Source organism: Magnolia sinica, chromosome 15, assembly GCF_029962835.1.
Source record: "Magnolia sinica isolate HGM2019 chromosome 15, MsV1, whole genome shotgun sequence".
Taxonomy (NCBI): Eukaryota; Viridiplantae; Streptophyta; class Magnoliopsida; order Magnoliales; family Magnoliaceae; genus Magnolia; species Magnolia sinica.
Genome location: NC_080587.1, coordinates 72,565,768 through 72,637,856, shown reverse-complemented (window position 1 = coordinate 72,637,856; position 72,089 = coordinate 72,565,768). Strand labels below are relative to the sequence as shown.

The window sequence follows — 72,089 nt, the reverse complement described above, 5'->3', positions numbered from 1 at the left end:
AACTAACAAACCATCGAGCTGATTTGCACTTGGATCCGTTAAAATATCGGGTTACAATGGTCAATTTCACGTGGTGACGGTTCCGTCCATCACGGACGCGGATTGTATACTGACCCTGCCAGGAGGGAAATCCCTACCGGTCGATGCTGTATGGGTCACACCATGACGTACGTTTTTAATCCACTCCGTCCGTACATTTTTAAAGATCATATTAGCTCACAATCCAAAAAATGAGGCAGACCCAAATCTAACGTGGAACACACCACAGCAAAACAGTGGTGATTGAACACCCACGGTTAAAATCTTCATAGTTATTTTTAAGATCATGCCATAAAATGAGATGGAAAATGGATGGACGACATGGATCAAACACATACATCACGGGGGCCATAGAGCGCCAACCATGAGCGACTCGCTACTGGCAGGGTCAGTAAGCAATCCGCGTCCGTCTATCAATGGCGAAGAATCTCAGCCAACAACCCCACGAAGGAATCATACATAAGAGGAGTAGCAGTTATTTCATGCGCTGGCAGAGGACGTTAGTACACGTGGCATATAAAGAACTCAAATTGAACCGTCAAATGGCGAGACCGGCTTTAGATAGATCATAGTCCCAAAGATGAGATTGATTGAATAATCCTAACCTCTGATTAACAGACATTTATTTCTTATTATTTTAACGGTCCATGTGATGGCCACGAATTCTCCAATTTGGACAGCATCGTAGGGCGCAAGATCTGGTCTATGTATCACATGGGGCTCAAATCAACATAGACTAGGCTGGTCCAGTGATAAGGTGGGCCATCTTATCAACCATTGTTTATTGTTGATTTTTTTTTCTAACCGTCCATTTTAATCCATACAGTGTGGACCATCTTATTAACGGATTGGTCTAAATTACACGGACAGGACATGCTAACGGTCACCTCATCTGATGAACGGCCCAGGCCCCACATGTGTGCCACGTTGGCGCGTGTGGCGACATTCACTTCCTCTATAAGTGCATGAATACGAACTACGATACTCCGGCAGAGTGTTGAAATTTTTCTAGTACAGAAAATTACAGAAAATGCCCATGGACCACCCTGCAAATCTCATCAGCAAAAAGTAATGTTTTTATATTAGAAGGGTGTTTTCGTAAATTGATGAGGAGGTCGGACCCACTGCGTTTGCTGCAGTAGATCGAGGGAGCATTAAAGAATGTGGGGAGTGTGTGTCCGTACTTCGATGTTTGTTTTTGAGATTCGCATGTTGTCAGCATGCGCGCCCGAGCCCGCTCTGCAGAAGCGAGAATTCGAGCGACAGGATCTGACCCCACATCCGGATTGGATAGGTGGGCCCCACATAGCACGTGGGCCAAGAGGGTGGAAGCTGGTCGTGCCTCTGCGGCGACAGGCACGTGTACGTAAGGATGACGGTAGAAGTAGGTGGCAAGTCAGCACAGTGCTCAAGGCACACGCGTGCGTCGATCCAGACCGTCCATTAGTGGGGGTGGAGCCCTGAGAATCACAGTCTTCACATTTTACCTCTCCCATTGATTTGAACTGATGGATATGTCCACCAATTGGACGGTTGGAAACGTGGGATCTCTTGGAGTTTGGACTTAAGTAGTTCTGGGGTCCATGTGGTGTGGGTACACCATCCATCACGTCCAACATGTGAACCCCACCATGATGAAGACACGTACCAAAAACTAGGCTGATCCAATCATCAAGTGGACCACACCATAGAAAAAAGGACAACCGCCCAAAATCTTCATGTTACACGCCAGGAGTACCTGATGGTTATACTAGCTCGATTTTTGGAGCGTCCCATGCAAATACCACTGTGGGCCCCACACTGAGAGGCTTTTGCAAGTTTTCACTCTTCTCTATTGTGCGGACCATCCGATGCTCGGCTCGACCTGATTTTTGGCACATACCAAACGGAAACGGATTGGCTACTCCCCCTGCCACCAGCCAATGGCGGATGGTCGGTGCTCTGTGGGCCCTACCATCATGTATGTGTTTCATCCATGCCGTTCATATATTTTTTCCAGATCATTTTATGTTAATACACCAAAAATTAGGTATATCGAAATCTCAAGTGTACCACATTACAGGAAACAGTGTTGAATGAGTCTCGACCATTAAAAACTTTTTGGGAGCCATAAAAGTTTCGGATCAAGCTGATTTTTGTTTTTTCCCTTCGTCTGGACCTGTATGACCTAATCAACAGATTGGATGTCAGATAAACAGTACAATGGGGCTTAGGAGGATTTTAATGGTGGATATCCAATCACTATTGTTTTCACGTGGTGTGGTCCACCTGAGATTAATATCCCTCTAATTTTTGGAATCAATCCCCAAAATGACCTTTAAAAATGGATGAAACACATACATCATTGTGGGACCCAAAGAACACCGACCATCAGCCGCAGGGCTGCTGGCAGGTGGAGTAGCCAATCCGTTTCCATACCAAACCCCAATGTGGGCCCTACATTCATTCCTCATAAGAAACCTAGGGCCCACCAAAGCCGGCTCCTGGTCTAAGCCAGATGAATTTTGGGTCCAGGTTGAAACCATGGTTTAATTAAGTAGGTTGGTTAACTCATGTGGTGGACCACACACACATGCTAACATGAATGGCTGTCATTTATCTAACTATATATATATAGTCATGTTGTACAACATATGCTTTAAAAATGAGTTGATAAGACAGGGCCTGTTTGGGTGGCCCACCCATTTTTCATTTTTGAATATGACAGAATGATTTGTAAGACTTTTATTAGGTGGGCTCCACGTGATTATCTGTTTAGATTTATGTCTGACCGTTGGATTACGGCAATTGAGGGCCCCACTATAATTGTTATACTTGGAGATGGTAGGGCCAGACATTGATGTCTTTCCTGTGTGGCAGTGTTGCATAAAAATCATATGGGGGAGGTGGTAACTTATGGACTCCCACGCACGTGTAAATGCAGCACACGTGTGCATGATCCAAATGCAGGTGGGCCATAGTAGTACATACAATCTTAGCCATCCATGGTGTGTGGCCCTTTAGACACCCAAAGGGGGAATAACCAACTCTTCAAACTTCAGCTCGCCTCTAATTAAATCTTCTCTGAGTAGTTGAGAAACTGCTGAAGTATCCAGGCCAGGACCCAGCTGCGTGTCACAAAGGTGACCAACGGACCCAATTAGTAAACCTCATTTGTCCCCTTTGAAAACCTTGACCATATATAAAATTGAAGTAGGAGTCTGTGTGTTTGTGTGTGTGTCTATATATATATATGTGTGTGTGTGTGTGTGTGTGTGTGAGATAAAATTGAAGTAGGAGTCTAAAGAAATGTCAAAAAACAAAAAAAAAAACCCGAAATAAAAAACCCTAATGCTTGAAATGTCAAAAAAAGTAGGGTGTTGGTCCTACCATTTACCGACGGCCATCTAGCATATTTTGAACCTAACCTAGTTTGTGTCCCAGCTTTTTAGACACGAAAATCTTGAAGTAGGGATAAGTGTCACACTGGCGGCTCACCATGAGATGATGGTCTTGATTTATAAATGCAGCACGATGGTTACCATTACAGGGAGCACAAGCAAAGGGGGAGGATAGAGAGAGTCATGGGGAGAAGTTGAGAGAGATGTCCGAGTGGGCCCTCTTGTGTGAAAACTTCAAAGATTCCTGACTAATGCCGAGGTCATGCTTGACTCAAGAAGCTAGCTCTTGTGAAAAAGAAACTACTAAAAGAAGTTAGTAAAGTTAAGAGTAGAGTTGAAATTGAGGATATCCGACCATCTCTTTTGAACCAAAAAAAGTATTTGATCTCCCATTTTCTTTCTCACATCTCAATTAAAATCGGTTTGTATTCCACTTCACAAATTCCTAATATATCTTAACATCAACTCGCACCTTTATTCACATGTCTTTTACATCTCTTATCTTTACTAAATTTGTCTACCGCAATCATTTGACTCCATGAAGTAAGGCTAAGAACTTTTTATTTTTTGCCCGCATAACCCTTCTTAAGTTATGCAAAGAATGACTAAATATATAATGTTGATATTAAATTGAATTCCTTCAACAGTCATATAACGTGTAACGTAGAGACCATATATCATGCTAGCAAAAGAGTGTGGTTGCCCATTCATCTTTTGTCACCGAGACACTTACCCAAAATTTATGATCGCAAATCAACCACAGAAGTCACTTTAATCAGGTAATCTCACAGTTCCTTAGTTCATAAGCAATTCAACAATTTCTAGCTGACCGTAAATTCAATAGATTTATTGGCCATAAATGTCCCAAATGAGATAATATTGTAATTGCGTGCCACATATGGCATGTTTCGATCTAGCAATGCAATGATCATTTTGAATTAATTACATGATCATCAGGGTAGGACCCACGCTGTAATGGGTGAACACAGCTTTATGGGGCATAGGAGTACCATTTGTTACTCTTGTATAGAGTTATTTTAGGAGTTATCTTTTCCTCTGTGACAAAAGGAATGAGAAGATGTAGGCAGTGGGAGAATTCTATGATGGGTGGGCTCTTCCCACTACCACTCTATTTATATAAACGTAGGCGTAGAGGAGGTGGAAGACTGATGATTCACCATCTTCTCTAGTGATTTCAAGAGAAAAATTAACGGAGGATCAATGCATGCATTCGAAACACTTAAACGCCCTAAATTTAACGCTGTTAGCGATCATGAAGTCCGTTGCAATGACAACACAAGATACATATTGGTTGCCACATTTGACATGTAGGCACTTAAAACTATAGTGTATCACTTGTGCACATTGGCACATTGGCATATATGAAGTGATTAAAATAGACAAAGGCATATATTGTTAGTTTCTAGCAGTGATAACCGTAGCAAAATGACACTTTGAGAAAACCTTTTATAGATTTTAGGTTTAGGATTATCCATTCATAAATCAAGACATGTTTTAAAAATATGAAAATCAATTTCATGATCATATTTAATATGGATCAGTCCACCCATTCTCGTCGTTAATGATCTCTTAACATAAAGACTTTCTCCCTAATTTATTATAGGTTTAGGAGGAGGAGAATTTACATCATAATTTTTCATAGGTACTAAAATCCAAGCCAATGGACTACACGCCCAAGCAAGGACATATACACATACACATCTTCTTCTTCTTCTTCTTCTTCTTCTTCTCTCTCTCTCTCTCTCTCTCTCTCTCTCTCTCTCTAGTTCTCTCAAAAGTGGGGATTCTAAGAAGTTTATGCATCCCTAGGATTTATTTATTTTTTACTCTTATAATAATATCTTATATAAGAGGTGTTTAGGGTTTCAAGAAAGCATCTTATTATGGTACTATGCCACCCTACAAAATCTCTATATACCCTACTGTGAAGGGGCCCTTTTTATCTTCGTAATCCATGCACCTCAACCATCTATTTCTTTTCACTACCCATGATATCCATCCTGAGGTGAAACTTATGCCACCCTTATCTTCCTAATCCATGCACCTCAGCCATCTATTTCTTTTCACTACCCATGATATCCATCCTTAAGTGAAACTTATGCCACCCTACCATAAATTCTTAGTCGTGTCCATCAAGCTTGATTTAAAACAAATCAATGTTAAAATTCAAAGTTTAACTATTGAAATTCTTTGATTAAATAATTGAAAAACATAGGGTTGTTAGTCAACCTTTAACACATCTAATAAATAGTTCAAATATTAAGATCAACCAACTAATATAAATTCATGGGTGAACCAAATGGATCCCATGTTGGATCATTTAGTTATACATGAAGATACCTAGTATTACTTTCAATGGTTATTCAGTGACCTCATAAAGTGAACTAAAATACCCACTATCATGTCATCTTCACATATACATCGTTAGGTATATGAAAGAAACTAATGTAAATCTACAAGAATCATTTTAGCATGGACATGATGAACCTTCGAATCTAAAAACTTGCATGTAATCCTGCCAATGTGAGTGACCAAAAATCCAACAACGTCTATTATGTATGGCTCACACATATACTTGTGTGGAGTAGGGTGAAGGCTCACCAACACCAAGTCCAGCACAATAGTGGAGACCGTCCATCCTGACATCAAGTTAGTCCCCTCACACAATATGACTATCAATATAGAACGGATGTAAATACTAGTACATTTATAGTTATAGCCAAGGTATTAAGATCCATGAACCACATCTCCCTTATTACCTAACCGTTGTGTCTAATTTCTAACATGCTAACTCAGAGGTTATACCTTAAAAATACGAATAAGTAACAATCATACTCACATACTATATTACATTAGTAATGTGACACATATGAGGTTATTGAAGGTGGATGGTAACCATTTGAGTTTTAACTCTTAAAAAACTCATTTTCCTTCTATCATGATGTAACGTTTCAGATTTTCGCTATTTTGAATTTTTTTTAAATCCTTAAAATTTTCCAATATAATTAACTTACGTTGCCACATACTGACCATTAATACTCGATGTTAGCTTATACGTGAGTGATATCAATAAAGAACTACACAAATATCACTAATCAGTCGTATGAAGCCAACGAATCCGTCCGATCACGTAAAGCGTAAGTTTAGCCTCGTGATTTGTTCATCTAAATATAGTTAACCTACCACTGACTAATCAAGACAACCGTAACTAATAAAAATCTACCAAAAGCTGAGACAACTAGGGATCAAATCTTAATTAACAAACTAAATCAATCCAGTTACACATTTAGCCTAAGAACCAACGGTTTAGGATTATTAGGATCAAATCGTCATTTCTGTTAATTACAAATAGATCAAACTATGAACTTAGCTAATCCAAACCTTAATCATTACGTATAAGAAATCTCGATACCTAACTCATTCTAGAAATGTCATAATTATCCAAACAATATCTAGACCGCTCAATAGTGGGCCACTAAACCTGAGTCTATAGAAAGACGTTCGTCTTATTGGGTTTGACGTCCATCGCAGGACATCAAGCCGAGATCGCGTCTCGAATCGCTCAACTTGGACTCGCAATGCGAGTGCTTGGGTTGTACAAATACCTTATGTGGAAACCTAGAACTTAAGTGAAACTAGCTCATTTGTTCTTTCACAAAATTGTAACTTTTGGACCATCGATTCATGATTAAAGTCAGGATACCAACTAAAGACATTTTTCCACACATATCCATATAGTCACAGCCCTAATTGATCATCAGTGACCGTCGATCTAAGTTAGGGCCTTCCCAATTGACCAGCATGCCCGATCATCGTATATTTGTGTCTAAACATAGATTGCCTTGTGGCACACCTATTCTATGGCTTAAATTGACCCATATACCTTTTGTTGGGTCATATTAGTAGGAAACAAACTCCCTTATGGTTAAAATAATGACTAAATGGTTATTGGAGCCATTTGTACACTTTCTGGCACTATAAATACCCATTCATTTCACACCCCCCTCTCCATACGAATTTTGAACTCTAGCTTTGAAGAGAGAAGAGAAAAGGGATAAGGAGAAGAGAGAGAGCCTGGAAGTGTGGGAATTTGTATACCTTCACCCTCTCATCCCCTTTATAGCAACATTGCCCTTCATCGGTGTCGATTCGGCAACGATTGAAGGTAAATATTGAGTCATATTTGTATGTTTAGGTCTTGTAACTAATTTCTTCCAAATCTTACAAGCTTGCATACTTAGGTTTTGGACGATCTTCCCCTAACACCTTAACCCTACGAGCGTCGTGAGTTGGGAAGATCGTCACAAGTTGCGGACTATATCTCTAGGTTACTTTTTATCGACCATTGAGGGTCTCAGTTAATGATCTCTTGTGGCGAATATTTTATCGATTGCTAGCATGTCTATATTTTGAGTTTAATTGCGACATGTGTCATTTATTGTTTATGCTCACATGTTTGATAAATGCCTAAGTGATTGAATGTGTTATTCTATTGATGCTCACATGCTTGATGAAATGCCTAGGTAGATATGTGATTGTGTTGATTCTCACTTGTTTGATAAAATGTATAAGTGATTGAATGTATTATTTTATTAACACTCACATGCTTAATAGAATGCCTAGGTAAATGTGTGGTTGTATTAATACTCACATGTTTGATAAAATGTCTAAGTAGATGTGCAGTCTATCGATGCCCACATGTCTGATAAAATGCCTAAGTACGTGTGTTGTTCTATTGATGTTCACATATTTGATAAAGTGCTTAAATGGTTGCGTCGATAAATCTATATTATGACGAATTAATGAATTACCAGGCCGTAGCGATGCTTAGGTTGCTTACGAAGTTGGAAAAGTTGGCTAACAGCCCAAACTAAGGGGTAGCCCGAGTTAGGTCGGTCATCCTAAGCTTGTTCGATCAACTCTGGGTCGAATACGGACAACCGACAGTAGCTGGACTACACGGGATACTCGCACCTAATGTCGATTACGCCGAAGTTCTCCAAGTTAATCGAATTAGCCTAATAGTCGACTGACCATGTGTGTTCAAAATATATGATAACGACAAATAAAATTTAGGATACCCTCATTCCCATTGAATGAGTCTAGTTATAACCATTAGGGGTACGATCCACAATACTCATAGACAAGGCATAGTGGTATGGGACACCGTGTCTGAGCTGTCGGCCTACGATAGGGTGACAAGCCTCCCTGTAGTGACCAATGAGAAATCAAGAAGGCTATGAGCTAGTACATCAAATTGTAATGATGTCGCGACTGCTCCATATTTGTGTTTGGGTGACGACTCTTATATCATTTGTGGGTGCCCTCTACCCGTCGATGGGCCGCCTAACCCTGTGCGCCTGGGCTATGTGGATTAAAAGACATGGGTAAGGAGTCGCTTCGACTGCCCCGAGCATAGTGATCCAGTTAAGACATTAATAAAATGAGGGCATCCTAATTTTTTCAATATTTTGGATGAATGAAACCTAATAACTACTTAACTAACATACACATTCATCACATTACATTATATAGGACTTGTGATTTGGTGTTGGACCGCTTGTGAGGAAGTGTTGGCATATGCAAAATAGGCGTTGAAATCACTTAGAAAGGAGTGTTGTTATGCATCATGTCATATCTTCATATGCGCATTGAACAAGAGTATTTATGAATTGTTTGATTTATTGTTTTATCATTACTTGTGATGATTGGGTTAATAACATGTGTAACTTAGAACTAATGGAACCACTGAGTTAGCTACTTACTCTCACCTGAGACGGTATTTTAAAACACCAACTAAGCGATATTATTGATGCGGGTACTTACAAGACCTCAGACTATTAGGCTTAGATCGGTTTGTACCACTGCCATTATGTTTTGAAGGATTGAGCGAAAATCAAAAACTTTACACTTTAATCGTCTTGGGTAGGGGTGCACATTTAACCGGTAGAACCGTGGAACCAGACCAGAACTGAACAAGTGGTCTAGTTTGATCCGGTTCTAGAGTGCACCGGTTCCGGTTTCGGTTCCAAAAATCAAAGAACCGATGACGTCGGTTCGGTTCTCGGTTTGGGGGTATGTAGAACCGAACCTAACCGTGAACCGATCTGTAGAACCAAACCGTGGATCCGATCTGTAGAACCGAACCGTGGAGCCAAACCGTGGAACCGAACCGATGTATTTTTGCACATTTTATAATTATTTTCTCAAGAACAATTATTTTCGTAAATGTATTTTTGCACACCTTATACAATATATAAACCATTTATCAAATGGACCACAACATGGATGGACATGGGCTTGCAATTGGGCTGGATTATAAAAAGCCCAAAACCGTGGAACTGATCTGGAACCGAACTGGTTTTAACGTTCGGTTCCGGTTTCACCCCAGAACCGGACCAAACAGAACTGTGTGCACCCCTAGTCTTGGGTATGTATATTGTAACGTGTATAATTCATATTTAGATGGACACTACTTTTTTTAATTGTGCTTTAACTGTTAACCCTACTTTTATTGATTTTTGTTATTTCTATCTCCCTTTGGATCCGCTAATTTGAATTATACTACTTTGATTATTCATGTGTAAAATAAATGTGAATTTGAATGAGGTCACATGTACATTTCATTAAGTTAACACACAAGCACTCGAAATTGATGTGTATGTACTTAGATGCCAATTTTCAGGACGTGACAGTGAGAAAATGTCTTTCTTACTATAGATGTGAGAAAATAATTTTAACAATTTTCCAACACAAAAAGAAAAAGAAATTGTACTTTCCAAACAATAAAAAATTAGTTTAACTGAATATAATGTTTCCACTTGATTGGGTTTGGATAGGCTTTGTCCCGGCTCATTGACAGCTCGCGCGATGTATAGCCACAGACAGTTGGGCCCATTATTTGGACGGTCTGGATTAATGCATATTTTGAGTAATCATGCCTGGTTAAGCACAATTCAGTGAATTCACCACCAATGGTATGATTTTCTTTTGAGTATTCACATCAAGTTAGGTTGCCCATCATCATCAATACCATACATGTGAGATGCATGGAAGGGGACGGTGACAGCCCATCAAAAGAACCAACTGGATGGTGGGCCACACTGATTGTCGGCATGGTTTAAGGAAACCCAGTTGAGTCTGAGTCAACTCAAAAACTCCGCCGAGTTTCTTGAACGAGTTTACCTGAGTTTTTTTTATAAGTATTTTATTTAAATATTTAAAAATATATAAATCATGTCGAGTTTTATTGAGTTTTGACCGAGTCATGACCAGTTGAGTTTTCCTAGAGTCCTGGTGAAATCTGGTCGAGTCGACTCGGGCTAGTCGAGTCAAGCTTTTTCAAGTTTATGGACCTAATGCCCACCTGGTAAGCAGTTTGGGCCATTCAATTCTACGGCTACTTCACTTGAACGGCTCGGATGGCCCACCCAACTGGATACCTTGTTCGATGTTTCTGTGTCCAACGAAATGCTTTTGTCCAGCAATTCATGGACGAGATGTGACACGTGAACTAATCAATCTGTGGCCGTCCAAACAAGATGGTACCTTATGCCCCCTTCTTTCTCCAGGCCCACCTTCCGGATCTTTTTAAACCATTCAGAAACGTGATTGATCAGATGGTGTGAACTTCAATGTGGGAGATCTTTGTGCATGGATCGTTCAAGTGGTAGCCCATTGAATAGACGGTGCAGATCCAACAATGTGTGCACAACTAAATGCTACCAAAGTGGTTCACTTCCTGGGCCCACCAAAAGGATCAACTATAGATGGATATAGGATAGAGAAAGTGGCAATGGGCCTGCTTTTGTCTGGCCTGTGATGTAGAGTGGGTCGCGGACAATTTCAAGGCCAAGATGGACAAGAAAAGGCCCGATTGAAGACAGCGGTGATCCGTACCATCAGAACTTAAAATGGATGTATCTTGCAAATAGGAATGAGCTATCGGACATACCATGTATAATTTTGTGGTAGGATAAGCTACTTTAGCCACCCAACCCCACTATGCCGGGTTGCGCACACTGAATTTGTGTAATACCATCAAATCGATGGTGAAATTCCTCTTTTAATTTCATTTTTACTATTTATAGTAAGTTTTAGTTTGATTATAACTCTTTATCTGTTGGGCTTTAGAGTTGTGCCCAAAAGTGCTTAGAATAATTAGGAAAATGGCGCTCATCTCCAAATAGGACACTTACTAATTTTGGCTGAAAACCATGAGCACTGGTGGGAATTATGACCATCTATAAATAGTAAGTTTACTATTTATAGTAAGTTGCTATGTATAGGAGTTTTACTTGTAATTTAATCCCGAAACTTCTTCCATGGCTTAGTATCCCTATTTAAAGGATTGTAAACTCATTTAATAATTCATTAATCAATTTATGAATATTTTATAATATTATTTTTATTATTTTTACTTTTTTTTTCTTAGACGAGAAGTTTATGTGATGACTCCAAAGAAGCTTCATTGATTCGAAGTAGTTATCCTTGAGGAAAACTGTGATCGACACCATCACCCTGCGTCACCCTGGATAGGGCCAGTTTGGTGGTCTTGTTGAGAAATAAACATTTAGCAAAAACGGTCTACATGCCATACCCAGGATTAGGGATGTCAATGGACCGGCCTGTCCCATCGGGCTTTCTAATGGGCTCGGGTAAAACTGGCCCAAAGACCGGACCGGGCCCATAAACCTGGCCTGACCCGGCCATCCCATTGACAGCCCTACTCAGGATTTGACACATGTGCATATGAAGTCGGGCTGGGCCGAGTCAGGCTAAAATGACTTGAGCCCAAGCCTGGCTGAAAATTGGTCGGGCCATCCTAACCGTCAAAAAGGTGGCCTGAATACAGATGGTTGTGCCAAAAAGATCATCCTGTTGGTGCATTTCCTTGGGGTGTGGCCCACCCATGGTGGTTCCCATTACATGAAGAGTTCGTACATAAGTATACAGAAATATGCTGTGTGGACCAAATGAACGGATGGATGGAAGCCTCTCCTATCGATTGAGCGTAACAGATAGTGCAAAAGACAAGATCAGCCAGCCCACAAAGAAGTACCCCACCAGCCTCGTAGGTCCCACATCCTCCGGTTCCTGTTGCACATGGCCCACTCGTTACTGTGATAAACAAAAGAAGAGGAAATATACAATGTTCAACAGAACTGTACACATTGGACCCAGATTTAGGTGATCCAAACCGTTCATCTGGTGGGCCACATAGCAGATGGGAGATAAACAGGAAATCTCCGCCATCAGATGATCTTTACCATCTGATGCAATTCACACGCAATCAACCGGTGAAATGGTTCAAACATCATGGGGTGATATTAGGGAGTGGCCCATCAAATGATAGGGTCCACCACATGGGCCACTGTTGGGTCCAACAAAGAAGCATCTAATCAAGAAAAAAGAGAGCTCATTTCAATCTAGCATGATATGATTTGTCTGAATAAACAGTTTTCTACCACTAATAGTAGTTAATATGAATGCTAAAGACTGTATCAGCCGTTGGATGTAGCGGCCATCACTTCACGGGCCGTCCTGTGTATTTGGTGATTTTTATTAGTACAATTTGAACAAGTAGGCTACTTTCCAAGAGGCCAGATCCAATACAAACATTCTATGTTAAGATTAATATGCAAATTGTGGGGCGCACCGTTAGAGCTGGGCATGGGAGGCTCGACTCGTCTGACTCGTTCAGACCCGACTCAATCTAAATCAAGTGGGTGAGTTGATTGGAACCGAGTAGATTTTGTCCAATACGTACTCAAACCGAGCCGAGTTTAGGTCACATAGTAACTCGACTAGACTTGACCCGAAATCCAACTCGGTACTGACTCAACTTGATTCAAAACCTGACTCGTGCATATATATATATATATATATAGAGAGAGAGAGAGAGAGAGAGAGAGAGAGAGAGAGAGAGAGAGAGAGAGATATTTGCTGTTTTCATATCTGAGATGCCGTGTATTTGATGAAGAGCCTGCAATTCTGGTAGATGCACCTACATTTTGAGTTGTGATTTCAGCCCGTGGATACCCGCTCCACCCAACCCGACTCGGTGCCGACTTGACCCAACTCGGTACTTGTGACTGGGTCGGGACCCGGACTCGGATCGGGTCAGGTATATTGGACTCAGCATCGAGTCAGTTCGGATTAGGTCTATTTCAAAACCGAATCAAGTCAGGTCAGCCCTAACTCAGTCTGACTCAACTCGATGCCCAGCTCTACCCACCGTGATGTTTTAATGATGTCCAATCCGTCCATCATGTGCACCCCCTCCTAATCTCCTCAGCTTCCAAAACTTTGTGGACCACACCATGTAAAATCATGCCTGAAACCTTTAAATTACCTGTTGTGGCCCACTTGAGTTTTGGAATGGCCTGATTTTTTGTGTCCATTAATCCTGGCTGCATGCATCTTCCGAATCGAGTACATGGTTTAATGCAGCTCCATCCCAACCGTTCCCTATCGAGTGGCCCACCTAAGTTTTGATCAGCCTAGTTTTTGGGCACCAAGGAGAAATAGGGGGTGAAAATGATGGAAACATCAGATGTCATTAAAACATCAAGGCGTGCAGATCCACTTGAAAGTTTTCCGCGTCCGGTCCGGTCAGGCCAGCTTCAACAAGCTCCAGACCTAACCCATTTCATAATTTGGGCCAAGGTTTTAAGATTGAGATGAGCCCATCCAACTAGTCCGAGTCAACCAGGAGTTAGAATTGAAAATATGAGGTGATTTGGCTGACTCAATGTATGACTCGGCCGAGTCATGATTCGACTTAGAACCGAATGAGTCGGTCGAGTCGCCAGGCCTTAAAACCATGACTCTGGTAGTGTTTTGGGCATGGTCCATTTCCAAATCCGCGCCCATTTATTAGCAGGTTGTGCCTAATGACCTGGTGGGCAAACCCAATCAATTTGCACCCTTAATAAATTTAATCAACGGTCTTGTTTTGTTGTTGACCATTCGCAAGCTCTTGATCTGTGATCAGAATCATCTGATCCCATTGATTTTTCGGCCTTGGCCAATCGAGAGGCCATGTACTATAAGACAATGCAATGGAGATGTCACTGAATCATTCCTTCCTAAGAAATTTTCTTTCACATGTGATCTTCTGAGCATAGTTCTAAAACTTGCTGAGTCGATTGAATGAGATTTCAAGCTGAGTCACTGTGAAACTTGCTTCGATAGTGACTTGGTCCTGACTCAACAAGACTCATTGAGTCAGTCCACTCAGTCGACTTGATGCGACTTGACGTCAACTGATAATTTAATCAAGGTAAAATGAGGGGAGATGAAGTTTTAAAACTGTTAAGTAGATATCCCGTACTCTAACACATCCAGACAGACAAATGCCAAACGGGCCATTTCTTTTTGACGGCATTGGAGTAGCAGCAAATGCCATTTTGGGCATCCTTTCAAAACTGACGTTAACGAGTAAAACCAATCGATGGAGACTGTTGAAGCATTAGAAATTCAGTTAAAAAGAGACGAAAGTACACATACCGGAGGTGGCGGAATCTGTGTCGGGGTTTGTGTTATATCAACCTCGAAAGGCCAAACATACCTGCCTGGTCTGTCACTCCTTGCCAAACTCCAATCATACAATCTTCTCTCCTCTTCAGATGACAGAATTGAGTAGGATTCCTAACAAAAAAAGACATTTTACGCAATCAGACAAGAAGAGATTTCTTTGGTAAATCAAATCACTAGTTATATGATTTGTAATCATATTGCTTATGATTTCATTTACCATGTAAATATTTTATCCAAACAGGTTACCTATTTGTATAAGAGAATTCCATGGTAAAAGAAATCAACTCTATTCCACTATAATATAAGAAATGTCCTGAATTTCCTTTTCCTGGAATCCAACATTTTTATTGCAATCCAAGTAGAGGAGAGTTGTAATCATATAACTAGTGATTTGATTTACCACAGTTTGGATAAGAGATTTCTGTGGTAAATCAAATCACTGGTTATATGATTACAACTCTCCTCGATTTGGATTCCAGGTAAAGGAAATTCAGGACATTTCCTACATTATAGTGGAATAGAATTGATTTCTTTTACCATGGAATTCTCTTATACAAATGGGTAACCTGTTTGGATAAAATATTTACATGGTAAATGAAATCATAAGTGATGTGATAACAATTCTCCTCCGTTTGGATTGCAATAGATGTGCCGGATTCCAGGAAAAGAGAATTCAAGACATTTAGGAAAAGGGAATTCAGAAAACTTCCGACATTAACATGGAAAAGGAAATTGTAGTCATTGCAGAAATGATTTATTTTACCATGGAATTCTCTAATCCAAACAGGTAACCAGTTCAGATAAAAAAAAGATTTCCGTAGTAAATCAAATCACAAGTGATATAATTACATTACCCCTACATTTGGATTGCAAGCAATACACTGGATTTTGGGAAAAGAGAATCCAGAACATTTCCTACATAGTTGAAAATGAAATTGTAATCATTGTAGAATTGATTTCTTTTACCATGAACCTACTAAGTTCCATTGACATCTAAAATCCTTGTTTAATGCCATGTTTGGATGCTCAATTGAACTGAATTGGAATGATCTAATTCAATGAAATGGAAATCACCCAAAGGGTGCGTTTGGTTTCGCCATATTTCATGATTAGGCAATCTAATTTAGTGCAACCAAACACACCCAAAGGTAGTAGTAGACTCCAAATTAAGATAGTTTTAACGGTCCAACTTGAAATTCATGGAATTCAGATAATTATCATCATCATCCAAGCCTTATCCTGATTAATTGGGGTCTGGTGGTTTTCGTAATCATCATGAATTAATTAAAATGCCACCACCCACTGTAGTCATTTTTTCTATACTGAATTGGATTTTCTCAATTCAGCTTGATTTAGCATCCAAACATGCCCGAAAACCGCCCACCTTTAAGAGTTCCAGCTCCTTGCTCGTTCCCTCTTCGTCCAATCCTCGATTCATCAGCTCTTCGCATTTTCTTTTGTATGCATTTGTGACCTGGCATATGAGAAGAAACCCATTTGTTAAATGCTTCAATAAAAAGGGTATTAGATGAATTCACAATGATTTGTGTAATCAGGTGTAGCATTTCAAAAAAGTAACTATACTAAGCTTGCATTCACGTGTCTAGAATGGATGTGGTTGTCATCAATGTACATCAATCCAGACCATCCAAATTGTGGGACTCACAGCAGATAGAGCAAGGTCCAAAAATACAGTGATTAAATGATCCAAACCATCCAATTGGCAGCATCAAATGGATGACTGGAGTAAATTGTCAGCATTCCATATAGAAATAGAAGCAATAGATGGTTAAGATTCTCCAATCGGTTGTGGTTTTTGGGGTCTGCTCCATCCACAACGAGACTGGCAATCTGGATGCTGTCGATTTCCTTACATGTATGCCACATGTACACGAGATGAGTAAAACCAATCCGATGGACAAGACCCGATGATCACATTCACAAATTGGCAAGCTTTAGAAGAAATGTTTGGATTCCAAGAGGGATCAACAGAATCAGATGTAAGAAGCAATGCCCGATTGTGACATAAGGCATTCTTAGTCATCATTCTATCACGAAATTTCGACAGATGAAGTGGAAACAGTATAATGTTGTAGACTTTCATAAGAATGGCCTAATTTTCCTTTAACGAAGTTAAATGTAAATTATCATAAATGGGCATTCTAATTTGTTATTAAGCTTGGAAAAGCACTCACCGCCGGAATTTTTTTTCCTCTTAATAGCTTTCGAGAGGGAAATCATACCAAATTTACTCTGGCTGCGTTTGGATTTTCGTTGAAATGAATTGCAAAAATTGTTGAATCAAATTCCCAATTTGTGGTTACATTCCTTAGCATATATACCAATAAATGAGAATTTTACTTTTGAATTTGACTTGGGCTGCATTTGGTTTTTTGTTTGAATTGAATTGCAAATTTTAGTTCAGCAACAAAGTAGAAATGACCAATATGTAGTTTAAATTCCTTACCACTTGTATCAATGGACCTAATCCAAATGTCAATTTTGTGGTGTTTCGAGTTGACTTGGGATGTGTTTGGATTTTCAGTCGAATTGCAAAAACTAGTTCAAGAAAGTAGAAATGACCCGTTTGTGATTACATACCTTAGTATTCATGTTAGTAGACTAGGACCCAAATTGCAATTTGTTCTTTTGAAGTTGAATTAGGATGCTTTTGGATTTTCTATTGAATTGGTTTGGAAAAATTAGTTCGATGAAGTAGAATGACCAAATTGTAGTCACAGTCCTTAGTTTACATTTCGATAGGCTAAGATCCAAATTGCAATTTGTAACTTCTGAATTTGATTTAGACTGTGTTTGGATCGTCGTTTGAATTGAATTGCAAAAGTTACTTTTAAGAAAGTAGAACAGATTGAATTGTAGTTAGATTCATTACCATCCATATCAGTTGAGACTAGTATCCATATTGCAATCCTTTTAAATTTTACTCAGGTTGCATTTGGAATTTCCGTTGATTTGAATTGCAAAAACTAGTTCAATGAAGTAGAAATGACCAAATTGCAATCACATTCGTTGGTATCCATATCGACTGGCGAGGATCCAAATTGCAATTTGCTACTTTTAAAGTTGGATTTGAAAGGAACGTAACTACAATCTGAGGACTATTTCCCCATTACAAATAATGGGAGATGTCTTTACAATTGGGTCATTTTCTTCTTTGATCGAAGAAAATTTTCATCATTCAAATTAGTTGTACATCCAAACGCGGCCCCAAAAAATCGCAGCAAAAAAACACCAAATTTTAGTATTAAAAAACAGGTTGATTTTCTCTATGATCTACATTCTACAAAACAATCCCATTCAATTGATGCAAAGTGAGAAAGATGGGCGGGTCCTTACTCTTGCTTGGGTGGTAGACTCTCAGGAGTTTCAATACCCGGTCAAGGGTTGGTGAAATTCCACTAGCGTGAGTGTGTGGGGGTGTGTGTGCGTGCGTTTTTTTTTTTTTTTTTTTTTTTTTTTTTTTTAAGTGAGAAAGATGGGCAGTGTCTTACCTGATCATAAGGAGCTCCTCTCCGGATTCCTAGCCGTCCGTAGTGGTCTGCGCTCGTGATCGCTGCACTCTAAATCAGGATTTGATCAATCAAAACCTCGATCCAAGCAAATAGGAAACAAATTTTTTTTTTAAATAGAGGGATTATTTGATTTATTTTTTTTTCACATTGCCTCTAAAACACAGACTGTCCGCACCGTGTGGGCCACCTTTTGTTGGGATGATCTAAGCCGCCAGATCTATAGATGTTTGCCCATTAAATTTGGACCAGATCATTCTCCTTTCCCAAACGTTGAATGGTTAGGATCGTCCAATCCGAATTATTTACATCAATCCAGGTTGCCCAAATCATAGGCCCACCTTGATTAGACAATCTCAACCATCCAATCCGATCTTCTACCTAATGGCCACCAATTAGACGCCAAGGATCGTCCAACCCACAGTTCGGACTGTCTGATTTTGTTTCGAAATATCATTTCCATCGCGATTTTTCTTTTTCCTTCTTCCATTACCGATGCCGCGGAGAGCTTTCTCGACGTTGCTGGCCGATATCAGTGACGAGAACGGCTTCGGAGTTTCGGCCGGGGTTTCGTCGGGATTCTCTTCTGGGGATGCAGCTGGTTCTGGAGAAGACGTTTCGGTGGAGTTTCGGGTCGGAGAGATTGGACGGTTCTTCCGGAATCTGAGGGAGAATGGGCGAGAATCGGTGAGTCTTGGCGTCGGCGAGTCGACTCGGGTCGGGTTTGGGCGGGAAACGCAGACGGTTGGAGCTGAGGAGAGAGCCATGGAAACGGGTCTGACCGTTTTGTTAGGTAATGTTTTCTTTTGTTGAGAGAGAGATAAGGTTGAAGTTTCAGCCAGTGGAATGCTATCCATAGCCATCCGATTTTAATCCTACTGTTCCGGCACGTGCCACGCGTGTGAGTCATATCCGGCCGTTAATCAGGTGGGTCTAGCTGTATGTGTGGTGTGATGTGGAAATTGGGGTGGGCTTGTTATTGGGTGAGTTGCACGTGTGTCTGGGGCTGTGAATGGATCCTGATGGTTAATTCGGATCCCAGGTCTTGGATGGACTGGAGAGGTGCGTTAGTTGGACTAGGTGGATGTGTATTGGCCCACAATTGGCAGAGTAACAAATAAAGCTATATATTATAAAAATAACTAAAAATAAAATAAAATTTAAAATTTAAAAAAAAAAAAAGAAGATAAATACCAACTGCTGATCTGAGCAGACAATATAGGTGAATAGCCAATAAGATGCGACAAAAAATGTTTGATTTTCTACGTAAAGACTTGATTGATCATAATCTAATAACAAAAAATTGTGAATGTTTATCCTACTCCTATGGTACCGTAATGTCACTCCGACGGTACCACAGTGGTGACACTAGACAATAGCAATTTAATCTAAAATTTTAGACTTATTTAAGCATGGTTTGACAAAAGTAGAAGGGACAAAAACTATGTTAGGCTAGGATAAGGTAAGAGACAAAAACTATAAAAAAATACGTTGTGTTTGGCATGAGCCCCAAACTCTTTCTTGTGTTCTCCTTTTTATAGTTTCTAGAGGCGGCAAACCCTTAGTTTCTTTTCTTATTCAATATCCTTTACAACCATGGTGCTTTATGTGCTCTTCGCACATGAGATCTCTGTAAATCTAAAGTCATTTTCAGATGTCTTGCCAGTGTGACTGTAGAGATCCGTGGATCTTTAAGGATCAATTTCACTGAGCCAGGTTGCCACCATTTTTGTTGGGATTTGTGCTGCGGAATCACACATATATGGATCTAGGATAGCAATTCAAGAGTACCAAGCAATCACAAGAGAACACAAAGATTTAATACAGAAAATCCTTTCGGAAAAAAACCACGGCATAAAGTGACAGAAATTCACTATGAAAATAGAAATTAAAAAGAGAGAGGACTTACCCGATTCGAACAACCTCAAATCTCACCCTTTCTACACCCTTTGATAACCCTAGAACCCTTTAGAGACCCTTGGAATACATTTAGGAAGCCTTAAAATACCTAAAAATGACCCTAGGGACTTTTATTTATAGATGGGGAAACCCCACTAACGCACCTGTTCATACCCCAAATGTAGGGTCGTAATGTAGTAATAACTCAGTAAGACCGAGGTCGAATTCACAGGGACTGAACCTTGTATGTAATCTGAAAACAATTAGAACTATAACTAGAAGAAGATGTAATCTGAATCAGGAGAATGTAGGAGAATAATGGTGAGTTATTTAACTAATACTTGTAAAATTAAAGGTGGTAACTAGGGTGCCAAGGATCCACTTGTAGCAATCGGGAAGCTACCTTGCATAATTCAAGGACACAACTGGAATCAGAGTCCTATCTTATCCAGTTGGTAAGAGAAGATTTGTTAGATCTCCGAACTTCTCATGGATCTAATCATCAATAGATAAAAGTGGTGAAGATTTATAAGTGATTCCGTCACCTAACCATGCCCAGGAGACGATGGCAAACAACATTAATTTTTCAATCTCACAACCAATCATAAGAGAATTGTGAAAGTTATGAAGGATTACGTCACTCCACCATGCCCATGGGACGATGGTGAATAACGAGACTTACTAATTTCACAATCCCAATTTAGGAAACAGAAGATATCTTAAGCTATCACAGATCTATTATAATTTGAGTCATAACAAACCATTAAAAACTAAAAATATTCCTTCATAATCAAATTAGAATTCAAGAGAGTTCAACAAAACATGAATCAAAATAAAACAAACATCTCAATCACGCTACAAGCTTCACCTCTTAGCCCTAGCTAAGAGGTTTAGCCGATCACGGACACGATCAAACTAAAATCTAAAGAAAAGAAGAAAAAAGAACAATGAAGAAGAAAAAAAAATTGAAACCGTCCACACCAGCTGCTTCTCTCTCTCGTGCTCTTTGCCTCACATCCAGATCTCTCGTCTAAGGATTGCTTTCACATCCCATTCTCTCTCTCTCTCTTATAGCCCTAAGGAGGTCGGTTGGCTGGAGTTTACGCACCAGGTGGTGGGGCTTGCGCAACAACAGTGAAACCCATTTGCACAGCGACAGCTCAGAACAGCCGTGTTTAGAACGAGTTTTGGGATGACTGATCGTCCCAAACTCCGTTCTATCTTCATAGATTGGGTCATGGCTGGCTTGGGCTCCACTTGGACGGTCCAGATCATCGAAACGATTAATGATCCTGGGCCACAACAAACCAGAATTTCTGGTGTTCCGGACGCAAGCCATGCGCACGGGAGCTACACTGGACTCTCGATGGGGCCCATGATTCAAGTCATCAGAGAAATCCACCCCATCTATTGGTTTCCTCTCGAACAACCAGTCGGAAGGGGTGGTTTTGGTCGAGTTTTAGTGTGGCCCACTGTATCAAATCTTCCCATCGTTCATCCTGCGTTTGACGGTGATCTTCGTGTGTACACGTGCATGGGAGCAGAAAGACTTCATGGCTAGGGTCGTGGCCACCTCCTAGATCAAATTGTCGGTCTCGATCGTCAAAATGATGGACAATGGTGGCCCACTAGGAATCATGGCGGACGGCCGTCCGCTCATTGCGTGAAATAAGAGATGGGAGTCGGGTCAATCGACTTTGACCAAAAGTCCTGGTCCAGTGCGGTGCGGTCGTGCACCTGTTGTGCACATGCATCACATGTGTGGGTCCCACAGTGATGTTTTTGATAAATATACTCCGTTCATCCTCTCCTCCATCCAATTTAAGGTGAGACCAAAATTAAAGCATATTTAGATATCAGGTGAGCCCCAAATCAGTGATTTAGTGGCTGATCTGTCCGTTGGACCACTTCTACAAAGATCCAAGGGCTAAATTTCGACGTGTATGGTTAATTTAGGGTCCTCAAGCCAGATATAAAGTTTCGAGCCAAACGGATGATGAGAACCCTGTGATCTTGCATTCAGGATGACTTTCAGGCCTCTTTATCATCAATCACTTGATTTTCTCGGATATTTGGCGTGTAAATTCTTCGATCTAGGTCTCCTAGGATCCGTCCCTTGCCTTGGTGATTTGTGAGTATCAAATCCATGCCTTTAATACCCTTTTCAGTCCAAGCTCCTAAATTCACCTTGCAACATAAACACGATTAAAATAGGACGTTAAACATTATCATGTTCGTAAAATCTAGTAATAACTAGGGTCTAATATGAAATATTTGACCCTTAACACCACCTCCCTAGAAACCGCTTCAAATTTACGCAGTCCATGCACAAATCACGCACCGTCTGCATAACCCTCGACTAGTCGAAGGGCACCTTCGACTGGTCAAGCCTGTCCCTCGACTGGTCGAGGACCTCGGAAATTTCAGATACATTGTTGCTGGACTTCAAGTCAAACTATCTCTGACCAGTCGAAGGGACCTTCGACTACTCGAGCCAATCCCTTGACTGGTCGAGCATCTCAATGAACCAAGATTTAAGACATCTGATTTACAACAGTTTTTACATGAAGATTGATGGGTCACAACCGTTTAATGTAAAAATGGCAACAACCTAGCTATTTGCGGATTCTATTCTTGCCAGCTGGATCAACCCCATGCTGATAGGTCAGGGCTATACGACACTCAGCCAGCACCCACCAAGTGCCTTTTGACGGAATCCATGCAAGGGCCTGAGGGTGTGTTCATCAGTAACCAATGCCATCATCTAAACCATGATCCATGCCATCACCCTTGCCATGATCCATGCCATTTTCCAAGCCATTACCAGCGAGAGGCATAGGGGGTCTGACGTAAGCGAGAGTTCAAGGGCAGAGGTGAGTGTCAGAGCCAAGCTCTGATCTTCTACTGCTCCTTTGATCTTCCTTTTCCTTTTTCCCTTTTGTTATTTCAAACCTTTCTCTCAAACTATCTATTATATTGACCTCTAGTCTTTTATTTCTATTTACAAGCCAAATACATCTTTTTAATCTATCATTTTCCAGTCTGTACATTCCAACCCCCCTGCTTTCAACACCTGAGGCAGTAGGCTCTACTCCGACACCACAAAAGCACAAAAGCAAAAACTTGATGTTTTATTTAAACCAACATGATTTAAATGATTTTTAAACTCGCAAGTATACGAATCAGATGTAGATACGGTACGTATTACGAGATCGTTCCCACGAGGACTGGTCGTCACAATTCAAATCTATGATTCTCCTTAACTAATCCAACAAATAATGGAATGAATTACTAAGCATAATTTTATGAAAAATAATTAATTAAGAACAGGGAAGAAAATTCAATCAGAGAGAGGGCACTAGGACTTTCGAATCCACCCCTAATTATCCTAACCCTTGTTTTGTCTGTTGATTCACCTTGATCTAGATTGATACCACTTAAATAGAGAAAGCACAATCTGTGTCCTTAATCGGGCATACAAACTGTCTAATTCCTTTAAGCAATGCCATGAATGACATATCCCATATCCTTGGTCGGGTACATGGAATGTACATTCATTAAAGCACCCTGTTTCTTCCTCTATAGGAAACTTGTTCTTGATCAGACACAAGTACCTATAATAAGCATCCAAACAACATCCATATATATACTTTAATCAAGTTCATAGATGGAGAAGTATAGAATTTAAACCCATAAAGCCCACTTAAAGAAAGAAACAAATTAATTGAAATTCAAAGTAAATCAACCAATACAAGAGCTAATCAAATTAGGGGCTTCATCTCAGCCCTAGCTGAAAGATTAGTGACCCATAAAATTCATGAAAAATATTAAATAAAATTCATAAAAATTAAACACCAAACCAATCGATCTCTCTCTTCTTTCTTCTCTTTCTTCTCTTTCTTCTCTTCCTTGCTCCAGATCTGGAATCCCCTGGTTCTCAATCACTTTCCCACGTCCAAAACTCCCCTTCTATAGCTGCTGGATGGCTGGGGTCGGTGGCAGAGTCGTAGAAGGACTCGAAGTGCAATTTTTCGCAGCCGTGATCGGTGGGCCCCACAGAGGCATTTTTTGGAAAATCTACCCCGTCCATTGGATTCAGGACGAAATTTCAGTCAAGAATAGGTGGTTTTGAAGGTCCATTAGTGCGGCCCAGAGAAGAAAATACAAAAAAACTCAGTTTTGAACGTCCCGGGGCAGTCTACTTTTGGCCTCTGTACCGCACACGTGTGTACGCATGGGCGAGGAATATCAACATGGTTTTGAAGCTCTCGAAGCTCTCTACACGATGGACGGATCAGATCTTCCGAAAAGTTGACAAGTGGGGCCCACTAATTTCCGCAAAAACTGGCAGCGTCCGTGCGTTTCGCGGATGCCAAACCGACGCTGCGATGATGGTTGGGTCCATTATTGGACTTTTCACAGGAATCCACGCCGTCCATTGGTTTCAGCTCGAAAAATCAGTAGGAATTGACTGGTTTTGGGGTGGATTCGGTGCTGCCCACGTGGCTTTCTGTCTTGCCGTCCATCCTGCGTTTGTACGGTTAAAACCGATCTATGCTATCATTTGAAGTTTTCGCCACCTAGGCAATGCTAATGGCCGCCCCAGGAAGTGGATGGACGGTTTGGATTGTCCATTTGGACACTAGGTGGGCCCCACAACCGACGACCGCGGTTCGGTTCCGCGGACGCTGCAGCGGCGAGAGAGAGAGACGGGTCAGCGCTCTCGCTGACCGTCCCAGCGGTGCGGTGCGCAGCCGGTGCAAGTGTGCACGATGCACACTCTGCATACACATGGCCCACTGTAATGTTTTTGAGAAATCTGCACCGTCCATCCTTTTTCTCATATTATTTCCACCGTCAGGACCAAAATTGATGTATATCCAGATATCCAGCGGGCCCCACTTAATGAATTAAGGGGCTGATCTGGCCGTTAGACCACTTTCCGAGATCGTCAATGGCTGAAATTTAATATGTACGGTTAATTTATGGTCCCTATCACGTGTATGCAATTTCGAGTTGATCGGACGGCGGGAAACATGTGATCTTGCATTCTGAACCCTTTTCAAGCCTCTTTATCGTGCTTTCCTCAGATCCCAGGCATATAAAATCTTCACTATTGGTTTTCTGGAGTCCATCCCATGCTCTGGAGACTTTGGATCATAAAATCCATGCCTTTAACATCAATTTTCAATACACACTCCTGATTTCATCCTGTAATAAAAACACGAGTAAAACACTCCATTAAGCCTCATCATGTACGTCAATTTAGGCAATTACTGGGGTCTGATATGCAATATTTGACCCTGATCACAACCCCCAACCAGCATTTTGCTAGTCCCGAGCAAAACATGCGAAAAATAATTTTAGAAATAAAAGACGATTCCTGTAAACTCAAGTGACTTGTGAACAGCAGAGATGTGAAAATTCTAAGATTCATGAATGGTAAGTAGAATTTTCTCCTGAAATCAAGCTCACAGTAAACTTCATAATCAAGTTCAACATATTAATCCATTAATTAGAACATTCCTAAACATTGAGTTCCACAGGTGTATAGTATAATCTCAGCTTACAATCATTAAGAGTTCCAATAATCAATTTCATGCTAAAATTGGTAATTAACAACAGAATTCCTGACAACCAACACTAGCATTGTAGCTTAACCTTTCAGCCTTCATATTTTTGATTTTCTTTATGAACAGTACGCCAAGGAAGGGAATCAAATCCTCATCTATAGGGAGCAAACCTATGGTAAAAACTCGTCGCCATACTTTTCATTCATTTTTTTTTTTATTTATATGTCAACTATGGAAAATCAAATCTACACCTATAGGGAGCAAACCTATGGTGAAGAGTTAGCCTTTTAATTCTTCTTTTTACCAAGTTAATCATTCAGTTATCGAACCAAAACCTAATGTGTAAGCGAGATGTGATATGTGAAATCATGGCTCAATCAATGTTTTACAACTTCTAATCATGGGTTAACAATTCAAAATTGACTGTGAAATCATGCAGATGGCCGAATCCAAGAGTCATAAGTTAACAACATCACAAATCTTATAATGTTAAAATCACACTATCCTTCAAAATCACTTTGAATTCAATAGAAATTTCAAAAAAATTTTTAAAATTTCCACAAATTTTTGCTCAAGACCAAGAAAATACTGATTAGGTGCCCTAATCGCCCACCCCCAACCTAAAATCTACATTGTCCTCAATGTAAAAGAAATAAACAAGCAATGCACATGGGACAACGAGAATAAAAGAGGAGTGATGAAAAGATAATACCTGGATGGAGAATCAAGAAGCTTTCTCAAAATTTGTGAAAAATTTCAACGTAAAAGCGAGTTAGCACAAGAGAGAAATCAACATAAGCAAAAATAACAAAAAGAAAAACAAAAGAAGATCCTACCTATACCACTTTCGCAGGTGCTCTCGATTGCATTTAGCGCATGCAACAAGCCTTTAAACCCCTAGGTTACCCCTAGTGGACGAGTTGTAGTCTCGTGAGGGTTTGCAGTAATGTTACCCACAAACATTGAAGTAACTAACTAAGAAAAATGAAAATGAATGAAATAAAAAAACAATACAATAAAGCAAAAGACTGGGTTGCCTCCCATGAGCGCTAAGTTTAACGTCTTCAGCCAGACAAGAACGGACCATGAATGAAATAATCTTTATAACCAGGGTCCGCCAAAGAAATTACCTCAACACTTTCATTAACCAATCCCAGACAAGTGATGTGAGTTCCCATGAACTGTGCTATCTGAAATAAGGCAACTGACACTGTCGTCAAATAATTTAAGGACTTCTGCTCGAACGACTTCTTCTATGTTAGGATCACGCTTCCTTTGCATGTTATGCGATATTACCACAGCATGATCCATCCATACAGTGGGGCATACTCCCTGGATTTTGTCTATCTTCCGTTCAATTGCTGCCTTATATGCTCTAAGAACATTAAGCAGACTGCTCGCCTTTGTCTTCTCAGAGTTACAAGCTTTCAGGAAGAGTCTCAGAGGGATGAAGAGGTTCCACTTTCGCTCTCCATTTTTCAGTCTCCAATATAGGAGTAGAGTCAAGCAATGCATTGACTTCATGGATGGGACTATCAATGTCAAAATCCATGCCCGATTGTGCTAAGCAGGTCTCCAGAGGATCTTCAAAAGATGTACGGAAGGAGTCCTGCACAAGGCTCTCGATCATGTCCACTTCAAATATGTCATCCAAATCTGAGGGTTGTTGTCCTGCATTAAAAACATTGAGTTTAATATTCATGTTACCAAAGGACAATTTCATAACTCCATTCCTGCAATTGATAATAGCATTAGATGTGGCCAAAAATGGACGACCCAAAATGACTGGGATCTGACTATGAAGATTCTGGACAGGCTGAGTATCTATAACTATAAAATCCATTGGAAAATAAAATTTATCAACCTGGATTAACACATCTTCAATAACACCCTGGGGCACCTTGACAGATCTATCAGCTAGTTGTAATGTTACCTTAGTCGGTTTCAACTCACCAAGTCCTAGCTGCTCATAAACCGAATATGGTAACAAATTGACACTCGCCCCTAAATCAAGTAATGCCTTCCCGATCTTATGATCTCCTATGCCGCAAGAAATGGTGGGAGCTCCTGGATCCCTAAATTTAGGAGGGGTGTTATGTTGAATCATGGAGCTGAGCTGCTCTGCAAGGAAGACTTTCTTATGAACATTCTGCTTACGCTTTTGAGTGCATAAATCTTTAAGAAACTTAGCGTAAGCAGGGACTTGCTTGATAGCGTCAAGCAACGGGATGTTGACTTGCACTTTTTGAAACACATCCAAGATTTCATCAAAGTTATTTCTTTTCTTTATTGGTGCCAGACGTTGAGGAAAGGGTGCTTTGGGCACATAAGGTGGCACGTTAGTGGCTCTTGGAGAGTCAGAGAGCTTTTGGACTTTGGATGCATTGGTATGACTCTCTGCTTCATCTTGATCTTCTGTTTTAGAATTTGAGTCATCCCCAGGCATCTCTATTCTGTTATCAATCTGCTTGCCTGACCTAAGGGTAGTGATCGATTTGGCCTGTTCATGATATTGCCCTTGGTTGGAATTAGAGCCAATCTCATACTGTCCCTTTGGATTAGCCTCAGGTTGGCTAGGGAACTTGCCCTTCTCTCTCTCACTCAATGTGGCAGCTAGTTGACCCATTTGTACTTCCAGCTTGGCAATGGATTGTGCATTTGCATGTAAGCTTTGCTGGTTGGCCAGTAAGGTTTGTTGGGTGTCTTTTTGGAATTGGAGAGAACTCTGCATGAAAAGATGGAGTGTATCCTCAAGAGATGGTTTCCTTGATTGTGTAGGCAGTTGTTGATATTGTGGAAACTGTTGAGGTTGTTGACTGCCAACTTGGAGGTGCGGTTGCATGGGAGGATTTTCAGATGGTCCTCCTTGTTGTGGTCCTTTTGCCCAAGAGAAATTTGGATGTCTAGCCCACCCTGGGTTGTATGTGTTCGAGTAAGGATCATTCCCGGATTTTTGAAAAGTGTTCATAGCATGAACTTGTTCAGAGAGAAGTTCTGGGAATGCTGCACCAGATGGACAAGACTGCATAGGATGGGCAGGACTAGAACATGTGGCATATGCCTCGACTTGAGCTGTTTGTGGTGGTCCACTATTTAATACCAGAGCATCAACTTTCTTTGTCAGGTTATCAAGCTTGGCGCTCAGCTCTGGTATGACTCCTATCTCATATATACCACCTCTCTTTTGTGGTTGGGGACTTCTGTCACCTCTATTTGAATAATCCCATTGCTGGGAATTTTCGCACAAGGTTTCAAAGAAGTTCCATGCTTCGACATCACTTTTGGTCATGAATGACCCTCCACTGGTGGCATCAACCATGCGACGGTTCTGTGGTGTCAGACCGTCATAGAAGTATTGAACTTGTTGCCACTTCTCAAAACCATGGTGAGGACATTTAAGAAGCAAGTCCTTCCATCTTTCCCAACATTCATGAAAGTGCTCGCCCTCTTTTTGTGTGAAGTTAGTAATTTCTCTACGGAGGGCATTGGTTTTGTGAACGGGTAAGAACTTGTTTAAGAACTTCTTAGACAGTTGGTCCCATGTAGTGATAGATCCAACTTCTAGAGAATTCAACCATGCTTTCGCCTTATCCTTCAAAGAAAAAGGAAACAGCGTAGGCGGATCGAATCGTCTGAGAAGTTTTGGAACTTAAAGGTGGAGCAAATGTTTAAGAATTCTTTCACATGATGATATGGGTCCTCCTTATCCAATCCATAAAAGGATGGCAACAATTGTATGACTCCAGGTTTAAGTTCAAAGTGTGCTGCCGTAGTGGTTGGCAACACTATGCATGAAAGTGCATTAAATTGGACAGGAGCTGAATAATCTTTGAGAGCTTTAACTTCAGTTTCATTCGCCATTTCAACAGGATTATTTCTCAATCTTTCACGAATTGTTCTTTCAATCTCAGGATCAAACAATCTCTCTCTATATTCAGAGATCTACGTCCTAGCATAAACTATGTTATTGCAATGTAAGAAAGAAAACTAAACTAAGAAGCAACCTAAGAGAAATAAAACTAGACCTAGAAACTAAGAGATTCTAAAACAAGTTAAAACTATGTAAATAAGAATGGGAAGAAAGAACCCGGAAAAGGAGATGATTGATGTATGAAGAATAGGGAGCTCCTCCTTTTGAAGACAATGTTATTTAGCAGCTTCCTTCCTCAATTCCTGTAAACAAAAAGAAAATAAAAATAAATTAAATTCCTAAAATAATGCTAGAAAAAAAATCCTAAGCAACGGTTAATTTCTAAAAAAGAAAGTTTGTAATTTTAGAAATAAAAAACTAAGTTAGTTTCTAAAAAGGGAAAAATTTCTAAAACTAGAAAATAGAAAGTTACTTGAAAGAAGAATCAGAATCTAGAATTAGAAAATAGGAAATTTCTAAAAATAAAATAAAATAGCCTAGAAATAGAAACTTCTAAAAAAATAAAACCTTAATTCTAAAAATAGAAATTAGAAAGAAAAAAAAATAGAAAATTTGGAAAGAGATTACCAAATTAGTAGTGTATGTCAGGTCCCTACAAAACAGGAAATAGGTTAGTTTCTAAAAAAAAAAAAATTTAACCTAAAGGTAGTAAAAAAACCTAAGACTATGAATTATGATAAGAGAGAATCTTAAATCCAATTGGACCGAAACAGTCCCCGGCAACGGCGCCAAAAACTTGATGTTTTATTTAAACCAACATGATTTAAATGATTTTTAAACTCGCAAGTATACGAATCAGATGTAGATACGGTACGTATTACGAGATCGTTCCCACGAGGACTGGTCGTCACAATTCAAATCTATGATTCTCCTTAACTAATCCAACAAATAATGGAATGAATTACTAAGCATAATTTTATGAAAAACAATTAATTAAGAACAGGGAAGAAAATTCAATCAGAGAGAGGGCACTAGGACTTTCGAATCCACCCCTAATTATCCTAACCCTTGTTTTGTCTGTTGATTCACCTTGATCTAGATTGATACCACTTAAATAGAGAAAGCACAATCTGTGTCCTTAATCGGGCATACAAACTGTCTAATTCCTTTAAGCAATGCCATGAATGACATATCCCATATCCTTGGTCGGGTACATGGAATGTACATTCATTAAAGCACCCTGTTTCTTCCTCTATAGGAAACTTGTTCTTGATCAGACACAAGTACCTATAATAAGCATCCAAACAACATCCATATATATACTTTAATCAAGTTCATAGATGGAGAAGTATAGAATTTAAACCCATAAAGCCCACTTAAAGAAAGAAACAAATTAATTGAAATTCAAAGTAAATCAACCAATACAAGAGCTAATCAAATTAGGGGCTTCATCTCAGCCCTAGCTGAAAGATTAGTGACCCATAAAATTCATGAAAAATATTAAATAAAATTCATAAAAATTAAACACCAAACCAATCGATCTCTCTCTTCTTTCTTCTCTTTCTTCTCTTTCTTCTCTTCCTTGCTCCAGATCTGGAATCCCCTGGTTCTCAATCACTTTCCCACGTCCAAAACTCCCCTTCTATAGCTGCTGGATGGCTGGGGTCGGTGGCAGAGTCGTAGAAGGACTCGAAGTGTAATTTTTCGCAGCCGTGATCGGTGGGCCCCACAGAGGCATTTTTTGGAAATCTACCCCGTCCATTGGATTCAGGATGAAATTTCAGTCAAGAATAGGTAGTTTTGAAGGTCCATTAGTGCGGCCCAGAGAAGAAAATACAAAAAAACTCAGTTTTGAACGTCCCGGGGCAGTCTACTTTTGGCCTCTGTACCGCACACGTGTGTACGCATGGGCGAGGAATATCAACATGGTTTTGAAGCTCTCGAAGCCCTCTACACGATGGACGGATCAGATCTTCCGAAAAGTTGACAAGTGGGGCCCACTAATTTCCGCAAAAACTGGCAGCGTCCGTGCGTTTCGCGGATGCCAAACCGACGCTGCGATGATGGTTGGGTCCATTATTGGACTTTTCACAGGAATCCACGCCGTCCATTGGTTTCAGCTCGAAAAATCAGTAGGAATTGACTGGTTTTGGGGTGGATTCGGTGCTGCCCACGTGGCTTTCTGTCTTGCCGTCCATCCTGCGTTTGTACGGTTAAAACCGATCTATGCTATCATTTGAAGTTTTCGCCACCTAGGCAATGCTAATGGCCGCCCCAGGAAGTGGATGGACGGTTTGGATTGTCCATTTGGACACTAGGTGGGCCCCACAACCGACGACTGTGGGTCGGGTTCCGCGGACGCTGCAGCGGCGAGAGAGAGAGACGGGTCAGCGCTCTCGCTGACCGTCCCAGCGGTGCGGTGCGCAGCCGGTGCAAGTGTGCACGATGCACACTCTGCATACACATGGCCCACTGTAATGTTTTTGAGAAATCTGCACCGTCCATCCTTTTTCTCATATTATTTCCACCGTCAGGACCAAAATTGATGTATATCCAGATATCCAGCGGGCCCCACTTAATGAATTAAGGGGCTTATCTGACCGTTAGACCACTTCCCGAGATCGTCAATGGCTGAAATTTAATATGTACGGTTAATTTATGGTCCCTATCACGTGTATGAAGTTTCGAGTTGATCGGATGGCGGGAAACATGTGATCTTGCATTCTGAACCCTTTTCGAGCCTCTTTATCGTGCTTTCCTCAGATCCCAGGCGTATAAAATCTTCACTATTGGTTTTCTGGAGTCCATCCCATGCTCTGGAGACTTTGGATCATAAAATCCATGCCTTTAACATCAATTTTCAATACACACTCCTGATTTCATCCTGTAATAAAAACACGAGTAAAACACTCCATTAAGCCTCATCATGTACGTCAATTTAGGCAATTACTGGGGTCTGATATGCAATATTTGACCCTGATCAGCTCTACTCTGACACCACGCAAAATATGATATACAGCTGCCTCTTTTGAGGATCTTCTATATAAAAAAACGTGACTTAACGGAGTAACTGAAAACTCTATATTCTTTTTCTTTTCTGTACTTTTCTCGAAAAACATTTTTCTACCATTTTCATTCTGTTTTCAAATTATCTTTTGTAGCTTAGACATTTAAATCTTAATATTTTACTAGAAGTCTCTTTAATCCACTTTGAAAGTGTACAACCTGGCAAAGTAGAGACTATATATTGACACGAGCAATAAAAGGGTGCCTAACCTCTTCATTTACCATAACTGAGGCCCTTACCTGGAATCCATGGTGCAGACCTATCCAAGAGTCACTCGAGTTGGGATTCTTAGTCTTCCCAATCTTTAGGCGATTCCATGTTTTCTAACCAATCGTGGATTTTAGAGCCTTCATTTTGATTAGCGGCAACTCTGATCAATACATGAACATGAGAAGGCTGCATGAGGTATTACGAGCGGTATAAGCAGAGTTGGGAATCGAGTCGATTCGGACTAAGTTAGGGCTGACCTGACTCGATCCGATTTTGAAATATGCCTGACCCGAACTCGACCCGACTCGGTACCAAGTCTAGCATGCCTGACCCAATCCAAGTCTGGTATGCCCTGGACTAATTTGGATCGAGTCCGAACTGTTCAAAAGTACCAAGTCGAGTTGAGTTGACACCGAGTCAAATCGAGAGAGAGAGAGAGAGAGAGAGAGAGAGAGAGAGAGAGAGAGAGAGAGAGAGAGAGAGAGAGGGTAGTGATGGTGGTGGGTTGCTGCCGGACTTGGAATAGGAGGATGAGGGAGGGAGAGAGGAAGAGGGAGGTAGAGAGAGAGAGAGTTTAGGTTCGGATCGGGATCGTATGCAACGGGTAGGGTTAGAGATACTTAAAAACTAGGTTACACACACACACACACAATTCCGAGTCGAGTCGGGTTTTAGATTGAGTCGAGTCTAACCAGATTGAGTTTCAGGTCGGGTCGGGTCGGGTCAGGTCGAGTTACTAGGTAACTCGGACTCGACTCGATTTGAGTTTGGATTGGGCGAATCCTACTTGGTTCGGATCGACTCACCCATTCGTTTCGAGTTGAGTCGGATATGAACGAGTTGGACGAGTCAAGTCAGGCGAGTCAGGTCATCTTGTGCCATCTCTAGGTATAAGCATAATCATTAACGTCTCTTTCCAACTCCTCTACAAGGTTCATAGTATGGAGGTCTTAGCCATGGGTTTTGCTAGATCTTAATTGACTTCGAATTTGGGCCTTCATATGCTATCACTTGTGTCAACCAAGCACCTATATAAAAAAAAATCATATAATCTTTTCTCAACCCCTCCATGAGGTCTAGGTATAGAGGTCTTAGCTATGAGTTTCATTAGATTTATATATACTTCGGATTTGGGCCTTCACATGATATCCCTCGTATTAACCAAGCATTTAAGAAAACATATCCTCTCTTCTTAACCAATCTGCAAGGTTCAAGTATGGAGGTCTTGGCTATAGGTTTCATTAGATCTAGATAGATTTCTTAGGCTTTTATATGTCATCGCCTGAATCAATTGAGTATACACTATTATAAGGTCATGAAAGACATGTTTTGTGATTTGCCGAGTATTCGGATCCAGTTGCATTAGAAATCTTAATAAATTCTAGTTTTTATATATATATATATATATATATATATATATATATATATATATATATAACCCCCCCATGGGTTTCCTCACTAGGTATCCGAGTTGGACCATCTAATTGGTTGCATTAGTCGAATGGTGGATATATATATATATATATATATATATATATATATATATATATATATATATATATATATATATATATATATATATATATATATATATATATGGTCCATCTATTTAGTACATTGATCCCACATATCCGATCCCAACTGTCCAATGCTCTGATCAAGGCATCTGGATGTTGTATGATTGATTAGATCCACACATATTCTGATCTTAACAGTCCAATGCTCTGATTGAGGCATTTGGATATTGTACGAGGGATCAGATCCACAAATCAATTACATATATTCGATCCTGACCGACCAATACTCTAATCGAGGCATTTAGACGTCGTATGACGGATCAGATCCACACATCAATCAGCACATTTTGATCTTGAGTGTCAAATGCTCTGATCGAGGTATTTGAACGTTGTATGACGGATCGAATCCGCACATCAGTCCCACATATCCGATCTCGACTGTCCAATGCTATAGTCAGGGCATTAGGACACCGTATGACAGATCAGATCCACACATCGATTAACATATTCTAATCTTGACCATCTAATGATCTAATTGAGGCATTGAATTACGGATCAAATTTGCACATCGATCTCACATATCCGATCTTGACTGTCACATGTTGTAATCGAGGCATTATGGCGCTATATGAAGGAACAATTTTTCATATCGATCATACATCACACACATCACGCATTCACACACATGACACATATATTGCATTCACATGCATCATGAATCTCATTTTATGCATTTTCCTATTCCCTGATCTTAATCGCCCCACATCCACTTTGAGCCATTTAAATGTCAGATGACGGATTAGATCTATTCCATTCCATGCATTTTTCTTTTATTTCCCAGTAGAGATATGGTCTTGACCGTCACACATCCACTTAGAGCCCTATGGACAACGAATAATAGATCAAATCCATTCCATTTTATTTTACTTTTATTTCCCCAACGGATATCTAATCTCAACCATCCTACACCCACTTGGAGCCTTTTTGGATATCGGATGGTGGATCAGATCTATTCCATTTTTTATCATTTCATGTATCCCGTTTCATCATGTCACGCAATTATATCAATTTCATTTTCATGTGCCATTCAACAAGGGAACCCTGATTCTGACTGTCCAAATTTCAAAAAAGACCTTTTGGAAACCATGTGGCAAATAAGGTACGTTCCATTTTTATCTAGCATCTTCGATCTTAACCTTTTAAAGCTTTAACAGAGGCCATTAGACGTTGTATGGCGGATAAGATTCGCATAATTCCACATTGATTAAACCATGCTTTCAACCGTCCAAATTTTCTAAAAAGACATTTTGGACGCCAAGTGGCAAATAAGGTCCATTCCCTTTCATCCAGAATCTTTGACCCTGACTATCCAATGCTCCGATCGAGGCCATTAGACGCAGTGAAACGGATCAAATCAACACATATCTCTCACACCAGATCTTGACTGCCCAAAGTTCCCATTGAAACTTACTCAACACCGTATGATGGATCAAATCTATGCCAAGCCATACCACATTCAGTACACACAACACTTACGCGAATGTCAGAAGGTAGGTATGTCTATAAAATACAAAATTCACAAAAAATGATAAAAAACTTTAAAAAAACATGCAACGCGTTCGAAATCTTCTACACTGATTAATTTCCCATACTCCTCAACATATGCAACGCAATAATAAATTTGATTTAGATTTAATCTCGGATGAATTTCACCCAAATATTAAAATAATAGATGTAAGATAATCGACCCGAACTCACAGTGTCAATCTAATCGTTTTGGCAATGATGAGAATCATTGTCCCCACTACTATTTGTAGTATGGTCCCCTTAAGCTTTAGACATGACTCATTTTTGGACTCATGCTCTAAAATGATATATCCAAATGGATGAACAATGTGAATATAATAAATATATCATTGTTGGGTCAGGTAGCTTTCATCTCCTTCAAACCATTCATGCAACTTATCACTCTAGTATCTGAGCCACACCTACTCGCACCAGCCATGTAGATGGTGTCTGGTACACCAGCCAATCTGCCTAGTGTACCACACACCACCGACCTAGCTGGTGTGGGCAAGTGTTATACAAGCACAAGTGCTATGCTCCTCAGGCTCCGAGGAGACCATAGTTATATGAGTGCAATAATGACATATTTAGAGTATCTACCGCCTTATATGAGCACTGTAACAATATATTTATGAGACTCACCTGTTCGTGGATTTCGCAAAGATGAAGCGGACTGGCTGGTGTACGTGTACCTCACAACAGCTATTTAGCTGCTTTATTAATGTCAACAAATTTTATGAGTTTGATCATGAGGTATGTGTTATATCCAAACCACCCATCCATTTGGCGAGCTTGTCTTAAGGCTTGAGATGAAAATTAAGATAGATTTAACCATCAAGTGGACCACAGTGAAAAAAGCAGTGGGGTATTGAATGTCTAACATTGAGACCTTTTTGGGGTCACATAAATATTGGATAAAATGCAAAATAATTTTACGCTTCATTCTGGTCTTTGTGACCTAATGAACAGATTAGATGAAAAATAAACATTATGGTGGGACCTATGAATTATTCAACAGTGAAAATCATTATCTCTGCTGCTATTCGTAGTGTGGTCTATATAATCTTTGAATATGATTTATTTTTTTTTGGATAATACTCTGGAATGATCTTTAAAAATAAATAAATAATATAAATATAATAAATACATTACTGTGAGGGTCATGTAACTTTGAACTCCTTTGAACCGTTCGTATAACTGGAAGCCCGAGGAGCATAGGTGCTTGTCTTCTCACGACACGAACGTACAGCAGCTATATAGCTCGTGTGAGGTGCACTAGCCAATCCGCTCCCATTTTAGATCATTAGCCCAGAAATGACTTCTATCCCAACGTTAAGCCGACTATACCGTAAAAACATTCGCAGGGTTAACATTACATTTATTTTCCACCGAATCCTTTCACGAGGCCCCAAAGACTTAGAATAATAAGAAAAACAAATACCATATTGATCCAAAACCCCCGTGACCCCGAGAGGGTTTCAGTGGTAGATGTTCAATCACCCACTGCTTTTTCCGGTGTGGTTCACATGATCATCTATCTTATTTTTTTACACAAGCCTTAAGATGGGCTAACCAAATGAACGAACGGTTTAGATATAACACATAAATCATGAGGGGACCCACAGCACTTGGTGACGGCAGCAGACCTGCCAGGTCGGTGGTGTGTGCAGCGTGGTACACCAGCCAATCCGCTTCCCCGTTAAGAGGGCTCGCACACCAAGAACTCAGCACAAGTTCAATACTTTCCGTTGATCCAGACCGTCAATCTGTTGGTCCACGTGGATAGCCAGTAATCCAAAATATTCGATCCAAAAATCCCAGCGGTCTGTTGACCCTTGTACAGACCTACATGCAATGTCTCATTTTAAACCGTCCATCCGAAGGCCAACAATCAATCCACCAACTGGAGCACACATGCTAAGATGATCCGATAATCGAAACCGTCCATATTGTGGAATCTGTCCTACAAGGGCAACCACAGGAAAGTTATGCTGGATGGATGATTGTAGCCATCCTTATCAATGTTCAATGGTTTGCATTCAACCCTAGAAATCAAAGGATAACATCATTACCGAATCTTAATTATGTTATTAAAGGATTCAACCCTAGAAATCAGAGGATAACAGCTTACTTATGGTATTAAGTTGAAAATGGACGGTCCAAATCGCCAGACCATCTCAGAATGTGGGCCCCAGTGGGTGGCGACACATGCTGCATCCTGAGTCGCGACGTAGGCAAAACGTACTCTACTTCGTATATAAACACACCCTACTCTTTCTTCTCAAAATCTCTCCCCATTTCTCTACTCACCACCGAACACACACCATACTCTCCGTGTATACGCTCTTCCATTCTCTTCTATTCTCTCCCCGTAAAACGTACACCATTTTCTCCGTGTACACGCTTCCTTCCAGTTCTCCTCTCTTCTACTTCAAACGTGCCCTTGAACTGAAATCCGAAGAGATTTCACCGCCCTCGGCATGAAAATGGAAGCGGAAGCTTCATCAGAATCCGGCCATGGTGGGGCCCAGTCGAGTTCCCACACGGGCCCCCCTCGACGGTTCCCTCCTGCGGCCCAGCCGGAGATCATGAGAGCAGCGGAAAAGGACGATCAGTACGCTTCGTACGTGTATGACGCGTGTCGCGACGCCTTCCGGCATCTGTTCGGTTAGTTCTTGATTTCAATCAGTTAAATTTCTGAATTCCCATGTCTTTGATTTTTTTTTCCTTAAGTATTTCTCATTTCTTGATTTGTTTGTATTCCGTTGTGTCGGATTCTGTTGGTTGGATTGGAATTTATCGTTGATTATTTGGGTGATTGGATGCTGCTCATCGCGGGGAGATAGGTTTCTTTTCTTATCTGTGTTTGCCTGGTACAGCAAATGAAGGTGTGGCCCACCTTGCATGACTGAAACCGTTGGTGGGCCCCATCATGCGATGTACTTGCCTGAAAATATCATCCATCGGAAGATAGCAACCGTCCAAAATGGTGGCTTGCAATAGATAGTCACAAAAATCTACAACTCATTGTTAATTGGAAAAACTCCACCGGCAGCATTGATGCGACCATCAAATGGGGCTGTTCTTCTGGAACATGACCCTCCATAATACTGTCCATGGTAAAGATGATTTTGATCACTGGAAGGTGGGCCCCGCTTGCCAGTTGCTGCACTGAGTAACACAGAAAGATGCTTTTTTCTTCGAGCAAGCTCTGTACTTTTCCTGTGATTATCTTCGGGCTCCAATTTGGGCTGAATTTGGGAGTTTACGGTTTTGCATGTCGGTGCATGAAAATTACAGGACTGACTCTAAGATTGCATCACCAAAGTGAAATCCTCAGAGATAATGCTTACACTAATTGAATTTTGCTAAAAATGGTTTTTACTGACATGCATTTCTGACCTGAGTACATAGCCAGGGACAACTGCATGAAGATTCAATATGAGAAAATTTTATTGTGGGTTGGACAAGAGTTTTGTTTGCATTATTTCATTTTTTGGATTTGAGTTAAGCTGATCTTAGTTTCTGAAGACGGCCTATATATTACGTTTGAAATAGGGATGCAATAATATCTCTTGCTTAATTATGCAAAACTGGAAAGGTTTTTACCTGGGCATGTATCGTCTCATGTTTGTGGCGCAAACCAGAAGTTGAGACATGCAAATCTTAAACCCCAATTTGGGTATTCACCCATGGTTTTAAAATAGTGGCTCGCATCACTTGCCTGGAGATCGAAACCAGTACAACTTGGCATGTATCGTCTCATGTTTGTGGTGCAAACTGGAAGTTGAGACATGCAAATCTCAACCCCAATTTGGGTATTCACCCGTGGTTTTAAAATAGTGGCTCGCATCACTTGCCTGGAGATCGAAACCAGTACAACTTGGCATGTATCGTCTCATGTTTGTGGCGCAAACTGGAAGTTGAGACATGCAAATCTCAACCCCAATTTGGGTATTCACCCGTGGTTTTAAAATAGTGGCTCGCTTCACTTGTGCGGAGATTGAAACCAGTACAACTTGCCCCAACTTGTTCCCTTTCTATATTTCCCAGTCCTGTTTCAGTCTGGTGACTTGTTTCATTGCCCACTAAAATTGAGATAACACGGCAGAATCAACTTGACTTCATATGATATTTAGAACCATAGTGTTTAGTCCAAAAGGATAGATTTTGGATCAATCTAGCGTGTAAAGAGGCATTCCATTTCAAATTGTTAACATGCAGCCAATAATAGAATAGAGAATGAGAACCAATGATAGCTTAATCAAACTCCCAATGGAGATGAAAATTTTGTGGTCTTTTAATCCAGCAATAACATGGAATAGATCGTGTGCCAAAGACATGCCCATAAAAAAACTTTAAAGATCTGAATGTAAACCTAAAATGCTACTAAATCTTAGCCCTCTTATCTATTCCTAACTCAGTCGTTTATTCTCATATATAACAACTCTGAATAAACTGTAAATGCTAAGTACTCTAGCATGGTGTTGTGGCATGCCTTCTATTTTAGAGTTAGGTGTGGTCCTTCATCAGGCAATCACTCATGAAATTAGTTGGAGACCAACTACAACTATGGAAATTTCTATTGAAATTTAGGACTTCTACTAGAGAGTTCCTTAAGAACTCGAATTTTACCAAACAATGGCCTTGACTTTTTAAAGTTCCAAATAGTGCTTACTGGGTTGTGAAATGACAGAAATGCCCTTGTCAATTTTTCTTCTAAAAAGAGGAGTTGGAGCATTGTGGGGCCCACCTGCTGCACGCTCGTGTGCATGCCATCCAACCCAACCAGCAGGTGCACTCCATCATGATAGTTGAACTAAGCAAAAATCGGGCTGATCCAATCATTCAATAGGCCACACGTGAATTTGGAGGTTTTTGGGTGGCGTGTATTGTTTTCTATTGTATGGCACACCTGATGATTGGATTTGCCTGATTTTTTGTTTTTCTCATATCATGGTGGGGTGTAACTGTTGGAAGGGTTAGATGACATACATACGCAACATGGGCCCCCACAATACTGGACTCTTCTTTTTAGAAAAAAAGGACAAGGGCCTTTCTGTCATTTCTCTCCCTGAGAATCATGTTTTGGAAAATTTAAATAGTCAAGGCATTGTTTGGTAAATGCTGAATCCTTGAGGGTTTTTGCGGTAAAAGTCCCTTGGATTTGTAACATCATGCTCTCCATAAGCACTTGTTTCTTTCTACATGCTTTCTAAGAGTATGCATCTGCCAAGAGCCCTGCTAAGCCGTACTTGCATCTGTAGCACTGCAATCCTACTCACTGCAAGAGTGCTGATATCCACATGTCTGTGAGATCTGGGCCTTTAGTTTACCGGGCTCACTGTGTATGTGCCCTGTCCGAAAAATAGGTCAGTTAGCTCATCAGGTGGGCAACACATGTCCCGATAAAAGATTGGGCTAATGTCCACATTCAAGTAAAAAGTGCGTCCCACCTGATGACTGGACTGGCTTGATTGTTGGATGAAGGCACATACATGTTGGTTCACCTTCTTTGGTCTCATTGACACATGCCATGCAGATACATGAGCCCATGACTAGGATTTTAATGCTTCTTGCTTGATTGCATTTTTGTGACATCTCTCTCTCTCTCTCTCTCTCTCTCTCTCTCTCAATCTCTATGCATGCATGTGCGTCTTAAATTACTATGTTTTGGCTAACTCCTTATTGCAATTTGTGGTGGGTCACATATCTAATGAGACTTGCTTCTTTGCAGGTACAAGAATTGCTGTAGCTTACCAGAGTGAGGTTAGCTATTTGTAATGCTTTAACATTCAATAACTTGTTTTTTACCCTTTTGTTTGTGTTGCACTAGACAGATCTCGGCATCTTCTAATTATTATGTCATTCCTGCGCGCGCGCGTGTGTGTATGGTCAATGTGTTTGGTGTGTGACCTGTGTAATGTCTATAGTGTGTACAGTGTGTGTAGTGTGTACATTGTCTATAGTGTGCACGAGTGTGATCAGTGTGTATGTGCATGTGTGTGACGAACATGCATATGTATGGACTATCCACGATGGACAATGTGTTGGCTGGATGTTTGGGACTACCCATGATGGGCAACGTGATGGTCGGACCGTGTGGACAGCCCATGATAGTACCATTTGGATCTCCATTGATCAAGGCTGGGTGGGTTAGCCCTGTGGGAGTGCAATAGACCATCTGTGCAGGCCAGGTGAAGTGGTAGTGTGACCAACTAACGTAGGAATGGGTCACCCATTGATCGACTCCGAGCGGTTGAGCATACTTGTGTGCAACAGACCACCTATGTAGGCCATGTGGGTTTATTAGTAAGATTTAAACCAACTCATGTAAAGTGGTCCCTGGTGTTCGAAGGAATCAACGGTAATTGATTACAATGGTTACCCCTATGCATCACATCACTCATCCTTGTATTGTTTTTAAAAATTCATTATATTTTTTGTGATTTAATTTTCTATGATCTCTATCAAGTGTAGTTGCTTTTGTTTTATTTATTTATTTTTTGGAGAGAGCTATGTTGTAGTTTACTCATCGAGCTGTCAGCTCATTCAAATTTATGGTTGATAAGTTACAAGATTGGATCAAGAGCAAATGGATTGAAGATTTTGATGTATCTTTATAGTTATTTTGATATATCGTTATGGTTTCTTAGTAGATTGAAACATTATTATAATAAATTGAGTTAAATTTTTAGTTGTGTATGGATGATTAATAATTTTTTTTGGAACCAGTTTTTTTTTTTTTTTTTTTTTTTTTTTTAAAAACACACGCACACACACACCACCACACACTCACGCCGTAGTGGGATTTCACCACCCATGGATACTCAAACCCTTGACCGGGTGTTGAAACTCACGAGAGTCTACCACCCGAGCAAGAGCAAGGATCCTTTTTTTATTTTTTTTTGGGAACCAGTTTATTGTTGAAGGTTGGTTGTGGAATAATGATTACTTATTTATATAAATATGCTTTATAATTATTCATGGAATATGTGGAATCTGAACTTAAAATGTTAAATCTCGCCCTTGGTATGGTATCGGGTCGAGTATACCTGGGTATCGGGCTCGGGGTGTGGCCGATGGCTTTGGCTCTCTAGGGCTCTACATTGTTTGAAGTATCCTCGATATTAACCAAATATTCCCAATATTATCCGCATCTCTAGCTCATTGATACCGATAACCGGTAGCGATACCAATAACACTGGTAGCATAAGAAATTCCAGGTATCGACAATGCATCGCTAAGTATCGCCAATGTATCGATATCACCAATATTTTTGACTATGTAAATTCCATTTGTCACTTGTATTGCCAATTATATCACCAATATTTTTTATTGTGTAAATTCTAGGTGTTGATGGTATCGCTAGTGTATTGGCAATATTTTGACACTATTGCCAATGTATCGATATCGCCAAAAATCTGTTTATTGAAAAAAATTCCATTTAAATTTTTTATGGGCGTATGGTTCTATGTAATGTTCGATTTGTCAACGATAATATCAATAATATCACGATATTATCGTTATCGCAACATGGGCAATATCAAGACTACAATCTTTCATTTCCTTTCCATTTGCTGACGATTTCTCGGTGAAATATTGTGTTATCAATATTCTGAAATATCAAAGGATGTTTGGATGGAAGGTTGGATAGTTTGATGGATAGATGTGATGGTTGGATGGATAAATGGGATGGTTGGACTGATTTATTACAACATCACATGCTTTTAAGCCCCCATTAAATAGAAAGTTATTATGTGTGTATTCTTTTTGTAATGTTTTGATTCCTAAATATGCAAATATGTGTATTTTAGGATCTCCTGAAGTTTCATTGTAAAATTCCACCGTTTCCCCCATGTTTCTTGCCATTTCCGGTTATTGGTGATATTATCAGTGATATCGATATTGTTTCTGCATCCCTAGCCAACGAAACTTGTCGCGATACCGATACTTCAAACATTGGAGCTCCATGAGTCATGCTATGCATATAGGAACTTCAGCTCCCTTTTGCTATTTTAATGAACTTTTTTATGGATTTTTATTTTATTTTATTTTTCTGTTTTTTTTTTTTTTTGTGCGTCATTAACAAGACAATAACAAGATGTTTAGTAATGAAGCAGAGTCACGGGAAGCAGTTCTCTTAAAGGCTCAAAGGTAAGCGGTTCCTTGGGCTGTTTTGTAGAGATGAAGTCCAAGGAATTTGCAGAGCTGACTATTGATGCTTATGGGGTCTAGGTGTGGTCTATTTGATCTTCGTTGTCCTCCCCCTTCTGTTGCTGTTTCATGCGTGTCTCTTCTCTGTTACTCCTTTTCTTTAATAAATTAAACTTACCGTTCACAAAAGAAGAAGAAGAAGAAGAAGAAGAGAAGTTGAGGAGATACATAGGTGAAGCACACCAATGTTCTTATTAGGTGCTCTGCATTCATTTTGGTCATGCGGCACAATGGTGCATGATCTGGACTACTCATAGGGTGGGTCCCATTGTGGATAGGCCACAGCATGATCCGGACTACTTATTGGATTATCTTAATCATCCAATCTGTGACCCACAAATAATATACTGTAGCCAAGTATATTGATGATGGTCAATAATCAACGCTAAAAGGGCAATCCATGGTAGAAATCGCCTGATAAATTGTTCAGATCACAGTCGGATGCGTCACCTCTGATTCTGCTGCAGCACACAGGCAGGGAAATTGGAGTGCTGCTCTTTTGTTAGGTTTCCCGAATGATAAATGCAGTACATTGTTGTGCTTATTCGACGCAGGTTTGCCTGTACAGTGGGTTGCTCTGGTAAGTAGTACTGGAATGGGTATTCTGTCTGCCACTTCATCCGATATGGGGGCCGCATCATGTGGGTCGCTCTAGTTTATATACTAAGTATATGCAACATAACTTTATATGCAAACTGATATCGTAGTTTATGTATGAAATGATGAGTGTTATTATGATAGATCCCACAGCATAATATTGTATATTGTGTATGAATTCTATTACAAGTTGAAGGCTCTAAAAGGGCAAAGGATATCGGTGGAGGTAGTAAGAAAAGACTTGATGACCTGTGGTCTTACTGAAGTTATGGCCCTTGATAGAATGGAATGGTGGAAAAGGATTCATGTAGCTAACCCCAAATAATTGGGATAAGGCTTAGATGACGATAATGACACATGCTATTACATAAATCAAGTTAACATTTGTATTCTAGATATAAATTTTATGCTACAACTTGATCAATACTTGAACAGTGAACCATAATTTTGGGTCAATAAAAATAGCGATTCAGGACCCACAATCCAGATTGCGTGTTCAAAAGGGAAAATGTAAGGGGGTTTGCGATTTAGATAGCATCGAATTTTCAAGTACTGTTTGTACAACTATTTATGTGCCTATAAGTAGGAGCTAGGATGCCTCCTTGGATTGGTTGGCTGCCAAATGCTTTTTCTGTTTATTGGTTCATAAAGTGAAGGCCTCCGAGATCCTTCCTAGTCCTTCCCGACAATGTAGTACTCGAGTTCTTTTCTTGCTTTCCCATGGTCATGGCTTGCTATTTTCTACTTGACTAGTATCTTTCGTTATAGCCCAATATGCTTATAATATATCTCTATATACCTGTTATTTTGCAGACAAAGCTGTTGGGCCAGATGCTTTATTATGTTCTAACAACAGGTGCAGGGCAGCAGACTTTGGGAGAAGAGTATTGCGACATAACCCAGGTCTATAGCCCTTATCTTTCATGTTAGAAGTCCGGTATTTCTCGGTAGTCTAACACCAAATCCATAGTCATTCCCATCAATATGTGTTTTTTGATTAAAAAAAATAAAATGTGTTTTTTGATAAATTGCAATTTTATATAATAATAAAGGACTTGAAATACAGCTATAGAAGGGCGGAGAATGCCCAATACACAGTGAAGGTCTAGTACTTGTTTTGCTAATACATCAGCAGAGAATGGTATCATTAGGACTTCCCCTCAGGTTTTGTAAGGACTTTAAACCTAAGGCAGCCTGTTGAAATTATAAGTTGTTAATTTTGTCATACAACACTTCGTTTATTACTCTCAGAGCCATGGAAGTTATCTTTTGTTTTTTTTTTTGTTTTTTTGTTTTTTTTAATGAAATCCATGACACTGACTCTAGGCTAGGGGTGCATTTGGGAATTTCTAAATTTGCACTGAACGGAGTGGGCATTGGCTGGAATGGTTCTATGCTCATTTCTTATTTCACAAGCTTTGCAAGAAAGGAAGAAAAAAATATTAACTAATTTTGTAAAAATGGTACCTTGTGGTGAATATTCTATTTTCTACCATGTCATTTATCATTTTCCTTGTAGTTGCTTTTTCCAGGTTGCAAGCTCTTATGGCCTTCCTCCAACGCCTGCAAGACGTGCCCTTTTCATCATATACCAGACAGCAGTTCCCTATCTTGCAGAAAGAATTAGGTTCATTACCATTTCCTGTTTCATGGCCTCTTTAATCTTCCTTCATCAGATAATAGTTGTTTTATTATTTTCGATTTTCTCTTGGTTGGGCTGTCTCCCACAAGAATAGTATTGAAGTTTTTTTTTTTTTTTTTTTTTTTTGCAGCTCAAGGGTGGCTGCCCGCGGGATAATCATGGCTGATTCACAATCTGAGGATTTTTACGGGGACGATGATCCTGTAAGGAATCAAGTTCAATCTTCTGTTGCTGCCGAAAGCCCATCTTCCTCTACAACACGGGTGCCTATGTCAGCTCTGTCCAGATTGAAGGAGAAATTTCATAGACTGTGGCTGCTTGCAGTCCAGAAATGGCCTTCGGTAGAATTCACCTTCTTCCTGGATATCTTTCTTATTTCTTTTGGTAATATGTCACCGCAGGGAATGATGGATGCTGATTCATGAAGGAACAAATATTGTCATCATGCCCCATATCCATACTAACTAGTGTAGCCGACTGTTTGGTGTAAAGAGAGTGATGGTGATGGGCTATGCCTTGGATGGTGGATGCCCCAAGAATCTCCCAGATTGAAGGATTTTAACCCTTCAGTTAATGGCCTGCCTCTGGAAATGATTAAGAAAAACACAAAAAAGCTCCAAAACAATGTCAAATGTTGGATGGCTTGGATGTTCCACGCTGGGAGGCTTTTGTGATGTCTTCTATCTACCATGGCCTATCCTATTGACTGTCTGGATCACAGATATGGCACGGAGTTGGCACATCAGATCAAGGTTTTAAACCCATGTATTGGGTTTCAGATCGTTCACGACTTATATGGCCATGTATTGCCCTGTATTGGGCTGCTTTGGGCCAATACAGCCACACCATTCATGGGCATTAGCAGTCTGTATCGAGTGATATGAACTGGTTTCAGACAATAAACCTTGCATCAGGTCACTTCTCTTGTCCTGAATCCTGATGCCTCGGGATCCCTAAATTTCCTTTGTAACAGAATGTTTTGAGCTTAGTTCGTTCTTGGAATAAGGACATGAAAACCTTGAGTTCTGCTTGGAATAGCACAAGATGATCTCGTGTTGAAAGAACTCAGTTTTGTCTGCATACTTTTTTGCTGAATAATGGCCGGTAGATAGTTTTCTTTTTTATCTTACTTCTCTATGCTATCATGCTTTCAGGTGCTTCCATTCGCTCGTGAGATCTTACAATTGGTTCTCCGAACTAACCTCATGTTCTTTTACTTTGAAGGTGATTTTTAAGTTTTGCTTGTCACTGTTCATTTATATTTAACATTTCATTAACCTATCTCCAGGAGAAGGAATGCTATTGTGACATGTGCACTATTTGGAATTTCATTAAGTATGCACCGAAAAATGGACACCATACAAGTGGCACTTGTTTGTGGTGATTGGGACTGTCAAGTTTTTGGTCAGCAATCATGTGGATGGGTCACGGCCCAGAAAGTTGAGGCGACAAGGCTATCTTAGAATGTCCTATCAATGGGCTGCAAGAGGAAAGTTGACACAAAGTCGATTTTTTTTTTTGGATCAATGGTTCATATTCAACTCACAAACCCACTATAATTAAATAGCTAGGATCATCCAATCACCAGAAGTTTTCGGGCTATGGCCCATATATTTTTCGTCCTACCAGATTAATGGTCCCAATCACCAAACACATTCACCACGTTTATGGTGACGAGTGATAGCTGTGCTTTATCAAAGAAAGCATTTGCATATATTCTAACTACCAAAAACCATACAAGATCCACAAGTTTTGCCTCTTGTGATCACTCTCATACGTGGTTTTAAATATCGGATTAGTTATTGCTGATACGTATCAGCAGCATAGTAACTGTATCAGCCAACCCTGTTACACATTACAGGGGTGAACCGGTCCGTTATTTATAAAATGGGCCATATGGGCCTGTATTGACCGATACATGCCAATATGTTGGCACCGATACAAGGCTGATATGACCATAATGGCCACTTTTTGAAAATTTTATTTTCAAATTTCTCTCATTTTTCCATTTCTTCTCCCATTTCAACCCTGGATGGAGCTTAAACCAAATTTAAACTAGATCTAGGCCTATTTGGAGGACAAAAACAGCTTGGCTGGGATGAGACGAATCAAAACAGAATCCAATCCCCCACCAACCCCAACCCCAACCCCCCCCTCCCCCCCCCCCAAAAAAAAAAAAAAAACACACACACCCATGCATGCACGCAAGATAGTTCTGTTGTTTACTTGTTTTACTCTCTTTCCCCCCCTATTTTTCGAATAAAATGACAAGATCTTGCTTAGCTGATACACTCACCCATATCATTATTCAAAACCTTTCTCTCGGATTACTTTGGCTTTGTTATTTTGAGATGGCAGGCCGACGGATGGGTCGTCTGATTCCAATCTAAAATATTGCTCCTGTCCTTTCTTTGGATCTGCAACTACTTGCAAAGCACTATGCGTAACTTGGATGCTTTGCTACATCATGCAGGTCTATATTATCACATATCAAAGCGTGCTGCAGGCATTCGTTATGTATTTATTGGGAAGCCACTCAATCAAAGGCCTAGGTAGGTTTACATTTTGATTATATCCATGCATGCATCTTTGACATCCGAAATTTAACAGCTACAGCGTCCTTTAATTAGTCTTCAACAATCCAACATACCATTACAATCTTTTGAACTCAAAAGTATGTTCTGAAACATTTGGGGGACATTTGGTGGGCCTATCTGATTTTAATTGCATTAGTAGTTAAGTGGAAATAACCACAATTCAAGTTGCTTTTCTTAGCATAAATAAATACTGAGGAATTTTCTCAAATGGCAATTGTGTTACTTTTAAGCCGGACTCTTTAAGGAATGCAACTGCAATTTGAGGGTTCTTTCTCATCATGAATACTAGGTAAACTTCCCCATCTTTTTTTTTTTTGGGAGAAGCGACAAGATAATTATATTAAGAGAAAAAAAATTACAAAAGAGGGATTTGACCCGCTGAGAATTACAATTACTGAAATGCAGAACATTGGAGGCCCTCTCCACGATAAGAAAGTGGACTCTTTTGATTAGATACCCTACTGCGTGAGAATCCCCTTTGAAGCATCTCCCATTACGTTCTTCCCATACCGCCCACCAAACAGCCGCAAGGGACATTCTCCAAACCAGATTTTTCTGCTTACCAAAATCTGCTCAATGCCAGGCTTTGAGCAAACAGCCAGAAGAATAGGGGAGAACCCAAGAAATTTTGAACCAAGAAAAAACAGCTATCCAAATCTGATATATAAGAGGGCAGTGGATGAAAAGATGATCCACAGATTCTGCCTCCGCCATACAACAAAGGCAGATGTTCGGAATGCACATACCTCTTTTTCTTAAGTTATCTACCGTCGGCACCGTCCTGATACTAACCAGCCAGCTGAATACCGCAATCTTTGGAGGCAGCCTGTATTTCCAAAGTTGATCAGACAAGGGATCTGCTGAGACATAGAGGTTTTTGTATATACGGTTGTATAAAGATTTAACCGAGAAGATGCCCTTTTTATCATGATTCCATATAGGTCTGTCTAAGTCCCGCTGATCTGGATTACTGCTATTGAGGAGAGAAAGAAGAGCCACTAGCTCATTAATTTCATTGTCAAGAAGGTTTCTTTGACAAGGGATGTTCCACACATTATTAGAACCGAGAAGCGTGAAACTGTCTGCAACCAAGATGAGCCAATTAGGAGCCAGACGATAGATGGATGGGAACGCTTCTTTTAAAGGAGATTCACCAACCCAGATACCATCCCAAAAGGAGATATTGTTACCTTTGCCAACCGAGAAGTGAATCCTGTTGAGGACTACCTGTTTCATCTCTAGCACTCCTTTCCATAACACCGATGCTCTGTAAGCTGCAGATTCTCTGGTCCACCACCCACCAGCTGATTGACCATCATATGCTAGAAACATCATTACAATCTGGTCATTTTCCCTTGTTTGAATGGAGCCTTTGCAATTTGATTCACTCATGCATCCAAATGCAGCCTAAGTTCAAAATTTGAGACTATGCTTTAATGCTGCTTCTTTAGAGTATCACGTGACACACTGCAAGTGTCTTTCAAGAGACATGGCAATCATTAGTTGCACAATGGGGTCAGTTGTTATGTGTGCATAAGGTCTGAAGCAAGATCTGTATATTTTCAGTAGGGATCGAACAGCCTTGCAGTGCCAAGTGCAGACATCTTTTTTATGGTGGGTTTCTGCTTGGGTTGTAACCATAACCTGGAAGCCTCTTTGTTGGAGTTGTCAAAGGCTTGATAATTATGTGCATGTGGACTGCATTTTATAGTACAGAGCTGCATGTATGTATGACTGGCAATTGCTGTGGCCATTCATTGGTGGACAAAAGAGTGCATTGTTTTCAGACTCTAGACTTGTGGATGGAATACATTCTCTGAAGAAGTTTTCATTTGAGCTGGTTGTCTACATAGATTTGCTAATTTTGTGCCAGGGCCTTAATTGTAGTCTAATTTGGATCTGCCATTGCTGTAATTTACCCATTTTTTTGTCTCAGAAAGCATTTCAACTGGATGAATTATATGATAATTGACCCAAGAACATGTAAGGTATTCTTAGATCTCAGTTTGTACAAGTGGGTGCATGGTTTGGCGATCCAGGCTGTTGGTCATATGGGTCTGGTGTGGATGGATGATGCAGCAATAGATCCCATCAAATAATTCTCAAAAGAAAAAGGTCTCCATCAAATGCATTTTTCATTTGAATATGGCCCTTCGCTTCTTTTTTGTTTTTTCCGTAACAGTAATTTTACACCAGGGCTAAAAGGGGTAGGGTTGTCCCACCTGGGGGATATTTGGAACATAGTCCATCCACAGTGGGGCCCATCACTGAACCATAGACTCATCTGTACAAACTTAGAACCTGAGGACACCGTACATATTCCCTCAATTGAGGACGTTTTTTTCTCTGTGCTCTTGACTAACCTACAAAGTTTTATTTAATAATTTCCGTTTGTAAATGCAGATACCAAATTCTCGGTGTGTTCCTTTTAATTCAGTTATGTATTATTGGTGCCGAAGGACTGCGCCGGAGCAATCTATCTTCAATTGCTAGTTCTGTTCATCAGGCATCTATTCGGAGCCGCCATACATCAACAGGTTGTATGACCATAAACTCAATTTCCTTGACCCTTTTCCATTCGTCGTTTCATTTGCCTCACATCTCTATAGATAGTAGCATGCTTTCTCGAGTTGAAACTGGAAATGAAACTTCTTGGAGTATCTGGATGTGCCACAAATTGGTGGCAGGATGGATATTTGGAAGAAAGAATTACCATATGCCACATTTAGGGGACTGCAGGTAACTGGAACTGTGGGAGAGTTTTCCACCTTTTTCCAACCACAAACCAAGATTTGATGCATTGTAGCATATAGGAAGCATACCACCCAGCCGCATTTCTAGGGACATCAAAATACTCCCTCAATGCATCAAACGTAGTTGAAAACAATGATGTAATTTTGAGGTTTATGCAATTGCTAGACCTTAAATAGGGCATGCATGTGCCACATTAGCATGTGCCTTTTCAACTGCATAGAGAAGCAAAGCTTTCATGTATTTGGCTTTGTCGACAATGATAGTCACTCTCTTTGTTTCTCTTAGCCAACTCTTGTGGTGATATGTTACCTACAGATGTACTGAGGAAGTCTACATCACAGATACACCTATGGATGGTGTATTGAGACAGTCTCCCTCCACCACAGCCAATAAACTGAAGTTGCTTAGCAGGAAAAAAAACTGCCAGGTTAATAAGACGAAGATGCGCTGTTTCTCGGACATTTTGGTTAATGATGTATGACGCACGCATGCACACACATGCACGGATACCCATGTGCACACACGTGCATGGGATCACACATGCAACCCCAAACACCCACACCTGTGTGCGCGCACGTGTGCATACATTGTTGCAAATACAATACCTGTCACAAAAAAGTGGAAACTTTAGTTTCTGGCTGACTGTTTTATTGGCAGTCATAAAAAATTGTTCAGAGTCATTTGTATTTTCCTTCTTTATTGATGCTACACATGATTTTAGTGCTAAGATATGAATTTAATATCCAGTTTGTCTGTCACTTCCTAGTGCAGGACGAGGTTTGCCAGTTTTGAATGAAGAGGGCAATCTGATTACAGATACGAATCCAGAGAAAGGCAATTGGACCTCTGATTCTGCAGCTGTTCCAGAGGTATGTATCTTTCTCCCCATGTAAAAAAATGTATGAATATTTCAGATCTGCCATTCAAATTGACTTGTTCAAATGGCACATTTGTTTTGTTAGTTCTGTGCTGTTCGATTCAATGCATGCATCAGTGTTTACACCTGATGGTGTAGGATGTCATCCCTTACGAACCCCACACATGTAAATAGTTTTGAACCACACCATAAATTTGAAACTTTGTTTCAGTCGCAAGCAGCAGGTGGTACCAGCAAATGCACCCTCTGCCTCAGTACACGGCAGCACCCAACTGCCACACCATGTGGCCACGTCTTCTGTTGGTAACTCTCTTTTCTGTCCAAGGCCCATATAATGCAACTCTTTCTGTACAAAATTTTCTTTTTTTCTTTCTTTTTCTTCTTCTTCTTTTTTTTCACCTCATTTTTTTAAAATAGTGGTGCCTGCCCCACCATACAGTAGGTGTACCTGGTTGACCCAGATCGTTCAAATTGCTGTACCCATTGTGGATGGACCACAGCCTGAAAATTCACTGATTGAAAGATCCTAGATGTCCAGTTGGTGGCCATCAAATGGACAGCTAGGAATAAACTGGTCAGTATTATGAATTCTAAAGGAGTAGATTAGATGGTTGAGATTGTCCAGTCATTGTGATTTTCGGGCTATGCTGCATCCCATCCACGTGGGGTTATGATTTGGACGGCTGGATTGTGTACATGTATGCTGCTCATACTGTGGCCACGTTTCCTGTTGATTGGTTTTTCTCTTCTCCTCTATGCTATGTATTGTAGGAACTGCATTATGGAATGGTGCAACGAAAAGCCCGAATGCCCTCTCTGCCGCACCCCGGTGACTCACTCGAGCTTAGTTTGTATATATCATGCTGACTTTTGATGAGATTAGGATCGTCTGACTTCCACTATATTAGCAATGTACCAAATTACAATGTCATCGATGAGTCATGGATCAAAATAACCAGCCAGTCTCTTGAGCTCAACGATTCTTGGAAGAGAAGGTGGTGGCAATCCACGTCCAAGCAGTCGATATCAGGATATGGAAAATTCTTTGAGACTTCTGTAGCAAGCAATTAGAAGATTGCGAAGGATAACCACTTTAGCATTCGAGGTATTATACAATGCTCAGCTGAGAGTAAGTTTCTCTAAGTTGGGCCCATGGTTCAGTGATCTGTACTGTTGATATCACGGCATTCACGGGTCTCTCTGTAAATGGCTCGCCAAAAAAAAAATAATCCTCTGGGTTCAAAGATCCCAGCGTTGGAGTATTTGGTCTTTTGTTTGTTGAATGTCAACTGTTGCTGTGTTTTCATTCTTGGGGGTTTCTTTGTTGGCCTGCAATGCTCCCTCTGTTTTTAGATTCAAGCTAAACCTTCAGTCCCATCACAAACAGACAAATGGTAGAAGCGAACCCATTTGGGTGCCAGCTTATCTTCTCAATCAGTGAACCTTAGAACCGTTGGATCAAGACAGGTGATCAGGCCCATCTATTCCAGAAGTCAAAGCAAGTTGGTCCAGCTTCTTGATGGGATACGGTCCATAAAATGACCGATAAGGTCTAACTTCTTGGTGATTTTCTGGAATTTAAGAAAATGGCAAGATTTCAGGATATTTTATTGAACTGGGGTGGTGTTTGGATGTCCCCATTACTTTATGACTGCCCTTTATCATGCTTCGTTGTGATAAGTGGTGCACCCAAACAGTACCCTTTAGTATGAGACATGTTGCATGTTTTTAATTAAAATTTTTTTTTTTTCAAACACCCTCACCACACGAGCACTTGATCCCATGATCCAAGTGTTGAAACAGTCTGCCTACCACTGAGACATGGAGCCCGACCCAACAAGGAAAAGAGACTCTATGCCCAACTTCCCCTAATGAAATGGCTGCCCCAGTCTCCTCTGTACAAGTGGCCTTCAGACCGATTGGATCTGTTCATCAAGTGGGCCCCCACCATCGGCTGCAGTGTACAAACCACCGACCAAAAAAGTATCACATGATCAGTGGGCTTCTGTTAAATGAAGTTTTTGGCTCTTTGGTTTTCATAGACGGCACCAGCTCCCTATTGAATGCTTATGATGGGAGAATGGTTTGGGGGATCGTCCTATCGTGATTCTTGTAGCGTGGCCCATGCAGCGTGACCCATTGGATGAACATCTTCGATCCCCACACATTAGCTGCATGTACATGGAGATCTGGCATGCAATCAAGCAGAGGATAGGATTGGTCAACCATTTCGATTTTGGGAGCTATTTGGTTTCCACAATATAATCTGTTTAATTTCACTTGCAAGTGTACAATTTCTGTGTGCCTGCGCATCAAATATCCTATACTGCCAGAGTATCAAATGACCCTTTTGCTAAAGTAAGCCGGGTGCGCAACACAAAACTCCCACCGCTGATTGCCTGTACCCCCGGCCTCATGAAGTTGCTGTGGTCGGAAGCAATGTGGGGACTACAGATATGCCCGTGAGAAATCCACTCCATCCAATAGTTTCTCAACCTCACAATGGTACAGGTCTCCAAAAATCAGGCAGATCCAAAACTCTAAGTGGGCCACACTACAGAAAACACTGAGAATGGAAATGTTAACCGTTGAAAACCTTTTAGAGCCTACCAAGATTCTTATATGCCATCCAAACCGTACTTTTTGGAGCCCACCAAGATGCTTGTATGCCATCCAAACCGTTTATAATGTATTAACTGTAGGCACAAATATCATCCTGCTTCAAACTTCTGTGGCCCGCACAAAGTTACCAATGGTGGGCGTCCAATACCGTCCTGTCGTGTGGCGCACATGAGTTTTGGATCAGATATTTATTTAGTCCTGTCCTATTGTGAGGTTGAGAAACTGGACGGAGTGGATTTCTCACTGGTGTGGCGCACATGAGTTTTGGACGGAGTGGATTTCTCACCCGTGGATTTCAGACAACCGGAACTTCCGTGGCCGGGGCAATTCCCGACCGCTCTACCCGACCCAGATTGCATGCGACGGGAAGCTAGGTGGGGCCAACCGTGATGCTTGTGAGAAATGCACTCCGTCCATCCGTTTTGCTAGATCATGTCAGGACATAAGCTCAAAAATAGGCAGATTCAAAACTCCAAGTGGGCCGCACAACAGTAAGGATTGAATGTCCACCGTTGAAACATTCATGGGCCTCAGAAGTTTTAGATCAGGCAAATATTTTTGTGGGTTCAATTCATCCCAGTAGGAATGACCTTGGGAGCGGTGTGAATGGCATATAAACGCCGGGGTGCAACCAGGGAGATTTCAACGGTAGGCTTTTCCCTACCACTTTTTCCTTTTATCGTGCCGCCTATCTGCCTCATTTTTTGGCTCACGTCCTACCATAATCCTACCGTACCATGATCTGGCAAAACAGATGGACGGGGTGGATTTCTCACGAGCACCACGGAGGGCCCCACCCAGCTTCCCGTAGGAGGAAGCTCTGCTTTCGCAGGCAATCCGGCTCCGCTCTACCCATACCACCATTCCGACGTGGCTCCATAGGTGACCCGTTTCAAGATATGTGATAACCCTATCCTCCACAAACGGATGCAGAAGCTGCCACGTCAGACGTGCAAGAACATCTAACCGATTCTCCACCTCCCATCCTTCCATAATCTCTATCTAAGCGTCCCTCTCCCCACTCACCACTCCAACTAACACCCTCAACCGTTCTTCTTCCTCACCAACATCCCTACTCCACTTCTCCAAATCAGTAAGCTAGAATCAATGGCATCGTCTTCGGCGGTCGCCATGTCATTGCCAATCACGTCCGCCGCCCACAAGAGGCTGCTGAGCTCCAACGCCTTCTTCAACCCCATGAAGCTGTCGGTGAAGCCAGCATCCCCGTCGCTGAAATCCAACGGCAGGTTCCAGGTCCGTGCGTCGTTCAAGGAGAAAGCCGTCACTGGTCTGACAGCAGTTGCACTGACAGCTGCAATGGTGATCCCCGACGTAGCCGAAGCGGCCCAGCCAGGGCTCTCGCCTTCTCTCAAGAACTTCCTCCTCAGCATCGTCGCTGGTGGCGTCGTGCTTACTGCTCTCATTGGTGCTGTCATCGGCGTCGCCAATTTTGACCCTGTCAAGCGGACCTGAAGAGGAATTGGGATATGATGCATGGTGTTTGGTGATCTTTGTAACTCATGTTTGTTTGCTGTAGTTGTAACTATCTCTGTTATCTGTAATTTTGGTGGGGAAAGATGGGAGCTTTGTGATTTGAACACAGTAATTCTAATGCAAAAGAGTGGTTGTTTTGGTTTGTTGAAATGATCTGATCATATGATAATGCTTTCGGTGTTTTCGGATGTACTAAAATCAATGGATGCTTCCAAGGATTGGAGTGAATGGTATCCATTCCCGCTGCCTTTCCTTACCAGAAATGAAAACTGGCCTGCATCTGAAGACAGTCCAGAAATATAGTTGATATAGATTGGCTGGAAATTTTATTTAAAAAAAATAAATAAAATACCGGCCAGACTTTAACTGACATCCAAATGCCGCCTGAAAGAAGAAACTTATGTTTTCGAGTTTGATCGAGTGTCCAGATGCTTTTGTTGGTTGTCATTTTGGAGTGGAATTGCAAAAAACGGCATTTACGACTTTCTTATTTTAAGTATCCCATTCAAACTCTGAAATTACCCAAACAAGGACCGACACTTCTCTTTGAGAAGAAATCGAAATTCGAATCAAATACAATCAATATATCTACTACCAGAGTTACATACAACTAACAACACCTTAAGGTGTTTGGTCAGATTGAATCTGTGACGTTTATTGAAAGAATTGTCAGTCAATTCAATCACAATCTGCACCGTCGGCATTTCTAATTCCAATGCCCCCACCATGTAAACTACAACACCTCCAGTGCCCTAGAGGGAAGTTCTTGAAATCAAATCGAGTAGATATCTGCTCTCCACAGAAAAATTCACCTTATCCGCCTTCACGACGGTGATTTTCACCCGTTGCTCATCGCCATACGTTTCCTCTTTAATTTTAAGCCGGAAAAGATACTGCTTGAAGAGACTGCCGCGGACAACCTCGCCAAACCTGATATCATCTTCTTCTATGTGTTTCAACAAATACAATTCCTTTGCCGAGCAACCCAAGATCTCCTCCCCTGACTCCTGAAATGCTGTCACCCAAGTCAGTCCCGTATGGTCTTGAACTTGCGCCTGAAGCAGATACCGATATTCACATTCCTGAATATCCTGATCGCACCTTTCACAGTGCCAGTTTCCATTTCCCGACCTCATCACCTTCTTGCCACACTGTCTATCCCCAACCATCAAAGGACATGCTGTGTAACAGAAGTTATCCGTCTTTATGAATGAAATCGTCGCCTTCACTGTAACCCAATCGGGCTTATCCGCCCTCCCAAGGCCTTCATCTTTGATTTGCGATACTGTTTTACGGATCTCATTCCGTGGCCCACCGGGGATATCTCTGGAGATGGACTGAGCAGAAGCATTCTTTCCTACTCTATCGAACCAATCTCTGAGGCTATGAGCTTCAGGAAAATCTGGATTTAAGAAAAGCTGGGTGGAGGAAATCGTCCCAACTGATTTCCCACTGAAGTCATTTACCTTACCAGCTTTCACAGCCAAAACTGGGAAAAACCTGGAATCGAGCAGCTCCTGCAGCTCCCGACCTTCCTTGTTGCAAAAATCACCCCAGAGGGTGAGCTCAATGCTCCGGCCAGACTCATCCTTCAGATTCAAAATTCTTCTCAGAGTTTCCATACCATTCTTTCTCAATATAGTAACCGATGGATTAACAGATATTACAATGCCAATCATATCCACAATGGAATTGTTCTCCGTGTGCTCAATTTCATTGATGGGTCTGAAGGAAAACTGCTGCTTCGGTATTGAGCTGTCTTCATCAGGGCAAATATCCACTGTCGATGTTGATTCCAAAAATATTTCCCACTCATTGTTAAGATGGTTGAAATTTTTCTGTGCTGGTTTTAAGCTTCCCTTTGATATCAAGTAAACCCTACCTACCTCGACAGAATCATAGAATCGGTCGACAATGGAATTGAAACAGGTCACTCGTATTTCTCCCCCATCAGCATCGAGGAGGTCGAAGGAAAAGACCTTACCATCTCCCCTAGCATTGTTGTAGCGCCGGAGATCTCCTTTCGCGGTCACTCTCGCCTTGATTGCCCACCGCCCCTGATAAGGATTCAAAGCAGCAATGGGGATTATTCGAGCAGGAGCTTCGTTCTTTATGATTGCTCCATGATTTTTGTAGTTCGGAGGAGGCTGGTAGGAAGGTTGAACGGTTGGGCGAAAGCTCTGCATCTTGTTAGCAGGATTTGATGCTGCATTAGAGTTATTCCTTGACTTAGGAACAGACCCGGATACACCATTAAACAATTCTCCTCTTAGGCATTCTGAGTTGTCACGAGACAGAGCTTTTTGAGGCGACTCTGACTGCATGGGAAGTTTTGGATTCCCGATGATATCACAATCTGCAATTATAGTCTCCAAGTTCAAAACAACGATAATCCTGCATAAAATCAATCATCCACAGTGAAAACAGGCGATGAATACTTCAAATATAATTTAAAATAAAAAGAAATTATAAAACATAGTTCTATCAAAGGCTTGATCTCCAATTTCCCAGGTTGCCACCTCCAAACAATTAACTACAATTTTGTTTTGATCTTCTGTTATTTCTACTGCCAAAAACATCAAAACGTAATTTTGTATTAATTTCCCTAGTATTCCATCACCAGGAATCATGAGAATAAAAAATGAAAAATTCTCCTCGCTCACTTGGATGAGGGTAAACCAAGATCTTGGGTGTTCAAAAGACAGATATGACCTTTTATAAACCAACCAATTAATTCTAAATAGACTAAAATGACTCAAAGAAAATGAGGAGACCCACCTTTGAGACGATGGAATCCACTAGGTATTGCATTAACCCCAAACCCAACACTGGTGAGTCTCATTGTTTCCACCAATGGGATGGCCTCACAGAATAATCAATTTGAGAGTCCTGCAGCTTATATCTTTTTCCCTTCTACAACTAGAAGGGCAAAATCTAGGTTTTAAGAACTGAAGGCAGTTTCAGTAGGTTGCATTCAGTGAGACCTTTGCAGTAATTTCCACACCTGCTTACCTCTCAAAACAAACATAAAGACTTTGGTACTTGGCATCATGTGATGGATGATCTGCACTCACCTAGAAATTATAACTTTATAGATCACAGGTCCCAGTGATGCATTATGGACCAAAAATTACACATTTAATTATCTGAGTACTGGATTGGTTAACATTTATTTAACAGTTAGGGATGCAAAATATCCAATGGTTCTATTTCAATGTAAAAGTGTCCACGAATCAGAGGTTAGGATTTTTCAACGCATCTGATTTTGAGAACTTGACTCAGCTGCAGTGGGTTCCACAACTTACTTGGTTTAATTTCAGTTAATGTATGCCATTTGTATAATTTCTAAGTGCCTGCATATTCAGCCCATACTATAACAGAGTATCAAATAACTCCCCAAAACAATGATAAAAATTAAAAAACTAAACCTGCTTTACTGGAAGGAAGTTTTGGTAATTTCTAGAGAGAGCTCTTAATCAAGTATGATTCAGACCGCTAAAACCTACACCCTCACATTCCCAGACTTCTCAATGCTGAAATCCTAACTAACCTGAACATGCTTGCTGCCAACACAGAACCCAGTTGAATCAACTCAGTCACGGTCCAGTTCACTGACATTAATAAAAAAAAGGGCCTGGTCTTGCAGTCTCGTAGTCCACTAGTTGGGCCACATGTACAGGTCATAGAAAATTTTAAGGGGCAGGTCCTGCAATGAGTAAGTCATGGGCAAAGCACGAATTCCACAAACAATCCGAGTCATAAGAGGTATGAGACAGATTAAAAAAAGCATAGAATGCTCAATGATTTACATTCAAATCCATTTTTGAATGGTTAGGATCATCTTTACAGGCAGTCCATGGCCTTCCAATGGCGGGCCATACCTCCTGAAGTTGATCCTACATTGGTCTATATGGCCCAGCTGGGGAGACTACGATTTCGCTTCAGCAGAGAACTTCAGATCTGAACTCAATCAATTCAATACAAAATCCATAATTCCTGACCCGAGCTGACTCATCGCCATTTCAAAAGACAAAACTAGCAAGAGAATTTCCAACCCGTAAACGAATTAGCAGAGATAAAGAAATCTACGTACTTTCGATTTTGAATGATGCTGCAGATGTAATCGAGCAACTGAATGACGGATCCCTTCTGCAGCTTCCCGCCTTTCACGCGGTCGCTGAGCTGGGCCGCGAGCATCGCCTGCTGCGTTGAGATGCCGTCGGATATGACGATCCGGTACCGGTCCTGGGAGTTCCCAATCGCCTTGATCTCCAAGACCTGGACAAGCGGCTTCAGATTCACGTCGCCGCCTTCAATGGCTGCGATCGCATTGGCCGTGAGATTCACCGCCATGTCAATGAAAAAACAAAAAACCCTAGAAATGGAAGAGAGATAGGTTTTTGAGAGGCTTAAGAAACCCTAGAAAGATCGCAGAGAGAAATGGAGGGCTGACCAACGGAGAGCGTTTGGCCGAGTCTCAGACAGAAAGATTGACAAAATACGAGAAATTGGAAATTTATAGGTTTCTATTTTTCAGAAAAGACAGATTTACCCCAATTCGGTAAGGCGGTTCCCGCGAGTAACTGAATCGCGCGCTGTCCGTTGGAGTATGGGAAGCGAACTCGCGCGAGTATAATTTCCTCCACACGTGCCTACGTGCGATATCTAAGCCGAACGTTATGCGGGCGTAGGGCTGCAAATCGGGCCGAGCTAAACCGAACCCGATTTTGATTAGTTAGGTAGGGGGTGAATTTTTGTAACCCGACGCGGATTGACGGAATCCAGCTTGGGTGAGTTTTACATCGTTCATTGGGATCTTTATATCAACGGCCAGGATCAAGTCTCATCGGTGGAATCCAATATTTGGGTTGAGTCAGGTCGGGTTTGGATCGGGTCACATGAAGGTGAGGGTTAGGCTTAAGTTGGTGAGGTTGGGCTAAAAATCAGGTTGGGTCTGGTTTGTCGAGGGTTAGGCTTAAGTTAGTGAGGTTGGGCTAAAAATCAGGTTGGGTCTGGTTTGTTTTGGTTGACTAGCCAACCACTCTTATAATTTAGTAGGCCACGAAGGCATGGTGACTGTGGACCATTGGTCTATATTTTAGGTGACGATTACCTTGACAGGTACGGCCCATACAATCGGTGGACCAGCCTGATTTTATTTTATTATTATTATTTTTTATTGCAATTATGCTAAACTTTTACTTATTACTGCAAATGATCTGGTTTAAATACTATCTTTCTATTTATCTTTTAAGAGTGTAACATTTACTATATTTAGGTGCTTTTATGTGTCATTGTACATCCCTAGTTTTGGAAGCAGACTGCCTAATGTGTTAACTTCAACAAGTTATGTTGGCCTTACCATGATGTATTCGTTATATGTAAACTGTTCATTTGGTGAGATTATTTTAGGAAATGAGTTTAAAAAGGAGGAAGATCCAAATCTCAAGTAGACCACACCACAAAAAGTGGTAGGGATTGAACGCCCACCATTGAAAACTTCTCGAGGGCTACAAAAGTTTCAAATCAAGCTCATATTTGTTTGCACCCAGATCCATATCTCAACTGGCAGACTGAGTAGAGATACCTTGCTTCAACACTTGAGGTCTTGGTACCGATCTCTAGCAGGGGTGGCTAACATGGAGTGTGTGTACTGACATGGGTGTGTACTAACAAGCTAACCCAATAAAAAAAATTTAAAAAAAAAAAAGAAAAAAAAAGAAGCTCATATTTGTTTTTTTTCATTTTATGCATAACCTTATAAACATGTTGGATGGCAAATAAACATCATGGTGGCCCCGGAAAGGTTTCAACAGTGGGCATCATTGTCCTCACTGCTTTCTGTGGTGTGGTCCACTTGAGCTTTATATCTACCTCATTTTATTTTATTTTGTCTCGGGCTCTAAAATGAAGGCGTATGTCATAAATGATTCACTCATTTCAGGCTCCATGGAATAAAGGAGGCAATTCATGCCTATAAGTATTATATTTCAACCTCTTGTGACATAGATATTTGGAAGGAGGTCTTCCCTTGCTTCCATCAATGTAGCTCAATTTTCTTCTATCATGATTGAGATCACTTGAGATAGTTGCAGCCATTTAGTTTAACATCGGTGACTCTCAATGACCAAAGGCAGGGTATTGGGGACTGTGACCAGTGGCGCAGCCCATAGCCGCTGGGATACTAGCCACTGCTGGAGAGAGAGAGAGAGAGAGGCCAAAGGCTCTAAATCATATCATGCAGTCTAAAAAGTAGAGAGAGAGAGAGAGAGAGGGAGAGAGAGAGAGAGAGAGGCCAAAGGCTCTAAATCATATCATGCAGTCTAAAAAGTATGGTAGTCGCTAGCCACTGCTGGAGAGAGAGAGAGAGAGAGAGAGAGAGAGAGAGGGCTCTAAATCATATCATGCAGTCTAAAAAGTATGGTAGTCGCTAGCCACTGCTGGAGAGAGAGAGAGAGAGAGAGAGAGAGAGAGAGGGCTCTATATCATATCATGCAGTCTAAAAAGTATGGTAGTCGCTTGGTGGTCAGTTGTTGGATATCTATTGGATGGCCCAATGAAATTAGGTCTAAATTCAACAAATAAATATTTATTAATCTATATGAAATCTAATATCATACCGATCAATGGATGGCCCTTCCTCGTCATGTTTACAAACAACAACATTTTTCATGATAGTTCGAATAATCTCAGTCAGACAAATCTTTGCTTTTGCTTCCAAACAGCCATTTGTTTCATGATAGTTCAAATTAGCCAACTCAGTCAGACAAATCTTGCTTTTGATTCCAAGCAGCCATTTACTAGGCCAATCAGAAAGTTCATTATTCACCGACCCTGCCAACCACGTTCGTCACACCTAACGGAAAGTGATCTCAACTGTCCATCAAGTAGGCCCCAGCTTAGAAGCTCAACATGGCCAAATCTTTGAATCCACGGCATGAAAGCAGGTCTTTGACAACGGTTGTGTAAACAACATCCATGACCTTGGATACTTCCCTACATTGGTCATTGTATGAACCATGTAAAGTTAATTTAGCACTCGGCCCTCTCTTTTACTAAATTTGGAACTTTTCATTATAACCGTCCACGCAATGGACCCACCACTGGTGATCGTGTGGTCCCCACCACAGAGACCCATGCTTCAAGGGAAACAATAAATATCACAGGAAGAGACATCACAACCCATCATTACCTTTTATCTATTGAATTTGGACCATCATCACAGCTTGGGGGGCCAAAGGTTCTAGTCCGGATCGATGGGTCCCATCATATGGAGCCCAGCCTGGGGAGCTACCATTGGGCCCGTACAAGTTGTGAAGAGGAATCATCCCTACAGTACTGCGCATCAGCATCACTCATTGATCCATGTGGGGCCCACAGTTCATCAACACAATCCATTCAGATTACATAGGATAAGGGAATCACATCCTCATCATCATCAAGGGCTTTATTATCCCAATTGCTTGGTGTCGGCTAGCAACAGTCCAAATTCAGTGGAGAAAAACAAACATTGAATGGTTAGTATACTACATAAGAAGGGTTGCCAAGGCATGGTCCTATGGTGGGCCGATCAAATCAATGATCTAGATCGCCTAACCATGGCCCCATGTGCACATAATCCTACATGTAAGCAACCAAAAAAAAAAACAAAAACAAAAGCATATCTAGAAATGGAGAAATGTAAGAAAACCAAAACCATCAAAAAGATATATATAGACTACATGTCCATCTAGCCATATGCCTTTTGTCCCAGATTGAGAGTGAGAAAGTAATAAACTAAAGCATCCAAAAGATATTACAAAGGAGAATCTAGTTTGCAAAAACCTTGCCATTGTTCATCTAGAAACATAAGATTCAGATTTCTTTTTCCTTTTCAGGCGGCCGGGACCTCTATATCAGTGGTCAGCATTGACGGCCTCATGTACTCCTCTTCCTCCTTCGGGGTGTGGATAGTGACCAAATCAGGGAGAGGCGTGGTGGGGCCCTGCTTGCCCTTGGGGTCCCAATCCAACATGATCTTCACCTTGATCCCAAGAACGCCCTGTTTGTTGACCAACAAAAGACCTCAGTCCGAAACTCTTCAAGGATCATTATAGAACTACTGTTTAAAAACACAATATAATTGGCAAACCCGGCCACTGTTATCAACACCCTGACAAAATCCTACTGACACGTAAATATTTCGTTTTTCTACTGCTGTGTTTGAAGAACCCTGACAAATGGGGCATTTTTTCATCCAACTACTGCTTAAAAGTATGATAATAGCAATGAACCCATCTTGCCATTATCAACAGCCTGACACTACATGATGCATACACATTCCATTTTTCAACTGCTGTATTTCAAGAGGTCACCCTAAGTAGAGTGAAACTTGGGTTCGGGTTGACTGACCCAGCCCGAGATCGGGTCAGGTTGTCAGGGTCCCCAGGTTGGATTTGGGTTGGAAAACTTCAACTGGAAATTGGGTTGGGTTCATGTTAAGCAAATTCAAGCCAGGTTAGGTCGGGTTGGGAATAATCAAATGTATTTGGGTCTCTTGAGGTTGGATTGGGCTCAGGTTGACCCTCAACCCAACCTAACATGCCCAACCTGCACCCCTAACCGTAAGTAGCGGAATTTTTTTTACCGAATACCATTTCCAGGAACAACTGGGGCCAGTAATCTATGACGCACTATGTGCATGGGCCATATCTCGAAAATGATGGTGATTAGACAATATTGACTGACTGCATGTTGTGAGCTTTAACTGCAGAATGTAGGAGCCAGTGATCTACGGTGCACCACATGCATGGGCCATATCCCGAAAATGATGGTGATTGGACAATAGTGACTACATGTGGGCCATATCCCGAAATAACACACTTATATAAAATGCCAGCTCATGAGAGGGATCTCTGTAATGCATTAATGCATTTAAATCAAAGCTGAGAAACTCAGACTCCAAATAGAGTTCAGTCAGTTGAGTTATTTCATCTTGAGTTCAACAACGCAACTTGATGGAGAACATAGAGATATGAGAAAACCAGAAGAGTCGGACATCGACTCGAAGAATCTTATAAAAATGCATTAGACTCTGTACCTGGACCAGCCAGCCAAAATTCCAAGCAAATCAGCAAGCCTTAGGGCCTGTTTGGTTGGCAATTAAAAATGAGTTTAACTCATTTTATTTGATCCTAGTTGTGTTAGGGACAATTTTTTGGGTGGGAAAAAAAATTAAGTATCAGAGATCAATTTTTTCGGCTGGATTAAAAATATAACTAACAATCTATGTAAGGGTGTTGTGTTTGGTGGTACCAAATTTCACGATTAAGCAGTCTAACTTGGTGCAAATTATCATGAAATTTGGTGACACCAAACACACACTAAGCTATGATCTTTAACATGTAGTTGATATTTACTAAAATGAAAATAGCCAAGTTTTAAGTGGCAACCAAACAGGCACAAGTAACACACAATATAAACTACCAAAAGTGAAACATGATTAAATACAAACAAAGAGCACGGACAAATGCTGTTTCAGAACATGATTGAGGGTACTTTTCGATGTTCAATCAATTTGAAATGCAATAACCCAATTCAATAGAAAGACTAATTACCATCATTCACATACACCTTGAAACATGGAAATTGCAATTGGGGACGTTGCTGCCATTTTGCACTAAAATGGTGCCACACCCACATAGGTTCTTTCCTCCAGGATGAATTGAATGAATTGCAATTCAGCCCAACTGAGCATCCAAACGCGACAAAAAGCATCATGGTTTTAAGGAGCTAACCTGTCTCAGAAGAACATGCCTCACAGCCGAGTCAATGTATTCGTTAACAGGCTGACCGGATGATATCATGTATCCATCCTTGAACTTCATCGATTTGGCACGCTGCGCCCTTAGCTTTCCACTTACAATCACCTGTGAACATGACAAATACATGGGCATCTCCATTGAACAAAACAAGCATCAGCATGCACACGAACAAGAGCATGCAGACAAACCTCACATCCCTTCGCCCCGCTTTCCATAATGAATCTCAAGACACCATAGCAGGCCCTAAAACAGGCAGAGATCTTTAGCTAACAATTCTTCTCTTATAAATCCCAGATTTTGCAAGAAACATTCACCAACAGGAAAGATTACAAGTCACAAACAATAAAAATGATCAGAGGAAACCAACAAAAGGCAAGGATTGTTTGAGTTGCCACATGCAGTTATTGCTTTTCTTCTGCTATGTTTTATCAATCCCAGTGGAATTACTGGTCAACAATGCAAGGATATGAATACCCCTCAAAAAAAAGCAAGGACATTAATCAAATGAGCTCGCTCACGTGCTTGCGGGTTGGTCATTGGCTTCAATTGAGGTAAGTTTAAGAGAGAAATCTTTGTTGTGAGTACAGTTGATTTTTTATCATATATATATATATATATAAACCAGCTTTATTTCACCAGAACATGTGAGGGAACATACATCAGGCAAACCAGAGAAAACATAATACAGTTGATGTCTTACGTCCAATCTTTTGCTTTTGTTCCTTATAGCTTTCATGGTAACCTTTACATGGAGTTAAGGCTTCTGTATTCTACCCATAGTAAAAAAACGAAAAGAAAAAACAAAAACAAAAACAAGACAAGACAAAACAGAAACAGAAAACCTTCCATCTCCACACCTCTCATTTACGAGAGAGAATCCATACTCCTCCACGACAATTCACATATAATGAGTCCGGTAATCTTATGGTGCACATGACATGTTTGCAACAACAATTCTGTCCACCCCACCAGAAGCTCATCATGTCGATTCAAACTGTCCACATCCATGACCCAGATAGTAGGGTTGCATGTGACCCACCCTCAACGCAAAGAAGAACTCATACCTGCAACTGAAGGGGCAGAAGATGTCCTTTTCGCTACGGAGGATGAGCATGAGAAATTGAAAGGGCCAATTCCAACATTCTCCTACTTGTCAATGTGGCCCCATGATATACAATGGATTAGGTATATCTAGCATGTCCTTTATGAGCTTAAGAAGCAATCCCAGATAAATATGGAAAAGAAAAGGGTGGATTCCACGATTTTCTTGCAATCTAGCATGTCCAAATGTGAGTGTGTGCGCGCGCGCGTGTTTGTACAGCTTCTAAGCCAAGGCATTCAATAATAGTAACAGGGGTCGTAACAGCCACTGCAATTACTGTAACGATACAGGCAGTAATGGAATACACAGCTTCTTTTTTTTAAAAAAGTATCAGCCCCACCATGCATAACAGTTCTCACCATTATTGTTATGCAATTGCCGTTTTTTAATACCTTGTTCTAAACAAGATTATTCAACATCAGAAAAATGACATATAGACCTGAAGAAATTGAATTTGAATAGAACCTCAAAAGCACAACCATGAATGCTAAGAATCAAAAGCAGCAGTCGAAATATAACAGACAGCTACAATAGTCAGAAAACAAAATATATCAAAATACAGTAAGTGACGATCCAACTTATAAAATACATACCCTGGCTTAGTGTATATAGCTATTATACAGCAGAGCATAGTTACAAGAATTCATGAAAATTAAAAGATACCTCCGGACAGCAAGACCTCCGAGAAGCTTGTACCGCAACGACTCAGCCTGAGCAATGGCACAAAGCCCTCTATTGTTGACCTTCTCAGCATAAAGTTCAACACTGTTCTCAGGGAAATTGAACCTTTTCTGGACAACCGACGTCAATTCCCTAATTCTTCTACCCTTTTCGCCTATAGTTCCAAATTAGAAGAAATTTAAAATCGCCAAATATCTAAATGGAAAATGGCACATAAGCCGCAAGGGAACCCAACATTAAGACCACTGCAGATATGTCCACTCAACTACCGAATCATATGCAATGAACTCCACTGTGTATGACCCATATGCAGAAATTGCACTGACAGAGTGACCACAGTGTGGCCTGTAGTTGAAAAAGAAAAATGCCAACAGCAAAAAGCCCCTTGATTTAACAATTAGGACAGCTCTATCTGTCACGTTCCTTCACTGTAGCGATCAACAGTGGAGCCCACCCTCATGATCGCATCATTTGCCTTCTGAGTCTTGGCATAGATTCAGTGGAAAAATCCTACCACATAGAGAATCTGATGGGCCACACAGATCTGCAAACAGATGCTGAAACAAGAATAGCCAACAGCCCTTAGACAACAACTCATTGATTAGACGGTTATGATTGCCACATGGGTGTCATTGCAAAGCCATGGGAGTCGTCCAATGCAGGGATCTCATAATATCGGTTGCAATCACCATTGGCAGCAGTCGATCTAACGTCTAATGGCGGCCCTGCAGACTACAATATAGGGTAATCCCGCAGACCACCATAGCAGTGGTCCAAAATAAACCAACTGAACTGATAGCAAACCTTAAGCCCTAACAATACGATAAGTTAAATTACCAAGGACGTTCTGGGTACGAGTGGCCCGGATGATGATCTCCGTGCGCATGGGCGTGACCCGGACTTCAACACCCGAGTATCCATCCTCTGCGAGCTCCCTAGTAAGCACCTCATTCAGCTCCGCAAAGAACACCCCATCTGCTACAAACTGCAACAACAAGCCCAATTGAAATACCAACAACAATAATTATTAGTAGTAGCAGTAGTAGTAGTGGTAGAAGAAGATGAAGTGATCTAGTGCTCCAAGAGCAACATAGGTTATAGTGTTACTAATTCAATTGGGATACATGGACAATCCAATTAATCCATCTATCCAGACTCTGCATAAGATCCAAACCACACTTCACAGGCAACCAAGCATAACACGCGGCCATTGATCATATGGTTAGAATAATTTGGTCAGTCAGATCTTTGGCTTGGAGGACCACAAAGAGTAGGCTGAACCAAATGGACAGTCCAGATCTATTGACTGGAGTGCCTATGTGCCCCTATACAACTAGAAGCACTACAATATAATAGAGAGGAAATCCAAGTGGAGAGCAATGAACTGATTTTCAGATGCACTGCGTTAAAACCGGACACGTGGGACAGTGGTCCACTACAGACACAGTTCTTCATGTAGGCATCACCATTGATCAATCAGTTCACAAATCTCACTCAGTAAAGATCTGACCCGTCTGATTTGGCTATTGCAAGCATTCTCTTAAATTAGACGGCTAAGATCGCCCGATCTACAGCATTTTCCTACAGTAACCGATCAATTGTGCGACCCATTATATAAACGATCCGGATTATGGAAACTCAGGGGAAATTTTAGCAGAGAACATTCACCACGTAATATAACAACAGCCACAACAGCAGAGGCAGCAACTACAACAGCAATAAGGGATGCTATTTTTAGCTCTAAAAGGGTATTTTGGTCATCGTAATTTCTACCCATGCAAATCTGATACTTTTGGAGGGGTAATTTGGTCATTGAGATCGTTTTCAACGATCTCACCAAATTACCCTTGCAGGGATTGAACTAGCAATTTTGTGGGTAGAAATATCAATACAGGAAGAGAGAGATAGTACCTTTCTCTTTTTGCTCATTTGAGTCGCCATCTTTCAAGGAGGAAGAGAGCGGAAGAAACCCTAATTCTCTGTTGGCGAAGAAGATTGGGGATGAGAGAGAGAGGAAGAAACCCTAATTCTCTGTTGGAGACGAAGATTGGGGCTTTTATACGGGAGAGGGCTCTGGGCTTTATAAAGCCCTAACTCGTGTGGGAGGCTCGCGCGCGAGGATACAGTGCAGAGTAGACTCGCGTCACGCGTGCGGAGGGATCGTACGTGTAGGATCCCCGGATCGACCGATGTGGGCCCAACGAGATGTACGTGTCTTAAATCCACGCCGTCCATCCATTTTTCCATCTCATTTTAGGGCATAATCCTGAAAATGCAACAGATCAAGAATCAGGTGGACCACGTCACACAAAACAGTGGTGATTGAACGTTCGCCGTTAAAAACTTGTTGGGGGCCACATAAGTTTTGGATCAATATGATATCTGTGTGGTCCCTTCATCCACGTCAACAGCTTGGATGGTAAATAAACATTCAGGTGGTCCCCAAGAAGATTTTAACGGTGGTTAATCAATCACCGTTGTTTATTGTGTCCACGGGAGATTTGGATCTGCTTCATTTTTTGGGTCAGGCCATGAATACATCACAGCGGCCCCACGGTCAAGGATCCTCCGACCCGCACCCAACCTAGTGGGCTAGACCGGGGAGCGGATCTCTGCAGCCCCGGCTCACCCAAGATGGTGCAGTACCATGGGGCCCACCTTGATGTATGTATTCTTTATCCACGCCATTCAATCTTTTTGCTGGTTCATTTCAGTGCATTATCCCAAAATTGAATCAGATCCAAATATCGAGTGGCCCACAACATAGGAAATCATGATGATTTGTTGAGAGAAACTTATCGTTGGGGACAAATGTCAAGTTACCACTTATCTAAAATTAGAGTCGTTAGATGATGGTGGAGCATATTGGGCAAGGGTAGAGGGATACTCATATAAAAAATGTGTGAGAATTAAGTATGATTTTAAAATACCTAATATTATTCTTAATCACATGTATTTGATTAAATTCAGAACTTATATAATATAGTAGCCACACATCTTGGTTAATCAACATATTGGATCTTTACTCTTGCTTGAGTGGTAGACTCTCAGGAGTTTCAACACCTGGTCAAGGGTTCAGGTATCCATGGGTGGTGAAATCGCACTCTGGCATATGTGTGCGTGTGTTAATAAATAAATAAATAAATTAATAAATTGAACAACAGACAAAATTTTTGTGCTCACATCAGGGCATTCAATCTCCATTGTTTCCTATTGTGTAGTCCATTTGAGTTTTGAATTCACTTCATATTTTATTTCATATCCTAAAATGAATTGGTAAGATGGACTAGATATCAGATGGACTTCACAAAGGCCCCACTTAGCTTTCAACCCCCGAAAACTCATGGGTTTAGAGGCCCAGGCTATTCGGTGCGTTCCTACGTTAAGAGTTCTTGTCACTTCTCTTTGGCTCAAATGGTCATAGGTGGAGGTGGATTGCCTAATGACGTTGTCATGTCAATAGCCTACAACTACTTAGATGCCACTATG

The 72,089-nt window shown here is 40.9% G+C and overlaps 5 protein-coding genes and 1 non-coding gene across 7 annotated transcripts; 3 read left to right on the top strand and 3 right to left on the bottom strand.

Moving 5' to 3' along the window:
• Positions 1-12,298: 12,298 nt before the first annotated feature.
• On the bottom strand, positions 12,299-19,343 carry LOC131227734 (NAD(P)H-quinone oxidoreductase subunit U, chloroplastic). The gene is made up of 5 exons (XM_058223542.1): positions 19,005-19,343; positions 18,494-18,555; positions 16,366-16,455; positions 14,952-15,092; positions 12,299-12,536 (listed from the first exon to the last, which is right to left on the bottom strand). The coding sequence occupies exons 1-5, from the start codon at positions 19,276-19,278 to the stop codon at positions 12,441-12,443; spliced, it is 663 nt and encodes a 220-aa protein (XP_058079525.1). The 5' UTR covers positions 19,279-19,343; the 3' UTR covers positions 12,299-12,440.
• Positions 19,344-29,360: 10,017 nt separating this feature from the next.
• Positions 29,361-29,467, top strand: LOC131228269 (small nucleolar RNA R71). The gene has a single exon (XR_009162780.1). It is a non-coding gene; the product is annotated as a small nucleolar RNA R71 (small nucleolar RNA).
• A 9,026-nt stretch (positions 29,468-38,493) lies between these two features.
• Positions 38,494-54,098, top strand: LOC131227089 (peroxisome biogenesis factor 10). 2 transcript variants are annotated; one of them, XM_058222788.1, is made up of 11 exons: positions 38,495-38,881; positions 41,952-41,983; positions 45,842-45,931; positions 46,561-46,655; positions 46,801-47,011; positions 47,825-47,894; positions 49,144-49,222; positions 51,671-51,804; positions 52,793-52,890; positions 53,110-53,201; positions 53,670-54,098. In XM_058222788.1, exons 1-11 carry the CDS (start codon positions 38,695-38,697, stop codon positions 53,770-53,772), a joined length of 1,191 nt encoding a protein of 396 aa, XP_058078771.1. In that variant the 5' UTR covers positions 38,495-38,694; the 3' UTR covers positions 53,773-54,098. The 2 variants fall into 2 exon arrangements, with proteins under 2 accessions (XP_058078772.1, XP_058078771.1); XM_058222789.1 differs by lacking the exon at positions 45,842-45,931 and having other exon boundaries at positions 38,494-38,881.
• A 2,408-nt stretch (positions 54,099-56,506) lies between these two features.
• Positions 56,507-57,164, top strand: LOC131226689 (uncharacterized). The gene has a single exon (XM_058222318.1). The coding sequence runs from the start codon at positions 56,628-56,630 to the stop codon at positions 56,991-56,993; it is 366 nt and encodes a 121-aa protein (XP_058078301.1). The 5' UTR covers positions 56,507-56,627; the 3' UTR covers positions 56,994-57,164.
• Positions 57,165-57,489: 325 nt separating this feature from the next.
• On the bottom strand, positions 57,490-61,707 carry LOC131226688 (replication protein A 70 kDa DNA-binding subunit A). The gene is made up of 2 exons (XM_058222317.1): positions 61,108-61,707; positions 57,490-59,408 (listed from the first exon to the last, which is right to left on the bottom strand). Exons 1-2 carry the CDS (start codon positions 61,365-61,367, stop codon positions 57,767-57,769), a joined length of 1,902 nt encoding a protein of 633 aa, XP_058078300.1. The 5' UTR covers positions 61,368-61,707; the 3' UTR covers positions 57,490-57,766.
• Positions 61,708-64,716: 3,009 nt separating this feature from the next.
• Positions 64,717-70,673, bottom strand: LOC131227035 (small ribosomal subunit protein uS3x). The gene is made up of 6 exons (XM_058222725.1): positions 70,512-70,673; positions 69,438-69,585; positions 68,583-68,754; positions 67,006-67,060; positions 66,791-66,922; positions 64,717-65,055 (listed from the first exon to the last, which is right to left on the bottom strand). The coding sequence occupies exons 1-6, from the start codon at positions 70,539-70,541 to the stop codon at positions 64,888-64,890; spliced, it is 705 nt and encodes a 234-aa protein (XP_058078708.1). The 5' UTR covers positions 70,542-70,673; the 3' UTR covers positions 64,717-64,887.
• Between the last annotated feature and the right edge of the window lie 1,416 nt (positions 70,674-72,089).

Coding starts and splice junctions, on each gene's coding strand:
- LOC131227734 (XM_058223542.1), bottom strand. CDS start 19,278: ATGGCTCTCTCCTCAGCTCCAACCGTCTGCGTTTCCCGCCCAAACCCG. Junction 16,456..18,493: donor GAGGAGCTCCTTATGATCAG/GTAAGACACTGC, acceptor CTCATATGCCAG/GTCACAAATGCATACAAAAG. Junction 12,537..14,951: donor CACAGATTCCGCCACCTCCG/GTATGTGTACTT, acceptor CATGTGCAACAG/GAACCGGAGGATGTGGGACC.
- LOC131227089 (XM_058222788.1), top strand. CDS start 38,695: ATGAAAATGGAAGCGGAAGCTTCATCAGAATCCGGCCATGGTGGGGCC. Junction 47,012..47,824: donor CAGTCCAGAAATGGCCTTCG/GTAGAATTCACC, acceptor TCATGCTTTCAG/GTGCTTCCATTCGCTCGTGA. Junction 51,805..52,792: donor GAGCCGCCATACATCAACAG/GTTGTATGACCA, acceptor TTCCTAGTGCAG/GACGAGGTTTGCCAGTTTTG.
- LOC131226689 (XM_058222318.1), top strand. CDS start 56,628: ATGGCATCGTCTTCGGCGGTCGCCATGTCATTGCCAATCACGTCCGCC.
- LOC131226688 (XM_058222317.1), bottom strand. CDS start 61,367: ATGGCGGTGAATCTCACGGCCAATGCGATCGCAGCCATTGAAGGCGGC. Junction 59,409..61,107: donor AGCATCATTCAAAATCGAAA/GTACGTAGATTT, acceptor GATTTTATGCAG/GATTATCGTTGTTTTGAACT.
- LOC131227035 (XM_058222725.1), bottom strand. CDS start 70,541: ATGGCGACTCAAATGAGCAAAAAGAGAAAG. Junction 69,586..70,511: donor AAATGAGCAAAAAGAGAAAG/GTACTATCTCTC, acceptor TTGTTGTTGCAG/TTTGTAGCAGATGGGGTGTT. Junction 67,061..68,582: donor GGAGGTCTTGCTGTCCGGAG/GTATCTTTTAAT, acceptor TGCCTGTTTTAG/GGCCTGCTATGGTGTCTTGA.